General features: G+C 44.3%; 1 protein-coding gene and 1 long non-coding RNA gene across 2 annotated transcripts; one reads left to right on the top strand and one right to left on the bottom strand.

Moving 5' to 3' along the window:
* Window positions 1-38,230: 38,230 nt before the first annotated feature.
* Window positions 38,231-43,175, bottom strand: LOC308108016. The gene is made up of 3 exons (XR_013935260.1): window positions 43,027-43,175; window positions 39,581-39,952; window positions 38,231-39,446 (listed from the first exon to the last, which is right to left on the bottom strand). It is a non-coding gene; the product is annotated as an uncharacterized lncRNA (long non-coding RNA).
* Window positions 43,176-49,042: 5,867 nt separating this feature from the next.
* On the top strand, window positions 49,043-55,563 carry LOC308108965 (uncharacterized protein; the record flags this gene model as incomplete). Its single annotated transcript, XM_080462296.1, has 6 exons — window positions 49,043-49,107; window positions 49,697-49,911; window positions 50,105-50,344; window positions 50,409-50,627; window positions 50,702-50,782; window positions 55,499-55,563. 6 exons carry the CDS (start codon window positions 49,043-49,045, stop codon window positions 55,561-55,563), a joined length of 885 nt encoding a protein of 294 aa, XP_080318422.1.
* Between the last annotated feature and the right edge of the window lie 16,526 nt (window positions 55,564-72,089).

Genomic DNA, 72,089 nt, shown 5'->3' with positions numbered 1-72,089 from the left:
GGGCCTGGGCCTATTTAAATAGGCACACCTTCAGGGTCAAAAGGACTGAGAGACTGAAAGAGCAAGTCTGCGGCAGCCAGCCTGCTGTGAGGCTGGGAGTGAATGTTTTTTTTTGAACATTTGTAAAAAGAACATTTTAAATAAATCGAATTTAATTTTGGAAACAATGACTGTCACCTCCTCCTTTCCCTTATCCTCTCAACCACCACCAGGCCGAACACATCCTGAGTCGGGGTGACCGCCTCGGTCCCTCACACACCAAAATATGAAATCAAATCGCATATCAACAAAGATTCTGGATTTGCTTCGTGGACGGCCTGACATTACGTAAAACACTTAATTCAACACGAAACACTGAGTGACATGATTTTCTGTCAAATGAGCAGAGAGAGAGAGCTTCACTGTATATTCGCTTCTTTCTCCTTTTTGCAGGTTTATTTTTTTTCCTCCATTTCTGCCTCCTCCACCTGTCCAGCCCTGCTGCTCCTTCCTTCTCCTTCCTCCTCTCTCTCCTACTCCACCACTGACCCACTTTTATTTATCATCAACCACTTTTTTTTCTTTTTTGTCCTCCACCTCACCAAAGATATTTACATTTGTTTCATTCACGCAGCATTCAGTGTCATTCACTCCTTCTCCCTCCTCCCCAGCTCAACCCGGCACACTCTCCTCACATTCACACCTTCACCCGGTGTATTTACACTCCTCACCCGCTTGATGTTCCTGGTCGGTCACAGCAGCCCGTCTCCTCGGTGAAATCCGAGGAGCAGTGATCGGCCGCTCAGACTGAACCCCAGCCACCGCGTCTCCCGGGAGCCCGGACTACGGAGCCACCGCCGTGGGGGTGGGGGGTGGGGGGGGGGCATCGGCAGGCGTGGCAGCCGACTCAGCCTGCAGTGGACAGGACTTCACCGTGTGTCCCTCCTCACCACAGCCCAAACATTTCATGCCAGCTGAGCTGGCGAAGACAATGTAGTCATAATCATTTACTCTTACACGGAATCTGAGGTTGAGTTCCTCGTTCCGGTTATTGAGTATCATAAAGACTTGTCTTCTGAAACATATTGTTGTTTCAGCAGCGGAGACTGAATTCTAGACAGGATCTCTTTGTAGCCAGAAACTACTTTGACAAATCTGGAAAGCTCCTTGGTTAAGAGCTCATCTGGAGCATAAGGAGGGACATTGGACAGGATCACCCGGACAGCAGGCTGGGACAGCGGCTGTACCTGGACGAACCTGTCCAGCACGATGATTCCCATCTCCACAACGGAGTTGGCCTTCACCACCCGGTCCATAAAGATCACCACGGCGCCATTCATCCCGGCCGCCGCCTTCATGCTACTGTAACCGACCTTGGGTCTAGACCAGTAGGACCCTGTCACCGTGAGTCCAGACCAGCAGCACCCTGTCCCCCTGGGTCACAGTGCGTCCAGACCAGCAGCACCCTGTCCCCCTGAGTCACCGTGGATCCAGACCAGCAGCACCCTGTCCCCCTGAGTCACCGTGGATCCAGACCAGCAGCATCCTGTCCCCCTGAGTCACCGTGGGTCCATACCAGCAGCACCCTGTCCCCCTGGGTCACCGTGGGTCCAGACCAGCAGCACCCTGTTCCCCTGAGTCACCGTGGGTCCAGACCAGCAGCACCCTGTCCAGGTTTTCATTCCAACTGTAGGAGCCACAGGGATTTAGTTGGTTTCGCCTTTATCTACGAGCAACATGCAGGCGCTCAGAGTGCACGTGCTTCTGCACCACAGTGAATGGGGGTGGCAATGTGGGAGTGGTGTTTTGTTTTAAGTCCTCACGCTCACCTGTTACTTTCAGTTGTACTTTTGCTACTTAAGTAGATTTATTGCCAAAAATTAGGTTCGCCCTCATGTGGGTGGTCAGGATTTTTTTTTTAAATATTAAACTAAAAACGAGCAGGTGAAAGGCCTACTATGTTATATAAGGGAGTGAATGACTTATATCTTAATATCATAGAGAGGACTGAAATGATAGCATGACTGTGGACATTGCTTTTATATTGCATCTATTTAATAATTGCACTATGATTAAATTGTACATATTCTTTTCCATTGATTTGTATTTTAATGTATTTTATTATGTTACATGCCCGGCATGTAATGGTTAAGCTTGGTTTGTGGGTGGGTTTATTTTCCCTCCTGTGCTTTTCTCTCCCTCCTCCTCTATCTGCTCTCAGGTGTGATCAACTTAATCGCCTGCACCTGTGGCTCATGGAGTGTCTTCTGAACTGGCCAATCATGGCCAGCAACACTTCTTATAAAAGGACCACTCCTGCAGGGAAGGTTGATCTGTGTTGCATGTGTGTGTGGTGTGTGTGCGGGGGGTGTCTCGCTGTCAGTTTGCCTGACAGGTTTGTGGGGTGAGGACTTAGGACTTAGGTAAGTTTGGGGGTAGTGATAGACAAATGAAGCTTTCTGAAGCTTGTTTTGAAAAAGGTTTGAATACTCGCAGCTTTTCAACAGTCATCTTTGGTGGCCTCTGGTGGCCAAAAGTATGAAGAGCAGCTTGAATGAACTGCTCAACTCTGGTTGCCCACTGCAGAGTTGAGTTGACAGCTTCTGTTTAATATCTTGTGACAGTTCTGTCTGATATCAGGCTATTGTGCTGCTATGAACATATATTTGTGTGAAAACAAATGTCATGTTTACTTGATTAATAACTAAATATGAATAAAGTTTTCTTGTTTAAACAGGTGCCGTGGTCTCCCTTTACTTGTGCGTAATAGAAAAATATAAAATAACAATATACAATGCAATCTTATACTAACTTGGGAGTACTAGGTGTGGAAGTGATGCTTATGAGCTGCTAAAAGAAACATAGGACATAAGGTTATCTTATTTGGTTTTTATTTAAGAAAAGACTTTTCTCCACAGTCCGAGGGCTCAGTCTGTTTCTCTTGTTAGAGACAATTTCTCCTGCCTTGGAGAATACCTTCTCAGAGAGAGAGAGAGAATTTTTGTCTCTGAAAGAAAAAAAGCGCAATGTTGTAGTTCCAAACATTTTTAAAAGCATCCATGTCCTCCATTCAAAAATACCTTAGCTGGATAAGAATCTGAGCTCTCACAAGACTCAAACAGCAGTAAGGCGTCACAACTTTGTTCCACGTTGCTCTTTCTACTCAGGTAGATTGCCCTTTTTGCCTGCCCAAAGATAAAATTCAGCAGCCTCCCCTTTTTCTTCTTTTCCTTCTGATAAGAAAAAACTAAAATAATTTTTTTTCCTGTGAAATGTTCTTTGAAGACGCTCAGTAAAGCGCTGAGTGCTTTGAACAGTGACGTCAATCTAGAACAAAGGGCAAAGCAATGATAAACAGTTTCTCTAATGGAACAGAAAGGACAACTATTTGAAACTGTGGGGTTACTCAATGACACAAAGACATTTACTGCTAAAGTTCCATGTAAAACACGCCAGTGCAAATCTACAATATTTTTTGCCAATGGTGGTTTATATAATACACCCCAAGCTGGTTTTACCTCCATTTCACTTTCAGAACGGCCCTCCACGGTGTGTCTGTGCTGTCTTTTAGTTTCTTTTTATTTAAGGCCTTTACACAGCTCTGGTAAACACCTTTCTTGTTCTCAGAGCCCAGTGACACTCACACATTACCACCGAGCAGAGGGCCCATCCTATCACATTCTGGAAGGTTTGGGCTGCTCATCAGCCTGGGGAAAGAGTCAGAAACATCAGGTATCATTAGTCCATCCAACCAGAGCTGCAGGAGCACTTTGAAAACACTTTCCTGAATTTGTCCAATATAGTCCTGACAACTTGGACAGATCGAACCTCCAGTCTCTCTGCCAGGGCGTCAGCATTGTCCAGGTGACCTCCAGCAGGTGTTGAACAGTTGTAACTCCTTTTTGGAAGAAAGTTGGAGACATCAAAGGCTCATAATTTATTACATCTTCAGATCAAATAAACACACAAAACAGAAAGCTGCAGCTTTGAACGGACCATCACGAGTTTGGGGTACCCTATAACACTTTTCATTCATCTCGGTATTCTGGTGTTAAAAACACTAGGCTATTGGGTTGGTGCCACTATTGTATTTTCTTTGATTTATCCATTGTTTTCAGATAAGTCAGCCAGGGTTTTGTTTAGGTTTTGTTTGATTTAGGTAAGAGACAGCAAGGCCTGTGGCAGTCGACGGCAGGGGCCTCGACGACCTGATCCCCGGACACGGAACCTAGCTTTTGGGAGATGGAACGTAACCTCGCTGGGGGGGAAGGAGCCTGAGCTTGTGCAGGAGGTAGAGAGATACCGTCTAGATATAGTCGGGCTCACCTCCACCCACAGCTTGGACTCTGGAACCCAGCTCCTTGACAGGGGCTGGACACTCCACTTCTCTGGAGTTACCCGCGGTGAGAGGCGGCGGGCTGGCGGGGGCTTGCTTATTGCCCCACAGCTCAGCCGCCATGTGTTGGAGTTCACCCCGGTGAACGAGAGGGTCGCGTCTCTACGCCTTTGGGTAGGGGACAAGTCTCTGACTGTTGTCTCGGCCTACGGACCGAACAGCAGTACAGAGTACCCGACCTTCTTGGAGTCCCTGGGAGGGGTGCTGGATAGTGCTCCAACTGGGGACTCCGTTGTTCTATTGGGGGATTTCAATGCCCACGTGGGCAACAACAGTGAGACCTGGAAAGGGGTGATTGGGAGGAACGGCCTCCCTCATCTGAACCCGAGCGGTGTTCTGTTATTGGACTTCTGTGCTAGTCACAGTTTGGCCATAATGAACACCATGTTCGAGCACAGGGGTGTCCATAAGTGCACTTGGCACCAGGACACCCTAGGCTGGAGGTCGATGATAGACTTTGTGGCCGTGTCATCTGATCTCCGGCCACGTGTCTTGGACACTCGGGTGAAGAGAGGGGCAGAGCTGTCAACTGATCACCACCTGGTGGTGAGTTGGATGCGCCGGACGGGGAGAAAGCCGGACAGCCCTCTGTCCGCGCAGTCTTCAACTCCCGCCTCCGGGAGAGCTTCTCAGGGATTCCGGGGGAGGTTGGAGACATTGAGTCCGAGTGGACTATGTTCTCCACCTCCATTGTTGAAGCTGCTACTCGGAGCTGTGGTCGCAGGGTCTCTGGTGCCTGTCGTGGCGGCAACCCCCGAACCCGGTGGTGGACACCGTAAGTAAGGGATGTCGTCAAGCTGAAGAAGGAGTCCTATCGGGCGCTGTTAGCTCACAGGACTCCTGAGGCAGCTGACGGGTACCGGCAGTCCAGGCGGACAGCAGCCCGGGCCGTGGTGGAGGCAAAAACACGGGCCTGGGAGGAGTTCGCGGAGGCCATGGAGGAGGACTATCAGTCGGCCCCGAGGAAATTCTGGCAAACCGTCCAGCGCCTCAGGAGGGGGAAGCAGTTTTCCTCCAACACCGTCTACAGTGGAGGTGGGGAGCTGTTGACCTCAACTGGAGATGTCGTCGGGCGGTGGAAGGAATACTTCGAGGACCTCCTCAATCCCACCATCACGTCTTCCGCTGAGGAAGCAGAGGCTGGCTTCTCAGAGGTAGACTCGTCCATTACCCAGGCTGAAGTCACCGAGGTAGTTGCTAAGCTCCTCAGTGGCAAGGCACCGGGAGTGGATGAGATTCGCCCTGAGTTCCTTAAGTCTCTAGATGTGCAGGGACTGTCGTGGCTGACACGTCTCTGCAACATTGCGTGGCGGTCGGGGACAGTGCCTCTGGAGTGGCAGACCGGGGTGGTGGTCCCTCTTTTTAAGAAGGGGGATCGGAGGGTGTGTTCCAACTAAAAGGGGATCACACTCCTCAGCCTCCCTGGGAAAGTTTATTCCAGGGTACTGGAGAGGAGGATCCGGCCGTTAGTCGAACCTCAGATCCAAGAGGAACAATGCGGTTTTCGTCCAGGTCGCGGAACACTGGACCAGCTCTATACTCTCCACCGGGTGCTCGAGGGTTCATGGGAGTTTGCCCAATCAGTCCACATGTGTTTTGTGGACCTGGAGAAGGCGTTCGACTGTGTCCCTCGGGACGTCCTGTGGGGGGTGCCCCGGGAGTATGGAGTCCAGGACCCTTTGCTAAGGGCTGTCCGGTCCCTGTACGCCCGGAGCAGGAGTTTGGTTCGCATTGCCGGCAGTAAGTCGGACCTGTTCCCAGTGCACGTTGGCCTCCGGCAGGGCTGTCCTTTGTCACCGGTTCTGTTCATAACTTTTATGGACTGAATTTCTAGGCCCAGCCAGGGATCGGAGGGGGTCCGGTTTGGGGACCACAGGATCTCGTCTCTGCTTTTTGCAGACGATGTGGTCCTGGTGGCTTCATCAAACCTGGACCTTCAGCGTGCACTGGCGCGGTTCGCAGCCGAGTGTGACGCAACTGGGATGAGGATCAGCACCTCTAATACGAGGCCATGGTTCTCGACCGGAAAAAGGTGGCTTGCCCCCTTCAGGTCGGTGGAGAGCCCTTGTCCCAAGTGGAGGAGTTCAAGTATCTCGGGGTCTTGTTCACGAGTGGGGGGAAGATGGAGCGTGAGATCGACAGGCGGATCGGTGCAGCATCTGCAGTTATGCGGTCGCTGTATCGGTCCGTCGTGGTGAAGAAGGAGCTAAGCCAAAAGGCGAGGCTCTCAATTTACCAGTCGATCTTCGTTCCTACCCTCACCTATGGTCATGAGCTTTGGGTCATGACCGAAAGAACGAGATCCTGGATACAAGCGGCTGAAATGAGTTTCCTCCGTAGAGTGGCTGGGCGCACCCTTAGAGATAGGGTGAGGAGCTCAGTCACCAGGGAGGACCTCGGAGTAGAGCCGCTGCTCCTCCGCATCGAGAGGAGCCAGCTGAGGTGGCTCGGGCATCTGTTTCGGATGCCCCCCGGACGCCTACCTCGGGAGGTGTTCCGGGCATGTCCCTCCGGTAGGAGGCCTCGGGGCAGACCTAGGACACGCTGGAGAGACTACGTCTTTCGGCTGGCCTGGGAACGCCTTGGGGTCCCACCGGAACAGCTGGAGGAAGTGTCTGGGGCGAGGGAAGTCTGGGCTTCCTTGCTTAGACTGCTGCCCCCGCGACCCGGCCCCGGATAAGCGGAAGAAAATGGATGGACAGCAAGGCCTGGTTTGATTGTACTAATAATTTTTGTTTGGCACAAGCCCCAGTCCCAACCTCCTCCACAACGGTATTGTCTCATTTGGAATCACTGTTTTTTTCTTTTGTCACTCCACTTTGACTCCTTTCACTTTTGTTTTTATTGTCATGTCACATCTCATTATCTATCTATCTATCTATCTATCTATCTATCTATCTATCTATCTATCTATCTATCTATCATTATTCCACCATGAGCACAGCACAAAGCAACATTTAGCAAAGTCACATTGTGAAGGAAAAACTGCCTTTTCGCAGGCGGAAACCTCAAGCAGAACCATAATGATGTTGTGTGTCGGACTTGGAAAGGGGGATAGAGTGAGGTGCAGGAAGGAGGAGGAGACACAATCAGAGCAACAATAAATACGATAAATTTATTGCTCCAATGTCGGTAACAATGGGAACAGTATGTGTATTATTAGCAGTAACAGCTCGGTATGATAGACTGGTCAGTCTAATATAAACGTTAACAATCAGAAATCAAAAATCAGATATCTTAAGACTTTTACTCAAGTACTGTTTTCATATGGGTGATTTACCAAAGTAATATTTGAATAAAATATCTTGACTTTTACTTCTATGAATTTTGGGTATTGAAGTAGTGAAATTTGACACCATCTGACCTCGGGTTATTTTCAGCGTGTCCTACTCTTTCCTCCACTGAAAGGTGACCAGGCAGTATTATTACCAGCGATGGATGGAGCAGCAGCTCGCTGACATTATTGATATGATCAAACCTCCATGTGTGGCTCGAGGCAGATACACCATCCTGCCCACCTTGTTCAAAGAAGGGAAGTCTGGAGAACATTTTAAGCTGCTGCACCAAAGCACTTGCAGAGGGGCAGTACAGATCAAATGATGACCAGGTCTTGAAGGCGATGTCAAACTCCATCAGTACTGGAGTCAAGCAGGCCAAGAAGATCCAACCCTCAAAGCAAACCATTGCCTTTGTCCGAACGGTGAGCAGCCAGGAGTAGCAGGCAGTCTGCAACTCCAGAGGCAGGAATGCTGGCCTCTGCAAGAGACCAGCTGCTGATGTTGGATCTTTCCAGGTCAGTTCCTGCAGAAGATTACTAACACCACCTTAAGAACTGATGTAGTACTGGTGTCACATGCGTCACCGACACCCCCCCACACGTCACCACACACCCACTTCATTCTGGTTGAGAGAACCTCCGTCCAGGTGCACACCACAATAAAATACTGCTCCTCATCGTATCGTAAAAAACCAAATGATTTTTATTTATTTGTTCATGGCTGCTGTGGGGCAGCAGCAGGGAACAGCTCAGTCACTGCAGGGTTGACCGAAGCGCTGGATTGTGGCTGGAAGTGGTGGATCTGGCCAAAGTTGTCAATCTAATAGTAGTTGGAGTGAAGAGGCAGCCCTGATGTCTGTGGAGGGTTGGGAGCCTCAGTCTTGGTGGGACCTCTCGTTCTACATCTTTTTCCCCTAAAAACAGAAAATTCTTTCATGACTAAGTTGATTTAAAAATATATTTTTAACAGTTTTAGTGAGGTCTTGTGAACATTTCTGAGTTTTAGGTGAGCAGAGACTTCATACATAGTTAGAGGCGCTCGACCAGCCTGGGTGCTTCTCCTCGTGGAGCCGTGCCTCTATTCTTGACTGCTCAAAATATTTCTGCTTGTCCAGTTCTGTTGATGACTGTTCTGTTGCTCCTTCAGGAAGAGCATGAAGGCGTTAGGCGGCTTTTTAACGTAGGGCCGGTTGACGTTGTGCTGATTGCCACGCTTTCGTTTTCTGCAGGAACCAAAAACAAATGTTGAGAGCAAGCACTCAGGAAGATTTCAAACATAAATCGACATGTAATAGGATGTCTGGTTTGACCCTAAACATGTGACACACACTCAGGCCTCACTGAGACTAAATAAAGGAGGTTTTCTAGTTGTGCAATGACTCAGAGCTTGAAGTAAAGCTCTGGTAAACAAGCTGAATGTGATGATGTTCATGTAGGTACAAACAGCCAGAAGCGTCTTTAGAGCCTGAAGTGGACAGGTGGACTCACTTTGAACTGCAGGTGACTGGAGGAGCAGCAGGGTTGACGGGATACAGGCTCTGGGAGATTCCCACAACACACTACAGACAAAAGAAAAGTGTTAATGCACAAGTTCCACTAGTTGAGAGACTGTTCAGATCAACACCAGGAGACACCAGGTCACTTTGATTGATTATGAGGCAACACACACGTAGTGAGGTGGTATTTAAAGGCTCACTGCAGGAGGACAGGTTAGTTTTTGTGGACTGATTAAAGGGTAAAATGGTCCCTTGTATTAAATTCAATGTAATTTGGATCAAATGTCTTTTTTTAAAACATATTTTGTTGTGCAATTAAAAGTGATGTAATTTATCAATCACAATAACCACCAAGTATTTTCTATGTTTCCTACATTTAAAACTCAATGATCAACCGTCTCAACCATCAGTTGTGGACCTTTAATTTATATTTCATCACCTGAAGAGTCCCACATTGCTCTACATCTTTACCTTCTAAACAACTGAAATCACAGCTCTAAGTTCCTGTCACTGAACGGTCCCTGAACGTCTCACCTGTCCCTGGCTCTGAGGCCCGGTCCGGATGGAGGGATGAGCCTGTTGGAACGTGGGAGCAGCCGTCGGTGGAGTTGGACACTCAGACATTTGAGGCGCTGCTCCCACATCCCTCCACTCGCAGTGTCCTCCAGTTAGACCATGGTCCGGCTGAGGGAGAGCGACTGCTGCGGGGGGTTCAGGCTCGGGATCGGGTGAGAAGCTTTGATTCAGAAAACTTCTGAGTCTCTCGTCAATTTCCGTTCTAGAGATAGAAAGAGTGTTGAACATTAGGATGGTTCACAGTCGCCTTAAAGTAAAAACTGTTAAAAGAATAATGACGCAAACACTGGAACTAACAGTTCTTAATATCAGAAAAGATGGAATTCATGATTTCACAGCCGTTTATATAAACACAACTGATCACACTTCTAATAAAAATAAACCACAATTAAATATCTGTAACAACAACTAATGCTGAGCAAAGACACTCTGTGTTAAATGTATATTTTCCCATGTCTCAGAGAATTAAACTGAAGTTAATAAACTGAGGGCAACTTAAAGAATACACATGATTTTAAAACAACAGAATGTGTAAACACATACTCTTTTTTATTTTTATTTTATTTCGAGCTACACAACACACAACACAGGCAAAAAAGCCAGAAAAAAATACAATAAAAGAAAAAATAATAATCAACACTCTAGCTCGAAAAGGAGTGGGAAGAAGACAAGCTTATTAACTCCCACCCCTGTTCATAAACTTAAATAATAATGATAATGTGGCTGCTACAATAACACTGTTTTAGTTCTTATCTTACAAAACGATTAACAATTAAGTTGGTTACATATTAACAGATGCAACAATGCATTACATTAAGTCAACATTCATAGTATGTTACACCTTATAACAATTGAATAATTTTGGTTCCTATACCTATTTTTATTGCCATGTTGGTATTACTGTTATTCACCATCACCATTACAGCCCATATAACATTTCTCTGTATCAAAGTGTTTGAATAATACCTGACATACTCCACACTTATTCATGAAGGGACAATAATCGCAGACTGATTGATGCTCATGATAACCAGATTAGTCTTGATGATGTGTGTTAAGGAGTCGGGGCTCTTCTTCGTTCTTTCCTGTGTCTGGACCTGCTGCCAGAGGGGTGCAGTCCCCGAGCAACCGGATCCTCATTTGTTAGGTGTCCTATACTATGCATTAAAAGAGACAAGATTTAGGAGTCTGCTGCCAGAAGAGGCTTTCCTCGAGCTGCCGGCCCCCACATGTCTGCCCTGTACTATGGGTTATGTTGAATGCGGAGTGCATGGATATGTGCATGTTTTACTTCTAAGAATTTAATTCCTTTGTATTACCGTCAGCATTGATAGCAATACCGCTGTCTGGATCTATTGATTTTGATTCCAAGAATAATATATAGATTGTCAGGCATTAATCCTGGGCTGTTAAAATAATGATGATAATAGCACAACAGCAATCGCAATAACAATTACTCCACCTAATCAGTTCTTATACTAATATGACACAGTACCTTATTAATAGCTATCATTAATAAAAATAAAGAAAACAAACAAAAAAAATAGATAAAATAAAACAGAAAAATAAAACAACAACAAAAACAGCCAAGACATATAGTCTATTATATAATGTAAGATATTACTAATACAATATAATCACTTAGTTATTTCTTGTTAACTGAATTATATGTTATATCCTCTTACAATAATAACAACCATAATGATAATAATAATGATACCAATAACAATAATAACAACTGCAATAGTATAAAAGTAACAACAACAATAGACTTCATCATTAGCTAGATCTGACCTTTAAAGTATACACCACTTTGTAACACCCATTAGCAATCAAATACCCATTTCCTCCTTCTGGTATTTTGACCATACCATTTTTTTATATCTTGATTTGAACTGATGAATATTTGGACATTGTTTGTGCTCTACTCCCATTTTGTTCCAGAGTTTAACTCCACATACAGACACACACATACTTTTCCTAGTGGAAGACACTGCTTGAACCTTAAAGTTATCACACCCTCTCAGGTTATATCCCCCTTCAGTGCGTGCAAAAAGCATTTGTATTCTTGCAGGTAGCACATTTTTGTTAGCTTTAAACAGAAGTTGGGCAGTAGAGAATTTAACTAAATCATGCAATTTTAACATTTTAGACTGCAAAAATAATATATTAGTGTGATCACAATATCCTACTTTGTGTATAATTCTTACAGCCCGTTTTTGGAGTATAACAAGGGGGTGTAATGAACTTTTATAGTTACTGCCCCAAACTTCTACACAATAATTTAGATATGGCAAAACTAACGAACCATATAATAGAAATAATGCATTGTAATTTAAGAAAAACTTGCCTTTATTAATGATTGAGATGTTTTTGGAGACTTTACCTTGTATGTGACTTATGTGTGGTTTCCAGCTTAATTTACTGTCAATGGTGACTCCTAAGAATTTAATTTCTGATACTGTATCTAAAACTACACCGTCTATAATTACTGGGTCTGGTTTTCCATTATAATTACCGAAAAACATTACTTTTGTTTTGTTTAAGTTGAGGGACAATTTGTTAATGTCCATCCATGTTTTTAATTTCCTCATTCACAGTTTAGATTAGTTACTAAATTACTATAATTGTCATTAGAATAGAAAATGTTGGTCGTCTGAGAAAATGACAAATTTTAATAATTTTGACACATTAAAAATGTCAATAATGTATAAATTGAACAACTTTGGGCCTAAGACAGATCCCTGTGGGACCCCACAACCAATGTCCAAATATCCTGATGTAAATTCCCCCATCTTCACATACTGTTGTCTCCCAGTTAAATAGCTTTGAATCCAACTCAAAGCCACTCCCCTTATGCCATATCTGTCTAATGTTTTTAATAATATAGAATGATTAAGTGTATCAAATGCTTTTTTCAAGTCAATAAATACTCCAGCTGCATGTTTCTTTCCCTCTAAGCTATTGGTAATCTCTTCTATTGCATCGATGATGGCCATTGAAGTTGACCTTGCTGCTCGAAACCCAAACTGACCTTCATTAATTAGTTCATGCTTCTCTATGAAATTGTCCATTCTACTGTTATAAAGTTTCTCTAAGATTTTAGAAAACTGGGGGAGCAGAGAGACAGGTCTGTAGTTAGTGAAGATGTGTTTGTTCCCATTTTTATGTATTGGTATAACTTTTGCAATTTTCATTTTATTTGGAAATGTTCCTGTTTGAAACGATAAGTTGCATATGTAGGTTAATGGTTTCACGATACTATATATAAGTTGTTTAACTAGTGTCATATCTATATCAAAACAATCTGTAGACGATTTATTCTTACACCCGTTAACGGCATCTATTATTTCTGCTTCAGTTACTCCAGACAAAAACATTGTTTTTGAATTAATGTCTATCAATGACTCCATTTCGTTGCTAAGACACTCCGGAATCTCTGCTGCCAGATCCGGTCCAACATTTAAAAAAAATCTATTAAAACTTTCCACAATATCATTCATATTATGATTGTCATTGTTCCCATCAGTGAAATAGTTTGGATATGAATTATTGTTTGCATTACCTTTGATTATAGTGTTTAGTATTCCCCATACCCCTTTCATGTTGTTCTTGTTTTTATCTAATAGATTGGTATAATATAGTTTCTTAGTATTTCTTAATATATCGGTCAGTTTATTTTTATATGTTTTATATCTGCTTTCAGAGTCATCTGTTTTTAGTCTAATAAACTGTCTATATAGAGTATTTTTCTTCTTACATGCATTTTGTAAACCCTTGGTTAACCACGGACATTTTATTGTTTTGCTGTTTTTACTAAATTGCCGAATTGGACAGTTTTTATTGTATACTACACTAAAGATTTCCATGAAAGTATCATAAGCACTATCTACATCATTCTTGTTATATACCTCATTCCAATCTTGTTTTATTAAGTCACTATAAAGTGAATAAATTGAGTCCTCAGTTTTAGCGCGTTTATAAAAATATTTTTGAGGTGATTTTTGATCTAACCCTTTACCATCATACACAGTAAATACGGGCAGATGATCCGTTATATCACAAACCATTAGGCCGCTGACATTTGTGAACTGCATATTGTTAGTGAAGATGTTGTCAATGAGGGTAGCACTGTGCTTTGTTATTCTGCTAGGTCTTGTGACAGTCGGGTATAAACTCAAACTGTACATCCTATTAATATACTCATCAGTAGTCTTATGTTTATTTGGATTGATCAAATCAATGTTATAATCCCCACAGATAAATAATACTTTGTTACTTAATTCTGAGAATGTTTTTTCTGCCCAGTTTGTAAATATTTCCACGGATGAGCCTGGTGACCTGTATAGACAACTAACTATTATATTTTTCTTTTTTTGATTGATAATTTCTATTGATAAGCATTCAAGTAAGTTGTTTATTGATGCTGTCATATTTTCTAATATTTTGAATTTAAATTCCTTGAGGACGTATATAGCAACTCCTCCTCCCTCTTTATTGGTTCTGTTTACATAGTTTAACGTATAATTATTTAACTCAAAAACAATGCCTTTATCCTCATTAAACCATGTTTCTGATATTGTAATGATACTAAATGGATGCTCAAACTGTTGTATGTATTCTTTGATTGCGTCAAAATTCGCGTACATGCTTCTACTATTGAAATGAATAATTGAGAATTTCCCTTCTATTTTAACAGAGTTGTTAAATTCATTCTTAGTGTAGTATTTGCAGTTAATTGCGTTAGATGTTAAGAACAGGTTATCTGGGTCTAACTGATCTTCCAAATCTAATGCATTATGTTCGGTGTACTCTGAAGTTTTCAGCTCTAAGAGCTCATAGTCCAAGATTCTTTGCTGTAATCCTAGGTCACTGCTATCAGAGGTATATGAAGTATGATTGGATGTCATTGCATGAGTAAAAACAGTTGTAAGTTTTTTGTTTTATTTTTCCCTTTCTTCATTATTATGTCATTGACCCACTAATGAATTCATTCATACGTATTCAGTTCTTCAGTGTCTCTTATGACCAATACTTTAGCGTTTTCAGGTGATCCATTAAGTTTAATGTATATTTTACAATTCATAACCCAAGTGTTCTGTATTTTGTTTTGTTTCCTCAAAGAAATGCGGACATTGCCAAAAAAGCCAGATTCTTTAGTCAAGTGATCATTCAGAAAAACGTTAGTACCTTTCAGTTTTTTTCCTTGCTTCATCAATGCGACTTTGTATTTTCGATTAGTAAACCTCAGGATCACAGCAGGCTGAATGTTGTCCCTCGTGGGGAGAGGATGACATGCCTCAATCATATTCGTGTCCACATGTATGTTCTTGGACCCAAGAAAATCCACAACCTGCTTTTCTGCAGAGTTCACCTCCAGCTCGCTTGCCTCTCCCCCGCCGCCAGCCACCACAGCATGCTCATAAGAGCGGGGTTTGATTTTCAGTCCAGTCACGACGACATCATTCAGTCTTGAATATTGTTCTAGATCCTCCACTTTTTTTTCCAACGTTGATATCCTTTTGTCTTTTTCCTCAATGCGCACACGTAGCTCCGACACTTCCTCCACAAGTTTCAGAATCTTGTCCTGTTTATCCTTTATATCACCTACGTCCTTCGAGAGAAAGTCAAGCACTTTTTTAATATCCTCCACCTCCTCCATAGCTCGAGTTTTTGGTGGTATAGGCATCAGGCTGGCTAGCTGTTGTTGATGCTGGTCTGACGAGACAGCCGACTAGCTGTTGTAAAGCTAGCTAGCTAGCTAGCTTCTCACAACACACTCTTCCAGATACTCTTTGTCAATACTTGCAATTGTCCATATTCCTTTTACTGCAAATGTCCATATTCCTTTTACCGTAACCAAATCCGTAACCAATACTCTGACAGAGGATCTCCTTCATTCAGATGCTGGACCGGGTGTTTTAAATGCCGTATTCTAGAGATAGAAAGAATATTGAACATTAGAATCAGGTTCACAGTCACTTTAAAGCCAAACATGTCACAAGAATAATGACAAACACTGGAAGTTCTTAATATCAGAAATGACTGAATTTATGATTTCACAGCAGTTTATATAAACACAACTGAAAATACTTCTAATGAACATCAACTACGATTCAATAGCTGCAGCAACATCTAATGCTACAGGATGATTCAATGTAAGATAAATGTTTAATATGTACTGAAATGAAACAAATTGAACTCTGTCTAAAGCTTCAGAGTGAAAACACAGTGTGACGTGTCACTTTTCTCACTCTGCTCAGTAAAACTAGATTGTATTTGGAGTTCCAGTATTGTTACTGTGTTAAAGTTCCTCTGATGAGTGACGGCTCCGCTCTCTCTTTTCACTTTGAATCATGTATTTAGGCTAAAACTTCAAACACCTTATAAAATTTCAACCTGCTCACAGGCCCAGAAACATGTCAACAGCTCCCACCCTGATCACTTCTTATCTCAACGTTTGTAGAAGTGGTCACACTCTGCCAGACAGCAGCACAAAACCTTTGAAAAATGCTCAATTTGAACTCCACCTTTTATAGACAGATGTAGCTGAGTGTTTAAACATAGATAACATATACATCTGTGTGTGTTGTCCTGGAGACGACCTCCAGGTCATCACAGGTCAGCTTTAGCAGTGGGAAGTCAGGCCTTGATGGGACTCAAACAAAACATTGAGATTCGATAGCCGAGGGACCAATTTGAAGGATTTTTGAACTTCCAGCATCAGTTTTATAGTGTGAAATGTTACTTTTCCCACTCTCTTACTTAAAACTTGGATTTATTTGGAGTTTTTCAGTATTTTTAAACTAAAAAGTTTCTCATCAGAGTTTAACTGTGTTAAACCATCAAAACGTCTCAGAAATGTAAACTGGAGTCAATAAAGTGTGAGTGCAACTGAAAGCATACAGCATAATTCAAAAACAACACAATCTCATGTGACTATGGAGCAACATTAGGATTAAGTTGATCAGACAAGTAAATTTAAAGTGTGTAAAGCTCCCTGTGGAAACACTTACTCTGATTATTGATGACTCGACTTTCTGTGTTCGCTCTCTTCTCTCTGTATTCGCTATAAACTATCGAAGACTGGCTCTGCCGATGGGTAGGTGCTCACACTGCGAAGGCTGTGGAGATAGTGAAGCCCAGCAGGGTTTGAAATGTAGACGTGCCAGCACCACGTTTAAATGTCAATGAACTGCTAACTGTCCCATCACATGTCAACAGCTTTCTGCTGGCCTCCACTGCAGCTACATCACCGTCAATATCTCCACAGTGAATGTGTCAAAAACATTGGTCCACTGTAACTGCAACGCCAAACTTATTTGGGGAAAAATTATACTTTGAATTATTTATATTTCTGCCATTTTAATGTTCGTTAAATTTAACCAATTTAAAAAAAATTCAAAATTTCCCACAGTTTGTAGATATATATGTATATATTGATAATTACATTTATTGTATTAATTAATTAAATTATATAGATATAAAAATTATTAGGTCATATTTGTTGGCCCGCACTGTCACGTTGAGCGACGCAGCGGGCTGGTGTTTCGGATTTACTGGTTTCCAAGTTAGCTGGTGACCGACAGCACATAGTCCAAACCTGACAGAAATCCGTAGCTGTCCTGACCAGTGCCGTTTAACCTAATTTACAATAAAGTTTCGAAGGGAGTCTTATTTTAACATCTGCAGTTACGAGCAGCAGCGACTAACAGAAGTCGGTTACCAGTTAACAGGGACGCCAGTTAATCCGAACCACCGGCGATAGGTGTGACAGAATGATTTACAGCTCCACGTCATTCCTGTCAATGAGCACACAATTATTAATCCCAGGGGATGGAAAAAGAAAAAGAAAATGGAGGAAGAAGGACAGCCAAAGGATAAAGGTAAGCCGGACAGACCACAGGGTTGGGCAGCAACGGCAGCAACGGCATCAACAGCGCGGCAGGGAGCCCAGCCAGGTTAGGGGGGCGCAGCACCGGGGGGGGCGGCTGCGGCGCGGGGCCTGGGCCAATTCCAATGGCCTGGAAACGTCCACGTGGGCAGGCTTAATCCTATCGATGGAAATAGTCTCAGGTCTACCACCAATGTCTACCACCAGGCTCTTACCCCCGTGCTGCAAGACCTTAAATGGCCCATCGTAGGATGGATGCAACGGCCTGCGGTGGGCGTCGTGGCGGATGAACACATACTCCGCTGAGCACATGTTGGGGGGCATCTGGGAAACAGGGGTGCCGTGCTGTGACGTAGGGACAGGTACGAACGCTCTGGCGACCTCCAGCAGAGAAGACTGCTGCCCGGCTGCAGACCAGGGTGTCGTGGCATCAGGAATGAAATCTCCTGGAACTCGCAGCACCTGGCCGTAGACGAGCTCGGCGGACGAGGACTGCAGGTCCTCCTTAGGGGCCGTCTTGAGGCCAAGCATCACCCAGTGGAGTTTGTCCACCCAGTTTCCGTCCGTCAGGCTGGCACGCAGGGCCGCCTTCATGGAGCGGCTCGCACAACCCGTTCGCCTGGGGGTGATATGCGGTGGTGCGGTGCAGCTTGACCCCCAGATCCCTGGCGATCACATCCTAGATCTCCGATGTAAACTGCGCGTAAACTGTCCGAGGAGAGATCTGAAGGTGTCCCGAAGCGCGCGACCCATGTGCCGATGAACGCTCGGGCCATGTCGGTAGACGATGTTGAGGCGAGGGGGACTGCTTCCGGTCAGCGGGTCGGCCTGTCCACCATCGTAAGGAGGTAGGTGAAACCATGTGAGGGGAGAAGTGGGCCCACCAGGTCAATGTTGACATGAATTATGTAAACTCACTACAATGTCACATACAGTGCCTTGCGAAAGTATTCGGCCCCCTTGAACCTTTCAACATTTTGCCACATTTCAGGCTTCAAACATAAAGATATAAAATTTAAATTTTTTGTCAAGAATCAACAAGTGGGACACAATCGTGAAGTGGAACGAAATTTATTGGATAATTTAAACTTTAACAAATAAAAAACTGAAAAGTGGGGCGTGCATTATTCGGCCCCCTTGCGTTAATACTTCGTAGCACCACCTTTTGCTGCAATTACTGCTGCAAGTCGCTTGGGGTATGTCTCTATCAGTTTTGCACATCGAGAGACTGAAATTCTTGCCCATTCTTCCTTGGAAAACAGCTCGAGCTCATTGAGGTTGGATGGAGAGCGTTTGTGAACAGCAGTTTTCAGCTCTTTACACAGATTCTCGATTGGATTCAGGTCTGGACTTTGACTGGGCCATTCTAACACCTGGATACGTTTATTTGTGAACCATTCCATTGTAGATTTGGCTTTATGTTTTGGATCATTGTCCTGTTGGAAGATAAATCTCCGTCCCAGTCTCAGGTCTTTTGCAGACTCCAACAGTGTTGATTTTACACCAAACATATCGTTTTGCATTGTGGACAAAAAGTTCGATTTTGGTTTCATCTGACCAGAGCACCTTCTTCCACACGTTTGGTGAGTCTCCCAGGTGGCTTGTGGCAAACTTTAAATGAGACTTTTTATGCATATCTTTGCACAAATCTGGCCTTTATGGAAGAGTGGCAAGAAGAAAGCCATTTCTCAGTGTACGACTGTTTGTTGTCCTATGGACAGACTCTCCCACCTCAGCTGTAGATCTCTGCAGTTCATCCAGAGTGATCATGGGCCTCTTGGCTGCATCTCTGATCAGTTTTCTCCTTCCTCGAGATGAAAGTTTGGAGGGACGGCCGGGTCTTGGTAGATTTGCAGTGGTCTGATACTCCTTCCATTTCAATATGATCGCTTGCTCAGTGCTCCTTGAGATGTTTAAAGCTTGGGAAATCTTTTTGTATCCAAATCCGGCATTAAAATTCTCCACAACAGTATCTCGGCCTGCCTGGTGTGTTCCTTGGTCTTCATGATGCTCTCTGCGCTTTAAACAGAACCCTGAGACGATCACAGAGCGGGTGCATTTATACGGAGACTTGATTACACACAGGTGGATTCTATTGATCATCATCAGTCATTTAGGACAACATTGGATCATTCAGAGATCCTCACTGAACTTCTGGAGTGAGTTTGCGGTACCGAAAGTATAGCGGCCGAATAATATTGCACGCCCCACTTTTCAGTTTTTTATTTGTTAAAAAAGTTTAAATTATCCAATAAATTTCGTTCCACTTCACGATTGTGTCCCACTTGTTGTTGATTCTTGACAAAAAATTTAAATTTTATATCTTTATGTTTAAGCCTGAAATACTTTCGCAAGGCACTGTAAATGTACAGCGTGCGGCCATTGGGGCGACTGACTGACTGCCTGGGGTGTTTCTGATGCTCTGCCATTGTTCACTGGAAATTGTCTCTCAGTCATTTGACTCTTAACATTACTTTATCAATATTTAGCAGTACTGGAACAATTGTAGTGTGTATTATATATGTCTGCACTTACACGTTTGAAGTATTAAGGTTTATTTTGAAGTGAACGTTAACTATTTGGCCAATTGATGTTTATTTTATACTTTAGTAGCAGTGGATCATTTATCTTAGCTTTATTACTTTAACTTGTACAATATGTAGATTAATGCAGAATCCCCTGAAAAACAACAATTTCATAATTATGTACATGCTTTAAAGGGGACACCAGACATTACAATGTTTAAGATAAAAGCAGGTTAATTTGAATTTTCTGTGTTACTGCAACATCACTGCAGTTATGAAATAGGAATATGTACTTATGACCATTTCGCTTGAAAACCTAAAGTTCTTTGCCTTTACAGGAGCAATTCTAAAATCTTTTGGAGCTCCAGGCATTGAGCCAGAGGGATCTTTCCAGCTTCATGGACCATCCCATTCTTCAGGACCTTCTCCTGACCAGGAAGCAGCAGGACCATCTTCATCTGCACATTTATATAGTCAGTTGCCTGTTTTGGTAAACCAGTATGAGGTAAAATACAAACTAAAATAAAAAGTAGCCAACATTACCTTCTGATGGCAAAACGACTCTAGAGTTTCCCACTATCATCCACAATAAATATTTGGAGGAATTGAAAACCCAGTCTGTGGATTTCCCTGAGAATGGCCTGTGACTGTGGCCTCAGCAGAGAAGAGCTTCTCAAAGCTGAAGCTCATCAAGACCGACCAGAGGTCCTCCAGGGACACGATCGCTTCACTGCTCCTGCAATATTCAGCATCAACCATGAGATGTCTGGCATGTGAGCACATCATTGATGACTTTGCAATAAAAAAGGCAGGCAGCAGACATTTTGAAGGCAATACACTGTGACCTTAAATAAAATGTCTTATTAATGATGTGACTAAATATATTAAGTACTCTGTTGTGTGAGACTGATTCTTAGTGTTGGCTGGTTTTCACTGTTGCATTAAGTCTTAAAAACACGATGTTTTATTTATTTAAGAAATGTCAACTACCTTTAAAAGATGGTGCAGTTTCATGTTGGGGTCCGGGGGACATTCTGTTGAAGACGCTTTAGGACTTATTGACTCTGGTGACTGAAGAGAGGAAGGAATTAATTTACTACTGATGCAGAAGGCAACAGAAAATAAACAACTTTCACTGACCAAACACAGTCAAAAGAGAGACAGCAAATAGTACCTTTAAAACCCAACCCTGGGTCGTCTCACTGGAGCTTGTCTCATTGAAGTAATAGTCAGTATTTTTAAAAATAAATAAATACAAATTAATAATCAATCATCCAAACTGCATTTTCATTTTCTTTGACAAGGCTGCTTATTCTGTGACTTAATGAAAATGAAAATGAAAAAGAAAATGACGATTAAGATTTAATTTTCAAAAGACACTCCAGCAAATACTGAACAAAATTCATTTTAAAATGTCAAATTTGAAAATTGAAATTTGCAAAAATGCTTTTTCATTTCAAGGAAATAGCTGCATTATCTGATTCATGAATAAAATTATTAAGTTCATTCAAACTGCGAGGCAGTCAGAGGAAGAAGAGCGACGGACGTCACTCTCCTGCGCCGCTTGGAAATGTGAAGTCAAACTGAATGTTGGTCCTTTGTTGCGCGGCGGACATGAAAGTGAAAAAGCAATTCCTTCTTTAGGTTTTCTTTTGAGTTCTGTTACCAAATGTGCAGCCTGAATAAGAACATGAAAATGCAGTTTGGATGATGCATTAATCATTTTATTTATGAGTCAAACTATGCAGCCAGAACCTTGAAATGAAAAAGCTTTTCTGCTAATGGATTTAGATTTTCAAATTTGACATTTCAAAATGAATTTTGGTCACTATTTGCTGGGGCATCTTTTGAAAATTAAATCTTACTCATCATTTTCTTTTTCATTTTAATTAAGTCACTGAATAAGCAGTCTGTGAAAATGAAAAAGTATTTCTGTGACTACATTTCAGATTGATTTTTGAAATTGCTTCCATAGAAACAAGCTACTGAACCAGTTTGCAATCAGACCAACAGACAAACTGAATTCAAACTGATCAGTGCTTCCTGATCAGTTTCTTAACGCCACAAACCAACAGACTCTGAACTAAACAACTAGGAGAGAGAGAGAGAGAGAGAGAGAGAGAGAGAGAGAGAGAGAGAGAGAGAGAGAGAGAGAGAGAGAGAGAGAGAGAGAGAGAGAGAGAGAGAGAGAGAGAGAGAGAGAGAGAGAGAGAGAGAGAGAGAGAGAGAGAGAGAGAGAGAGAGAGAGAGAGAGAGAGAGAGAGAGAGAGAGAGAGGAGAGAGAGAGAGAGAAGAGAGAGAGAGAGAGTATGGTTTCTCTGGAAAGTCCCTGGCGCACCAGTCGGTCAACCACTGAGTCAGAGGCAAATGTTTTCATTGAAACAGAACATACCCTTTGTGTGTGTGAGTGTGTGTGTGTGTGTGTGTGTGTGTGTGTGTGTGTGTGTGTGTGTGTGTGTGTGTGTTGTTTGTTGTTATCTCTCCACCTGTTCTCAGCTGCTCCAGCAGGTTTTCACAAGGTGAAGCAGGAAATAAAAACTAAAGTCAACATGTCAATCAGTTTATATTTTCATAATAACATCAAAACAACATAAAAGTTTAAAATAATCTAAAATCTTATAGAAACACGTTAGAAACAGATGGATATAATATAGAAAACTTTTTTTCTGATCAGATGACAGACAACTTGATTGTCGTTACAGTTAAATGTTGACTAAACTGCAGTTTAATTTGTGTGAGAATACTCAGTTATGGAGTATTTATACATTTATATCAAATGTAAATGCTGAATGGATTCACTTATATAGAGCTTTTGTCAGGAGAATTTCCCAGTACAAACCTCAGGAGACACAGGAATCACACTGAGATTTAAAAAGTTTATCTTGTGACTTTATTCTTTCAAGAGGAGACAAAGTCCCAGTCCAACATCTTTATGATTGTCCAGGAGTTTATCTCACTTTGAGTCAGTGATCGTTTCTTAATGGCTGAAAGATCCTCCTGCTTCCTGCACCATAGACAGTGAAGGTTACAAAAAGTGGCACAGAGGTTCTAAAAGTCACCCGGAACAGAAAAACAAACAAAAACACATAAAACAGACAAACATAAAGACAAAAACTCATAAAATGCATAAACCTTCTTCGGCTGCATCGTCGCCACACCAAACAGTTTATAAGAGAAATGTCCATCATTAAAATGATTTAAGTTGATTTCTAACTGGGAAAATATAAGTGGTTCCTCATGAAGTAAAGTTGTCAAAGTTACAAGTATAAAACATAATCCTACCCTGAACAGGACATATTATGTAAAAGGTTAAAGGAAGAGGAGCAGTGAACTCGTCTCAGCCTCTCCAAGGCCTCTGCCCTGCCTGAACTACCACTGGCCCTACAAAATAAAAGCAATAAACCAAAGTCTTTTTCTCCAGAGCAACACAATTATGAAGTTTTTCACTCCATCTTGCGGCGATGCAGCAGACATCAGTTTGGCCTCCTGGTTCACCGCAACGTCTCACATCACATCAATTAGACCAGTGGTTCTCAAACTTTTTTTTTCATCCCCCACTTTGGACAAGGGGGAGTTTTCAAGCCCCACCTGCCCCCATCGCCCCAACAGAACGCTAATGCCAAGCTTAACATTTTCAAATTTATTGAACATCAAGTAACATCATGTGGTGTACATTCAAACTCAATAACATAGAATAACATCAAGTTCAATAATAAATAAAATAACTGTGCCGCTGTGTTATAACTTGCATAAAGTTCAATAATAAATCAAATAACTTGCATCACGTTCAATAATAAATAAAATAAAAGTGCCACTTTGCAATCTTTGCAAAAAAAAAGGAGGAGCTATGCATTTGGCAAGACAGGGCAAGTGAACATGAGTTTTACAGTACTCCAGCATTAGTGGCTGCAATGAGCCTGTTTTGCACTGCACAGCTTTTCAAATCGGGGTTGCAGGCTTGACACTGCCACTCTTAAGTCATGCTCAATGTTCAGCTGAGACCTGTACTTCGTTTTGAGTGAAGCAACAGCTGAAAAACCTATCTCACACAGATAAGATGTGGCAAAGGGGAGAAGAATGCACACAGCTCTCTGCCCGATGAGTGGATACTCCCTCTCCACTCCAAACCAGAATTGAGAAAGAGTCTGAGTGGTGAACCTCAGCCTCAGGGTGGAGTCAGATGTCAGTTCAATAAACTGGTCCTCCTCAGCAGACATGAAATCAGCAGGTGCTGCAGATAAAATATAAATTAATAGGCTTACATTATTTTTCATTGCATAATAAATACAAATAAATCTGTTTGACAACAATCCATTCCAGTTAGTAAGTAGCATACAACACAGATAAAATGCATGTATAATATGAGTATAATATTCAATAAAATGTCAAAATACCAACCTGCTGCATTGAATGGATCCATAACCCAGTTGTACTGAGCATTGTTGATGGGGACGTATTTGTGAAACATTTCTCTCAGGGAGGAGATGTGTTGCTTGATGCAGGGGATCACTGTGGTTTCAGCAACCTCACCCAGGTTCTCAAAGGCATCAATATTTTGTTGGTCGAGGCGCCTGCCCCATCCCTCGAGTTTTCGGGAGAACGCAGTTATTTTGTCTGCCAGTTGGGGTATGTGCTTATCCTTGCCTTGGAGCTGAAGATTTAACTCATTCAGCTTGCTAAACATATCGCTGAGGTAGGCCAGCTTAAACAGAAATTGTTCATCACTGAACTTGCTTGCAGCCTCATGCATGCGCTCCTCCTCCAAAAAGATCTGAATCTCTGCCCTGAGCTCAAAGACGCACGTCAGCACTTTGCCCCTGGAGAGCCACCTTGCTTCGCTGTGAAACAGCACAGCTGTATGATCAGCTCCCATTTCCTCACACAGTGCAGAGAACAGTCGCACTTTCTGTGGTCGGGTTTTGATAAAATTTACCGCGCTCACAACATCTGTTAAAACCTCATTGAGTTCGGGGCTGAGCTGCCTTGACGCGAGTGCTTCCCTGTGAATGACACAGTGTGTCCAATGCGCATTAGGCGCAACCCTCTTTATTAGCGCCCGCAGCCCGTTTCGTGACCCTGTCATGGTCTGTGCGCCATCAGAACAAAAGCCCACACAGTTTTCCCATTTAAGGTTATGTTCTTTGAAGAAACTGTCCATTATCTTGAACAGCTCATCAGCAGTGGCTCTATTTTTTATGTATTTGCAAAACAGTAAATCCTCGCACAGTGACTCGCCATTCACAAAGCGAATGTATGCGATGAGCAGGCAGCCTTTACTGTTGTCAGTAGCTTCGTCCACTTGTAAAGCAAAACGACTTTCTTTTAATTTGTCTACAAGTTGTTCCACAAGATCACTTGCAATGTCGCATATACGTCTCGCAACTGTGTCGTTTGACAGGGGGACAGCTTTTAATTTTGCTGCGCTTGTCTCGTCAAGCATGACCGACACCATGTCTATTGCAGCGGGGAGAATGAGCTGCTCAGCAATTGTGTGTGGTTTTTTGCATTGTGCAATTCTGTATGCAACTCTATATGAAGCCATGAGAGCGTTACTGTTGACTGATGCAGCTTTTACCATGCGCTTCTCCTGTTGACGGTACTCTGACAGTCTTCTTTGAAAGAAATCAAGTGGCTTATTGACGTGATTGGGATGTGTGGTCTCTAGGTGTCTCTTCAATTTGTTGGGTCTCATGCTGTCTGCTGCTAGCGGTTTTAGACACAGAACACACAGGGGTCTCTCCTCTGCCCCCACCATCGCTGCCGTGAATCCAAGAGCAAGATACCCTTCATCCTATTTTCTTTTCGGTTGATTAGACCGCTCAGATTGTTGTTTCTCTGCAGGCGCTGGCTCTGGCTTGACGGCCTTTGAGGTGCGTGTCACAAATTTATCCATATTGTGTAATTGTGGTCCACACACTAGCCTGCTACCCATCCGCGCGAAAGTTTGTTCCGCTTAGCCCCGCATTAGTTACCGTTGCTGTGACTGTCAAACTTTCGCTCCTACCTAGAAATTAAGAGCCTACAGGAAAAATAAGTAATTTACATTTATTTATATAGCGGTTTTCACAGACAGAATCACAAAGTGATTTACAGTGTGTAGAGAAAATGAAAGCATAGTAAAAAAAAAATTATCTAAGAATATTATAAAAAAAAAGGGAAAGTTCCTCGCGCCCCACCTGTCATGTCTCCATTCCCCATCAGTGGGGCGCGCCCCACACTTTGAGAAACGCTGAATTAGACAGTATAATAAATGTTTAGTAATAATCTTTATCTGACTTTAAATATTCTGCTGTTGTGAGGAATTTAATCTATGTGTAAGAGCCATTTTTTGTGTTTGGGATGAACTGTGGTTTTCACGTCACTAGGTGTCGCTGTTGGGTTGCTTAACGCAGCCTATAAGAGCATGATGTTTGTGAACAGACAGGATGTTGTTGTTTGACCCCGGAAGGGCTCATGGTTTTTGACCGCTGAAGCGGCATGCAGTAAAGAAGGATCTGCTGTGGCGGATCTGTATGTATGGTCGGTAACAACTTGTTGGACAATGATTTCTTTGCACATGGTGCTTCGTAAATAAATGCAATGCAGAAAGCAAGAAAGACACGTCTAAAGAAAGGTTATTGAACGCAACATATGAAGAAACAGCGCGTCATCCAGGTCACTCCTGGGAGTTAAACAAACAACAAAGCTTGGTATTGGACTAAGCTTCTACATTAGTCAAAAACCTTGCCGGTTGGAACTTTGTTTGAAACCCCTGGGCGCGTTTGGCAAGCAACGGAGGCGACAAGGAGAGCTACCGGTAGCAAAGTGCAGTGTCGGATAACACCTGGTGGAGGACCGGGGAGCTGTCAGACGTCTTCGAGTTGTGGAAGGACCGGGGAGCTGGCAGGATTTCGGCCACGTCTGCAGTCATCGTGGGACTCGAGGTGAAGCTACGGAGCTAATGCTAAGTGGAGCACCACACGGGAGCACCGCACGGCGCCCAACGCAGCGTTTGGAGAAGTATGAGTGGCGCCACACTGTTTATGGCCATTTAAAATGTGTGCACACATGACTCTACTGAAACCCAATGCATTGGTACTCATTTGATTTGACTATCACGTGGAGAACTATCGAACTGAGTTTGTGATTGTATATTTACCATGGAGGAAAACACCGCGTTGGACATTGCGAAAGGCACTGTGAAGGTTCACGTTATGTCAACTGTTAAAAAGGCTAGCAGTATAACTGGCGGTGCTGAAATACTAACTGAAAAGCGGGTGGTTAAACTCACTGCTAAAGGGCTTGCTGGTAAATTAGAGCAATTACAAAATGAAAGAAAATCCAAACTCAGTAAAGCAAGGGTCATAAGAAAAACAATGCAAAATCTAATGTTGAATGATGATAAAACTGAGGTACAGAATACTCTTGATGATTTGATTAAGGTTTGTAATGAAGCAAAATTAGTCAATGATTCTTTGTTGCGCATATTGCCATGTGATGAAAGGGAAAAATATGAAACGTGGTTTAAAGTAAGTGTAGCAGAATAGTCCTGTCTGGGACAGGACTATTTAAGGTGGTTTAAGTCTCTGGCTAAGAGGGAGGCGTAAACCAATCAGGACAGTCCACCCTACTATAAAGCGGGGGGCTGGTCTCCATGTGCGCCCTCTCTCTCCAAGGCTGAGGGCACGCCCCTGTCGGTCGCTCCGCACTTCCGGAAACACCGTGACTCTCAGAGCTGGTTGAACTCGCATCACGTTGTGGATTGCTGCTGGTAGGTCACGCTTTTTGTCCAGTTATAGCCTCTCGAGGCACCGAGGTTACCCGCATGTTAAAGCTCGCTAATGTTGTAGGAAGCTACGGGTGGCTACAATGCTCAGACGTGCTTTCCCTCCCAGGTGTGGCACACCGCGTCCCTGAGGTATGTAGCCTAAATGGTGCCAGTCAGTATATGATGTGTTTGGCTCTCGATGTGAGCTTCCCATGTGATCCCTGTTTACATTTAGTGGCTGCATTGGAGAGCTGCGGCTGCTACTGGGCCGGTGCTCCTCGCCGCTGCTTTGCCTCCCGGCTAATTTGCCTCCCAGCTGTTCTGCCTCACTACTGCCTCACCGGACTTCCAGCCCCGCTCCTAGCCGTGTAAACTCCAGCCTCATCTCGGCTGCCGGGCCGGCCACGGCTGGGCCGGGTTCTGCCCGTTCTGGTTTTAACCTTTTGTGTCAAACCACTGCCTTTTAAGTTGAGCTTCCGCCTCATTTTAAAACGTGTACGCAGTGGGGTTACACTGTTTTCGGTTTATGTTGTTGTGGTGGACTTTCTGTTAAGTTTATTGTTTTGGTTTAATGTTCAGTTCGTGTCGATAATCTCATTTTGTTTAGTTAAAATATCATTTCCTTTGTACTTGCTTTATAATATTATAGGTGGCTGTTTGTCATCTATCATATGGTCTTTGCTTTTCATTTCTTTTCTTTTCCTGTGTTTAGTGTTCCCTATTCATTATATCCCTCCATTTCAGACGCTGAGCCCCTACGGTGGTGGACCAGAGTCCGTGGTGGTGGTACCCCTCTTCTTGTGTGTGCTGTGCGAGTCCCGGGCCCACTTTTGGTTTCTTCCCGTCACGTGTGTGTGTGTGTGTGTGTGGCTAGCGTTCACCCGGTGACCTCCCCCTGGGACCCACTCACCCCCGTCGACACACTGCCCCGAGGTAAGCCGGCTCTGATCTGGAACACCTCCCCCTTTAGTTTACGAGTGTTTTTATGGGCGATTTCGTAAATTGTTAATAAAAAGATATTATATTGTCAAGGAACCACGTCTCTTGCCTCTTGGTATAACGGACCTGTGTGCCTCTGAAGAAGTGATCAGAAGTGGAACAATTCCCGGGGTGAAATTCCCCTGGTGGCGTTGTCAGCAACTTGCTGAGTCTTTGGGAACCAGTTTCCACTCGGCTCTAAGCTCCCCCACAATCTTAGTGAGCTCTCCCATTTCGCCAAACTTGGCGTTGTCGGCAGGATTTACTACAAGGCAAAGACGTGTGTTCCTTGTTCTTTTTTTTTTTTTTTTTTTTTTGTTGTTTTCCCCTAACCTGCTAACTTTTTTTGAGCGGGTTGTTGCTTTGTATATATCGAGGCTTATCTTTTTTTTTTATCATTTTAAGGCAAAGCAGCGGCGATGGTCCTTTACTTGTAGCCAGCCTTGAGAGGGTAAATTTGTATTTTTCCTTGTTCTGCTGCTAGCTTGGCTAGTCAGTCAGTGTCTCCTCAGCAGTGAAAATCTTAGCTATGGCTGAAGAGTTGCAGCAATTGAGGGATTTGGTTGCACAGTTAAGGGCAGATAATGATAAACTGCGCCAGGAACAGGATGCCGCCACGCCAGGCCCCAGTACCATGCCTTCTGCCACTGGGCCATCCATCGCTCTTTCCCCTGCTAGTGCTCCTTTGACCGAGAGACTGGTGTTCGTTCCAAGAGATAGGAAATGTCCTATGTTTAGGGGAAGGTCAGGCATAGGATTGACTGAGTGGATTGAGGAAGTGCAGGCTTGCATGAGAGCACGTCACTTATCTGTAGCCGATCAGGCATTTTTTCTGTTTGACCACTTGGAGGGGGAAGCACGTGAGGAGATTAAATATCGCTCTAGTGCAGAGAGAGCAGACCCAACAACGATCATTGTAGTGTTACAGGAACTATATGGGTGCTCGGAGTCCTATGTAGCTTTACAGGAGGCTTTCTTTTCCAGACGACAGCAAGAAGGGGAAACTTTACAAGAGTTCTTCCTGGCCTTAATGAGCCTTATGGCGAGGGTAAAGGAGCGTGCACCTAGCAGCATGCAAAATGCGGAAGTTCTATTGCGTGACCAGTTTGTGGAGTATGTTACGGATGGTGCCCTCCGCCGCGAATTAAAACAGTTTGTTCGTGGACAGCCAACTGCTTCTTTGCTGGAGGTCAGGAGCGAAGCGATCAGATGGGAGAGTGAGGGTTTGCCAGCGGGCATGAGGGGACGTAGTCATTCTGTTCCCTCAGCATTTGGTCTCCAGTATGGAGTTCAGAGCAGTTCTCAGGGAGTAATACATTCACCCCCAGTGTCTGAGTTGAGGGAGGTGAGGGAAATGCTAAAGCAGGAGCAGCTAAACACCCTCACCCAGAGTCTGGCCCGTTTACACAGCTCTCAGGAGCGTGGTCCTCCCTTTCGTAATGGCCCCATTATATGTAAACGCTGCCAGCAGCCTGGTCACTTTGCAAGGGAGTGCGATGGGGTACGTGCCCTTCTCGCCCTCGGGCCACTTTGCCTGTCCCCCAACAACCGGGTAGACAGTCGGAGCGCTCTCAGGCGTCAGAAAACTAGCCCCTGCCGGACTGCAGAGTCACAGTTCGGTGGGGGTATCCACTGGCTCCCGAGGCGTTGTTAGTGATCTGGAAGAGGCATCGAAGTTGGTGTAAGCTTGTCCACATGTGACCGTGACGTTAGGTGGGGTGGGGGTTCCTTGCCTTGTAGATACTGGGTCTATGGTGTCTACAGTTACTGAAACCTTCTTTCTCCAGCATTTTGAGCCATGGGGTCAGGAGAGACTCCAGTCTTGTCACTGGCTGCAGCTAATGGGTTAGCCATTCCCTACATTGGCTATTTGGAGCTGGATGTTGAGCTTTGTGGTAAGTTGATGCCAGGGTGTGGAGTGCTAGTGGTCAAAGACCCCCATGGGAAGAAGTATCCTCCGGTCCCGGGTGTTTTAGGAATGAATGTGATTCACAAATGCTACGGGGAACATTTTGGCCAGCATGGCCTAAATTTGTTTGAGGCATCTGAAGTGTCGGGTGCCCCAGAGTCTGTCTTACAGGCATTGCAAAAGTGCCATTGGGCTGGTGCAGAAACCCCTCGAGTTAGCAGCGGCAAGGTAAAGCTTCGAGGCAGGAAGGCTTGTCGCATCCCGGGAGGTGTAATGAAAATTGTGGCAGCCACGTGTCCAGAGAAGTATTCTGCCAGCACGGTGTTGTTCGAACCCCTGGACTCTGGCTTACCCGCTGGACTTCTTGCTTCCCCTGCTCTGGTCCAGGTGATTGGGGGCACAGCCTACATCCCAATAGTTAATGTTGGTTCAACTGACGTGCTGCTCTATCCCCGTACCACCATGGGCACTTTGGATGGGGTTCATGTGGTTAGCCTGCCAGCAGGAGTTGTCGAGGTGCCATCAGGTGTGGTTACGACAGCATCCCACTCTGTGTCCCCTGCTGTGCCAGACCACGTCGAAGCCATCGACCTGTCCTCATTGCCTGTAAATGAGCAGTCGCACGTACGGTCTCTACTTAGAAAATACACATCCGTCTTTTCTGCTCATGATGGAGATTTGGGTTGCACAAATTTAATTTCTCATGACATCCCTCTTCTAGATGAGGTCCCAGTCAGGCAATGCTACAGGCGTATTCCCCCAGTAGAATGCGAAGTTGTAAAGGAGCATATCAACCAACTGCTTGAGACTCAGGTAATCCAGGAGAGTAGCAGCCTATATGCCTCCCCCATCGTGCTGGTCAGGAAAAAGGATGGTGGCGTACGCATGTGTGTGGACTACAGGCAACTTAACAGTAAGACGAGGAAAGACGCTTTTCCTCTCCCTCGAATAGAAGAGTCTCTGGATGCGTTGACGGGGGCACGGTGGTTTTCCACCATGGACCTGACTAGTGGGTATAACCAGGTTCCAGTCGCCGAGGCAGACAGACCCAAAACTGCATTCTGTACACCCTTTGGCTTGTTTGAGTGGAATCGCATGCCTTTCGGCCTCTGTAATGCCCCCAGTACCTTCCAGCGACTGATGCAACGGATGTTCGGCGATCAGCAATGCCAATCCCTGCTCCTCTATCTCGATGACATTGTGGTCTTTTCCTCCACAGTTGAGCAACATCTGGAGAGATTGGAGGTGGTGTTGAAGCGACTCCAGCAGCAGGGCCTCAAGGCAAAGCTGACTAAATGTGCATTTTTCCAGCAGGAGGTACGCTACCTGGGCCATGTGATCTCTGCTGGGGGTGTCGCAACGGACCCAACCAAGGTAGAAATGGTGGTTAACTGGCAGCCCCCTACTACACCTTCTGGGTTGCGGTCCTTTCTTGGGTTTGCCAGTTACTACAGGTGGTTCGTGGAGGGTTTTGCAAAGTTGGCGGCTCCTCTTCACAAATTGGTAGCCGAGCTGAAAGGCTCCAAAGTAAAGAGAGGTAAACCGACTACCAGTGACAGCTGGACGGAGGAGTGCCACCGCAGCTTCGAGACCCTGAAGAACAAACTCACCACTGCACCGGTGCTGGCATATGCGGACTTTTCCTTGCCCTTCATCCTGGAAGTCGATGCTAGCCATGGTGGCTTAGGGGCTGTGTTATCACAGGAACAAGAGGGTAGGGTTAGGCCAATCGCTTATGCAAGTCGGGGGTTGAGGCCCACAGAGCGCAACATGTCGAACTATAGCTCGATGAAACTGGAGTTCTTGGCGCTAAAGTGGGCAATGACTGAAAAGTTTAGGGAGTATCTGCTGGGCCACAAGTGCGTAGTGTACACGGACAACAATCCACTGAGTCACTTGTCTTCTGCCAAACTTGGTGCCACAGAACAACGTTGGGCGGCCCAACTAGCGTCTTTTGATTTTGATATAAAGTACTGCTCGGGCAGAAGCAACAAAAATGCTGACGCACTATCCCGTCAGCACCAACCTGGAGTATTGGATCTGGGGGCTATGCTCCCTGGTACATCTCTTCCTAAGCCCCTGCAGCAAGCTCTGGAGCTGGGAGGGGCAGAGGTAAATCAAGCAGTTATTATGGCCTTGCCTCAATATACCCCGTCTAACATCTGTGCTTTACAACAGGCTGACCCCGCTATCCAGCAAATTTTGGTGTTCTGGAAACAGAAGCAGTGTCCTGACCCTGAGCAGCGGAAGCGGATGTCGCAACCCGCATTGACATTGTTGCGACAGTGGGACCGGCTGGTTGAGCGGAACGGTATCTTGTACCGCCAGATCTTCCGCCCTGATGGAGCTGAAACGGTTTTCCAAGTGGTGCTACCTGCCGTTCTAAAAGATCAGGTGCTGAATCAGGTTCACCAGCAGCATGGCCATCAAGGTGTAGAGAGGACACTGGAGCTACTACGGGCTCGGTGTTATTGGCCAGGTATGGCCTCAGAGGTGGCACAGTGGATTCAGGCCTGTGACAGATGCCAGGTGGCAAAGAATACTCAGCCGGGTGCCCATAGTTTTATGGGGCATTTACTAGCTTCCCGGCCAAATGAGATTCTGGCCATCGATTATACCATCTTAGAACCTTCCCGAAATGGTCTGGAGAATGTCCTTGTTATGACGGACGTGTTCAGCAAGTACACCCTGGCAGTTCCCACTCGTGACCAACAAGCCTCCACTGTGGCTCAGGTCCTGGTTGGAGAGTGGTTCTCAAAGTTTGGGGTCCCTGCTCGCCTGCATTCAGACCAGGGCCGCAACTTTGAGAGCTCCCTCATTAAACAGCTTTGTGGCCTGTATGGCATTGAGAAGTCTCGGACAACCCCGTATCATCCGGCTTGCAATGGCCAATGCGAGCGCTTTAACCGGACTCTCCAGAACTTATTGCGTACCTTGCCGGTGTCTTGAAAAAGAGATTGGAACTCCTGCCTGCCTCAGGTACTCTACTCTTACAACTCTACTCCCCATCAGGCCACTGGTGAGTCTCCATTCTTTCTGATGTTTGGACAAGAACCCAGACTACCAGTTGACTTTTTGTTGGGTCGGGTTCAGGACCCTGTTGGTGGTGATGTCCATGAGTGGATTCTGGAGCACCAGACCCGCTTGCAGATAACCTTTTGAAGGTGCCAGAGAGCAGTTGAGAGTTGCGGCAGAGCGCCGAAAACACAATTATGATAAGCATGTTCGCGATGCACCACTGAAAGAGGGCCAGTTAGTGTGGCTGCGGGACCTCAATGCCCGAGGGCGGCAAAAGATCAGGGACCTCTATGGCCCGGTGGTATAGAGTCTTAAAGGGGACATATCATGCTAAATCCACTTTTTTAGCCCTTAAATGCATTTTGTTTGTGTTTAGAAGTACAGAAAAGTTCAAAGTAGTCTCTTCAGGTGCTCCATTGATATCTTTATATTCTGTTTTGCTCATATTTTGCAATCTGTTTCGATTTTTCTATTCTCTATTACGTTTTTTGAACAATGACGTCACAGTATTCGCAGCGGAACTGCCAAATTAGGACATCGACTCCAGGCCCAACACTTCGAGCAATCTGCCATTTTTGTTTCTCGCTGCGATTTTGTAGTCCAACCTCAAGGATGCCGAAGTTACGAGAGGATAAGTCGAAATGTTCGGTTGTTGGATGTAGTAACCCACAAGCTTCATTACACCGTCTCCCAGCATCAGAACCTTTTCGAAGTGCCTGGTTGAGTTTTATTTTTCACAGAAATGTACCCACATCTGTGGGTAAGGTCATTTTTGTGTGCGCGAAGCACTTCAAGGATGACTGCTTCAGCAACCTCCGCCAGTATAAAGAAGGATTTGCCGAAAGACTTCGTCTGATTGAGCGGTCAGTTCCTTCTATCTATGGAGACGACGAACAGAGCACTTCGGTAAGCTGTATATAACGCTAAAAAGTGTGATGATAAGACATCCCTCTCATTGTTTTGTTAGCATTAGCAGTTGCACCGTCTTCATATGTTAGCGCTGTGTGCTCGTTTTAGATCCTATGATATGGCCTACGTGATTTAATTTAAGTCTAAAGTTTTCCTCGGTCATTTCATAGTAACACACCATTGCGTTACATCCATATGAAGACGTTGTTCTGCAGGTGCATCATCGTCATTTTCATCTCGCTCCGCCGGGTCCGACTCTGGCTCGAACATGTATGGCTGGATGGACAAATCTTCCGTTGTTGACATTTTGTAAATGTGTGAATATAAAGTTTCTGCGCCGCTAGATAATTGTATCTGTTCTATCAAACTACACAGATGGCCGAACAGGGTGGAGTTGAACCGAGTGTCACCTCTGTAACCTGGAGAGGAGGCGGGGTATGAAGTGTCTCATTTGCATTTGAAGAGACTGCCCCAAAACGAGTTGCTCTCAGAAGCACATCAGAAAAGGGGCCTGTGGAGCTATAATAATGAGGAATTCAGACCCAAGCATTGCAGTTCCGCTTTATATAGACCACAACTGTATGATTTATATGTAAAAAGGAAGGATTTAAAAGCATGATATGTCTCCTTTAAGAGCCCCAAGAGAAGGAGGGTCAGTGTACACGATTGCACCGGTGCATGATCAGGGGAGGGCTAGGCAAGTAAATCGAACACTTTTGAAGGCCGTGGTTGGCGCAGGCTCCCCAGAAAGTGTCTCTCCCCCTCATCCACCTCTCCCCGAGCGTCACTCGGAGGATGAGATGTCAGATGACCTAGTCAGGAAGTTCCTGTGGTGACTCCCACCGGCGTACTTACAGTGGCCCCAACACCTCAGCTATCGCCTCGGCAGTCTGACTTGAACTGCATTGTGCCAGGTTCTTCAGTGACTCTCTCCACAGCTGCAGCAGACCAGCCATCCATCTCATTGCCTGCCCCACCAACTGCCTACCCAACCACCACTGAGGCAGCAGTGCGGCGAACGGCGCTGCCTACAGCTGGTCAGCATTCAAATGTTCACCATCTCCCCAGGTCGGTGGGGGGAGTGGCCCCAGGTGTTGTAAATGCTCCTGCTCCGGTGTCTAACACCATTACCGCTATTTTCCGCCCTTGGAACTAACTCTGTAAGCAGGGGCCTGTTTTATTCATCGTCGGGGCGATGATGCAAGACGTGGGGATAGACTGTAGCAGAATAGTCATATCTGGGACAGGACTATTTAAGGTGGTTTAAGTCTCTGGCTAAGAGGGAGGCGTAAACCAATCAGGACAGTCCACCCTACTATAAAGCGGGGGGCTGGTCTCCGTGTGCGCCCTCTCTCTCCAAGGCTGAGGGCACGCCCCTGTCGGTCGCTCCGCACTTCCGGAAACACCGTGACTCTCAGAGCTGGTTGAACTCGCATCACGTTGTGGATTGCTGCTGGTAGGTCACGCTTTTTGTCCAGTTATAGCCTCTCGAGGCACCGAGGTTACCCGCATGTTAAAGCTCGCTAATGTTGTAGGAAGCTACGGGTGGCTACAATGCTCAGACGTGCTTTCCCTCCCAGGTGTGGCACACCGCGTCCCTGAGGTATGTAGCCTAAATGGTGCCAGTCAGTATATGATGTGTTTGGCTCTCGATGTGAGCTTCCCATGTGATCCCTGTTTACATTTAGTGGCTGCATTGGAGAGCTGCGGCTGCTACTGGGCCGGTGCTCCTCGCCGCTGCTTTGCCTCCCGGCTAATTTGCCTCCCAGCTGTTCTGCCTCACCGGACTTCCAGCCCCGCTCCTAGCCGTGTAAACTCCAGCCTCATCTCGGCTGCCGGGCCGGCCACGGCTGGGCCGGGTTCTGCCCGTTCTGGTTTTAACCTTTTGTGTCAAACCACTGCCTTTTAAGTTGAGCTTCCGCCTCATTTTAAAACGTGTACGCAGTGGGGTTACACTGTTTTCGGTTTATGTTGTTGTGGTGGACTTTCTGTTAAGTTTATTGTTTTGGTTTAATGTTCAGTTCGTGTCGATAATCTCATTTTGTTTAGTTAAAATATCATTTCCTTTGTACTTGCTTTATAATATTATAGGTGGCTGTTTGTCATCTATCATATGGTCTTTGCTTTTCATTTCTTTTCTTTTCCTGTGTTTAGTGTTCCCTATTCATTATATCCCTCCATTTCAGACGCTGAGCCCCCTACGGTGGTGGACTAGAGTCCGTGGTGGTGGTACCCCTCTTCTTGTGTGTGCTGTGCAAGTCCCGGGCCCACTTTTGGTTTCTTCCCGTCACGTGTGTGTGTGTGTGGCTAGCGTTCACCCGGTGACCTCCCCCTGGGACCCACTCACCCCCGTCGACACACTGCCCCGAGGTAGGCCGGCTCTGATCTGGAACACCTCCCCCTTTATTTTACGAGTGTTTTTATGGGTGATTTCGTAAATTGTTAATAAAAAGATATTATATTGTCAAGGAACCACGTCTCTTGCCTCTTGGTATAACGGACCTGTGTGCCTCTGAAGAAGTGATCAGAAGTGGAACAATTCCCGGGGTGAAATTCCCCTGGTGGCGTTGTCAGCAACTTGCTGAGTCTTTGGGAACCAGTTTCCACTCGGCTCTAAGCTCCCCCACAATCTTAGTGATCTCTCCCATTTCGCCACATAAGCATGTTGTCAAATGACGAGTGTATTGACAGTGCAAAAGGGTGGGTTTTGTGTCATGGTTTAAATGCACATGGAAATGTTACACATGTGGAGGATGATGTCCGTCCTGAGGACAGTGTGTCAAATGTGGGTAGCAAACGCTCAAGTCAAAGGAGCCATCGCAGTGGTAACTCAAGCACAACATCCTCTGCACGCATAAAAGCTGAGGCTGATAGAGCTGCACTTCTCGCTCGACAAGCAGCGTTAAAGGAAAGACACACTTTAGAGCAACAGTAAGAGCAGCTGAGGAGGAAGGAGGAACTTGACCTGAAAGCTGACTTGGCGGCATTCAATGCTAAGTTAGCAGTATTACAGGCTTGTGATACATGCAGCTCTGCAAGAGGCTCGAATGGAATGAACTCTTACTTTGAAAAGAAAAAGGAGAAGGCAGAACCTGTCATTGCCTTAAACCCCATAGCAAAGGAGTACGAGCCTGCATTGAAACAGTCTAAACAAAATCACTGGACTGAATCGTCATTAAAATCTGACAAACTAAAATGCATGGATGTGCGGCCAAAACAAACTGTACAATTATCGCAAACTGTGACAAACTCTGAGTACTCCCCAAATACACAACAACAAGGAAATAACATGCCTCAAATGATGGAAAAGAACAAGCTACAGGAAGTCATCGGACAGTAGGTCAAAATTCGAGTGGAGACATAATTAACATCATGCACAGGCAAAATGAAATAACAGCGGCCCTGGTACAGCACCAGCTTTCCTCATCTCTACTGCCGAGAGATATTCCTACATTTGATGGAGACCCTCTCAAATACACATCGTTTGTAAAGGCCTTTGAGCGAGGAGTAGAAAGAAAGACAAGTAAAGCTGATTGCCTTTACTATATGGAGCAGTACACCAAAGGACAGCCACGAGAACTGGTGCGTAGCTGCCTGCATATGGACCCTGAAAGTGGCTATACAGTGGCAAAGAATCTCATACAGGAACATTTTGGCAACCACTACAAAATTGCAACTGCTTACATGGAAAGGGCTTTGGCCTGGCAATCAATTAAATCGGAAGAGGTAAGCACACTCCAAGCATATGCCTTGTTTCTACGTGGTTGCTGTAACGCAATGGAGGACCTTCAGTACTTACAAGAGCTTGACATGCTGGTCAATATGAGAGCTATTGTTGCAAAATTACCATTTAAACTGAGAGATCAATGGAGATCCAAAGCTCATGACATAATGGGAAGAACAGAAGACAGAGCTCACATTCATGATTTAGTGTCATTTATTGTCATCTATGTATGCCTTTTTTATCAAATGTGTCTTCAAGAATATTTTTTAAATGAACTGTCATCAGGGGTCAGGGGTCAGAGTTGACCCGTTTCCATCCTGAAGGTCAGATTCATGATTCAATCACCAGATTCTTTCATCTGGATTCATTCCAAGTCTTTTTTCTTCAGTCTTTGAACCAGAGGTCTCCAACTCCGGTCCTGGAGGACCCCTGTCCTGCACGTTTTAGTACTCTCCCTGCTTCAGCAGACCTGAATCTCATGATGATGTCATCACCAAGGTTGTGAAAAAGCCCAATAACGAGCCCCTCATTGCAATCAGGTGTGCTGCAACTGGGAGGAGCTAAACCTGCAGGATGGATGCTCTGGAGGACCGAGGTTGGAGAACTCTGGTCTAGAGTTTACTTTCAGTAGAGGAAGGTGAGCTGCTCTTAGTCTGGCTCTGGATCAGGTTGTTGACAGTGACCTCTGAGCACACAAGCCTCCCCACCGCGACAAGGTGACAGCTGCTGGAGAGGGAAACATGAAGGAGGAGGAGGAGGACGAAGAGTGTCCATGATGGAGGAACAAGAGTCATGAGACCTCAGACGGTGTCTCAGGGTCCAACAGTTTATCATGTCGTGGACCAGAACCAGGACCAGAAGGGGGGGGGGCGAAGGCCTGACTTCTTCTTCATCAGTAACGTCACAGCAGCCAAAACACTACCAAAAAAACCAACAGTCAGAGTCGCTCCAGTCAGACCATCATGTCTTCTACCACCTCCCTCTTCCTTCCCTCCATCCTCTCCAAGACCTGAGGGACCTGCAGTCAAAAAGAGAGGAAGAGCATGATGAAGAGCTGCTGTCAGACTCTGATCACATGACTCAGACTTTCTACAAACTCTCACCAATGACCAACTGTGATCCAACAAACCTGCAGCTGCTTCAACAACTCACCTGGAGAATTCACTGAGAGGACGATGAAGCTCTCAGATTCAATGTTTAAAGATCTCTTTGTTCTGGTCTCTCTTCTTCTCTGGACGACGAAACACTTGTATGTCCCACGGTCATTGAAAGTCACGTTCTTCAGGATCAGACTCGGGTCTCCATTCAGCGGTTCGTCCTTCAGTTCCACTCGGTTCTTGTAAGAAGGAAGCTGGGAGTCTGAAACAATGTTTTCGTTTCGGTACAAAAGAACATACTGGTTCTTCTCCAAGTCCGTTCTGGTCCACTCTACAAGTAAGATGTTCTTGTTGCTCTTGTCTGGAGCTTCACATGACAGAGTGATGTTTTCTCCTTCATCAGCAGTGATGTTTAGCGTTGGTGAACCTGAGCAGAAACAGGTCAGAGGTCAACAGGTTCAGGTGAGACTCTTCACTTCTCCAGCAGCCAATCAGAGACAAGAACAGAGAGGATGAAGCAGGTGGGAAGCACAGCGACAGACGGTGAGAACGTGAGACTGGAGTCACTGTTTGACTTTTGAGAGATTGTAACTCTGCAAGACGCTTATTCTCTGTAAACGTATGATTGTTTTGGTTCACCAATAACTACCTGCTGAGATGTTCTAGGATGTGTTTATATCCGTTCCTAACAGGGGTTTATGGTTGGTTATTAGCATTAAATTACTGTAAGTAATAGATTACTGAAAGTAATAAATCACTGGAAGTAATTTATGAAAAATTGAAATTATTCATGAAAGTAAACGGTCATTTACTCACTAACAACTCCTAAAGTAATTGAATCATTACTTAAAAAAAAAAAAAAATTATCAAAACAAATTTTTAATAAAAAAAGTATTAATTTGCATACATTTCTTATTTTTGTATTAATAATAAATCGGGGCACCACCAGATAAACTGGAAATAGCTAATACCAAAATATCAGTCTCGATTGTAAAAAGTTTATTTAATTTAGTGAATATTTCTGCATAAAATATAACAATCTTAAATAGAATGGAAGGTGTGAGATCCGAGCACAGACTGTTACAAACCAGTGAATTGTCAACAATAAATACACAATCACCAAGAAGCGTACAATTCAGCTAACAGGCGTTTATTAATAAAAATGTATTAATTCGTAAATAATTCGGAAATCATCTCATAAATCAACACATTCAAATAGCAAACGACATCTAACACGGAGATCTAATCTATTAAACAGCAAACACTATGTACAAAGAGTGTGTGTGTGTGTGTGTGTGTGTGGTCTGGAGAGATGAGGGTGGCGGTGTAATGACCTCGAACGTCCACCAGGTGGAGGCAGACGTCTTCTGGTCAATGTGAGGGGGTGTAATGACCTCGAACGTCCACCAGGTGGAGGCAGACGTTGGCGGGTCAATGCGGTGACTGTGACGACCACTAGGGGCGTGCGGCGGCGCACAGAGGGAGAGCGCAATGACTTGATTTGTCCACCAGGTGGATGTCAAGAGGGATTGCGATGACCCACGAAACCACTAGAGGCGTTTGACTCGCTCTTTCTGGGGACGCGGCGGTTGCTTAGCGGCCAGATAAACAAGACGTCCGTCGAGCGCGCATGCCCGAGGGCGGTCTCGGAGCGAGTTAGTCTACCGAGGGCGTAGCGAACGGGCGGTTCCGTTGGCCCGGTTCTGAGCACCTGAGTCCTAAGTGGAGGTCGGGTCCTGCAGTTACAACTCTTGTGATCAAAACAGATCTGCTCTTGCAGCAGCTATCATGTAGGTGTTACATGCAGTCACCTTATCTCGATCTGATAAGGGGGGCGCGTTGCTGCGGGTTAGTGAAATAGGGGGAGAGAATGAGAGAGGATGAAGACAAGAGAAAGACAGAGAATTCTGCGCGGCTCGGTTCTGAACCCTGGTTCCTCCACACAGAGCTCACAGTGGGCCTGGAGCTCACTTGGACCTCTGGTCCTGGACTTGGTTGGTGCGTGTGAATGCGCGTACACAAACATATGAGATGCTGCGGCCTTCTGAGCGGCACATTGAAACACACATTGCAGGTTAACAGAACATCATTCTAAGTATTCTCTGCCCAGACAAAGCTCTCACCCTCCGGTTCTGTTGTTGGTTCTGGGAGGCTGTGGTAACTGGTTGTTACCAGGTATGAATTCAGCGTCCTGAATTCAGAGGCCTGGCTTCAGCTGCAGGAGTTGGCAGCTGAGAGGATGATCTTGGAGAAGAGGAGATGATGGCTCTGGTCTCCAGAATCCCACAAAAAGGCAAAAATAGAGGAAACAGAAGATGTAGTCCGAACTGGGTCCTGCTCGTCCAGCGGGCTGGTGTTGGTTCTGTCTCTTTGTTTCTGCTTGGTGCTCTCTAATACCATCCTGACGAGGGAAAGAGATGTCTCTCCCTCGATGGTCAGATTGAAAAGCCGTGAGTTTTGGAAGGAGAAGTTTCACCCAGGCGCTAGAATTTCGGACCCCTGTGGTGTTCGGGTTGGATTCGAGCATCCTCATTGGCCACTTCCGGGGTCTGGCTCGCTCCCCAGCTGTTTTATGGCCTGTTTATTGTTGCTGGTGTTTTCCTTCGGGGGAAAAACCTCTGGAGGAGTTCATGGAATCTTCAGCCCCAACACTAACAAGGGTTCCACTCTGCAGTCCTACTGAAACTGTCATTTAGAGTGGTGGTGAAGAGTTTGGTTATTAATCCAGGTTTCAGGTTTTAATTCAGGAGGAGCAGTTTGCTGAAGGGAATTTTTCTTGACAAAACGACTTCATTTATTACTTTGTCATGGATTTCTTCCGGTGCTGCTTTTGGAATAAAGTTCGTTAAACAGAGTTTTTCTGTCAAGAGTTTTTATTGAAGCTTCAAAAGACACAATCTGGGGCGGCATATCTCGGTTGGTAAAGCGGTCGTCTCCCAATCTGAAGGTTGCAGGTTCGATTCCCATCTCTCCCTGCCTACATGCCAAAGTGTCCTTGGGCAAGACACTGAACCCCAAACTGCCTCATTGGAGTGACAACGCCTTGCATGGCTGCAGCCTCCAATGGTGTGTGAATGTGTGTGTGAATGTGATGAGCTATGTAAAGCGCTTTGGGGGCTGCTCTCAGCTAAAAAGCACTACAAAAGTTAGTCCATTTACCATTTACAATGCAAAAACACAGGTGAAACTGCCTGAGTGTGTACCGTGTGCAGAGCTTTTCAGGAAACAGAAGGGAGGGGTAAGAAAACAATGAGGTCATGGAATTTTACTGTAGGTTCACAGAGTCTCGAGGAGGGTGAGAACCATATCTTGTTCCCACCAATGTGGGTGCAGCTGGAGCAAAGTTACTCTGTAGATAAGGCTTGTACAAGGACAAGCACAGATACAAAAAACATTTGAGCAGAATCCTTCAATGACATATAATAATTTACCTGAAAAAGTTAAACACTGATCAATTTCTACAAAGTGAGTTTAAAAGAGAGAAGAGGAGCTGTCACTCACCTGCAGACACCGAGAGCTCAGTCATCCAGCAGCTCAGCAGGAAGGAGAACAACACCTTCATTTCTGGAGGGTTCTGGAACGTTGGAGACTGAGACCGAGTGGAAAACTACTGAGGGATCAGGTTCTTGGGAGGAGCTCAGATTATAGTCAGTCAACCAGGAAGAGACTCTGTTTATCATCAAGTCGGGTTCTGAGGGAGGAGACTGTGACTTCATAGGAGGAGCCGGATCAGATTCCAGGAAGAGACTGTGTTTATCGTAAGGTCCCGTTCCAGTCGTCCTCTGGACAGAGACTGTGATTGAACAAGACAAACAGAGACTAGAGCTGCTCACAGCAGCTGGAGTTTCTCTGCTCCACCAACAAGCAGAGACTCAACAGTCTTTAAACACCAGGTGGAGGAAACACTGACAGGAACTACCTGCACGTTCTCACTCTGCAGGTTCTGAACAAAAGAGAACCTCCCTGAGTCAGCAGCCAATCAGAGGTCAGGCTCACGTCACATGATTCTGCTGAACAATAACAGATCACATTCCACTGCTGTGAGCAATGGCTCTCCTCCTGCCTCCACCTGCAGGAGGAGGTCGGTAGCCTCTCCACCTGCAGCAGGAGGTCAGGAGCCTCCATGGAGCTTCTGTAGAAGTTCACCAGCAGGGGTTGAGATAGGGGAGCCTGCTTTAAGTTTGTTGTTCCTCCTCACCTGTGGGAGGTGTTGTTGGTCAAGGTGAGGTCAGCAGAGATGTCCATGCCAAGGAACCTGAAGCTCCACCCTCTCCACCTCCTGTCCGTTAATGCAGAGGGCAGAGTGCTCCATGCAGGTGGATCTTCTGAAATCCTGAACGAGTTCCTTGGTCTTGCTGATGTTCAGGTCCAGGTTGTTGCTGATGGACCTTCCTGCCAAGTGCTGGACCTCCTCCTGGTGGTGGTGTGGATGGGGCAGTGGATGGTGGTGGTGGTGGTGTGGTTGGGGGCAGTGGATGGTGGTGGTGGTGTGGATGGAGGCGTCGGCCTCTGGTGATGGAGGCTGAGGGATGCGAGGGTTGTAATAGTGAAACAAGTTTGAAATATAAACAACAGCTCTATGTGATTATAACTGAGAGGTATTTTAGTATAAACATTGGAAGATGCAGTGCCAATAGGAGTTCAATAGTACATACTATTACAATTAAAGTGGAAAACACAGAATACCACGATCTGCTCCAAAACTGTGCTTGATTAAAAGAATGGTATTAAATAGTAAACATGAAGCCTGGAAAGAACCAGTTTATAAAAAAACAAAACCTCAAATTAAGACTGCCCAACTTTTTTGAGAGGTCAATTTACAGCGCTAGAGGTCAAGTAAAGCCAGAAGAGGCCAGAAACAGAGAAAAACGATCAAAAAAACAAAAAAAAGTAAGAAAGGCCAGCAGCAGACATGATTATATTGCAATAACCATAACCGTCCACCAGAGGGCAGACCAGAGTAAGTAATAACTGAACCACAGAGAACTATATCTGACCTAAAAGAAAACTTCTAAAGCGAATGATGTTATGTTGAGCAATAGAGTCTCTCATGTCTCAACAAGAGGGAAGGTTCATATCATAAACGAGGTATTTATAACTTTTTAAAATTACATTAAAGATGTTTTTTTAAGGAAGAATAAGACCAGATCAGATGAAGAATAATTTTATCACTCGGAATCAGAAGTTTTAATGAAGCGAGCAAACAGAACATTTAAAATAAAACTTAGATAAAGTATGGCAGAATGAATGACTTATGATTATAAATAATCCTGAAGTGTAACAACAGACTGGACTGTTGGAAGAGCTTCTAATTATTTTTAGGACAAGAGGTCTGTGTGGGTTTCATAATCTTTATCAGAGACCTAAAGTATAGTAAAACCAAATCAATATATGAAAGAAGAACCGTACTAGATAGATAGATAGATAGATAGATAGATAGACAGACAGACCTTGACAAGGCTCCAACAACAAAATACAATACATATTTTAAAAATAAGACACAAGTACGGACATAAAGGAAATGTTAAATGAAAACAGTAAACAGTCGTCGATTTAAAAAAGAATATATGTTCAGTCCAGTTTCTTATTTCATTTGGTTTAGAGTAGCTATTGCATTTGCGATGAAGAATTTTTTGGAGATGTTTTTACAGGCCAGAGGGACTTTGAAGAGTCTACCTGATGGGAGTAATTGGAAGGAGTGATTGAGGGGGTGAGGAGTGATGGGAGGGGTGAGAGGATTGATTGAGGGGGTGGGTGAAATGAAGGGGGTTAGAGGAGTGAAGGAGGGGGTGAGAGGAGTTATGGAGGGGTGAGAGGAATGAAGGAGGGGGTGAGAAGAGTGATGGAGGGGTGAGAGGAATGAAGGAGGGGTGAGAAGACAGATGGAGGGGGTGAGAAGTTTGATGGAGGGGGTGAGAGGAGTGATGGAGGGGTGAGACGAGTGATGGAGGGGTCTGAAGAGTGATGGAGGGGGTGAGAAGATGATGGAGGGGGTGAGAGGAGTGACAGAGGGGTGAGAGGAGTGATGGAAGGGGTGAGAGGAATAAAGGAGGGGGTGAGAAGAGTGATGGAGGGGTGAGAAGTGCAATGGAGGGGTGAGAGGAGTGGTGGAAGTGGTGAGAGCAATGAAGGAGGGGGTGAGAAGAGTGATGGAAGGGTCAGAAGAATGAATGACGGGTGAGAAGAGTGATGGAGGGGGTGAGAAGATGATGGAGGGGGTGAGAGGAGTGACGGAGGGGTGAGAAGATGATGGAGGGGGTGAGAGGAGTGACGGAGGGATGAGAAGATGATGGCGGGGGTGAGAGGAGTCCTCTGTGATCAGGGTGGCTTTCCGGATCACAGAGTGGTTGTACTGATCTGTGTTTGTGGTGAACCAATGATTTTGCCTGTTTGACGATACGGGAGAGTTTTGTTTTGTGTTTCATGGAGAGCGAGCCGTACCAGGGTGAGATATTGATGTAATGATGGATTCGATGAGTGATGTGTAAACCAGGGTTAAAATGCCTCCAGTTTCTAGTTTTGGAAACTCCTCTCTCCCAGACTTGGTCTGATGGGTACTGGACTCAGTCAGAACCAGTAATGGTGGAGCATGGTCCAGTGTCTGGACAAACAGCCAATCAGATCCTCCGGCTCAGTGTCAGTGAGATTGTTTGGGTCAACCACTTGACTTTTTTGTTCCTTAACCTCCAGGATTTTTTCAGAAAGTCAAAATGACTGTCCCACTGCGACCAGCCTCAGCATCCAGGGCGCAATGTAGGAGGCCTTGCTTCTGCAGCTCAACAATCCTAAAACATTTCTGCCTCGGCCACATGGAGGCGCTCTCGGTGTGAAGACTTGACAGAAAATGACCCGGAATCCAAGTTTCTGTGTCGATGTTGTCTTTTAAAGGCTGTGGTCTCAAACGTTTGATCAGCTGGTGAGTTGTTGTTTTCGATATGTTGCCTGCTCACAATGTTTTTGTCTTGCTCTCATTTCTTCTTTTTGTACTTTGAAACTCTAAATAGAACTTTTTTAAGATCCGACAGAGCAAAATGCAAATTCCTGAAATTTTAAAACTATTCTTGAGATTTTGATCAGGAGTGTATAGGAGGACCTTTATGTTTGGAGGAACAGAGGCTGAGATCAAACCGGAGGCCGTGCAGTGGAACATGTCTGTCCTGACATGAAGACACAGAAACTGATGGCCAGCCCCCACCACCACCACCCCCCTCGCCACCCCCCACCACCACCACCACTCAGGCCAGAGGAGAAAACCACAGAGGAAGAGGGCGGGCTCTAATAACTGTTCAACACAAAGTGATCAGTGACTGAACAACAACGATGGATGAAGCATGTCTGATCGGTAAGACTGAAATATTCTACTGATTTAATGTCTGTATGGAGGAGGAGGAGGAGGAGGAGGAGGAGGAGGAGGAAGTTCCTCTCTCACACTAACATGTCTTCTCTCCTCAGCTCTGATCTTCACAACAATCCTTCCAGGTGAGTTTTTCTCTTCGCCTGCTTCATCTTGGGACTGATGCTCAGGTTTTACTAGGATCCTCTGCTGAGACTAGTAGTACTCTGAGAGTAGTAGTACTCTGCGAGTAGTAGTAGTAGTACTCTGAGAGTAGTAGTAGTAGTACTCTGAGTCAGCAGCTCCACTTCAACAAAATGCTCAAGGTCGCTGGTTCATTTCCCCAACTGTTCATATGTTGAAGTGTCCTTGAGCAAGACACTGAACCTCAAACTGCTCCAGTGGAGGGACTCTCTCTCTCTGTGTGTGTGTGTGTGTGTGTGTGTGTGTGTGTGTGTGTGTGTGTGTGTGTGTGTGTGTGTGTGTGTGTGTGTGTGTGTGTGTGTGTGTGTGTGTGTGTGTGTGTGTGTGTGTGTGTGTGTGTGTGTGTGTGTGTGTGTGTGTGTGTGTGTGTGTTGTACTTTTCTCCATAGTTTGGCTGGTCCTGTGACAACTGGTATTATGGCACCTGTCCACTTCTGTCCTGACGCATAGTTTCAATGTCTTTTCCACCGAGAGATTGAGTATGAAACCAACTTCATCAGTCAGCCGTTAGCATAGCCACCGCCATCAGCATCAGTCATGTTAGTTGGCAGTTAGCAGCGAAGTGCGGTCCCCGCCCCGCCCCGCCCCGCCCCGCCCCTTAGCAAGCACACGCCCGATCCATTGAACGGTGGCTGTATGGCCTGGCATGGCATGGCCCGACATGGTCCGGGATGGCGCCGACGTGGTCCGGGATGGCCCCGACATGGTCCGGGATGGCTTGGCATGGTCCGGGATGGCCTGACATGGTCCGGGATGGTCCGGGATGGCCTGGCATGACCTGGCATGGCAAGGCCATTGATTGTTGGCTTAGCAAACCCATGTTAGACATTATTACCGACACCGTTGAAGAGAAAGGGCAGTATAGCATAGAAATTAAAGTATATAAAGTATATAAAGTGAAGTATATAAAGTGCCACCTGGTCAGGAGGAGTCACACGTAACAGTGGAGCTGGCAGGATGTGGTGACGGACCAAACCTGCCGCCGATGGTCATTTTCACACTGAAAACCAAAACATTGATTAACTTGCCTTTCCAGTTGAAATGTCTGTCGATTAAAAAAATCTAAACAGATGCGACTTATAGTCCAATGCATCTTATTTATGTGTTTTCCTCTTTAAGAAGTATTATCTGACTGGAGCGACTTATAGTCCGGACAATTCAGTAACAGAGTAAAGTTGTTTGGGGCGCAAGTGGTGGAAAAGAACGATAGAAGTCAAATCCTTTTACTGTATGAACAGTGTATGTATTATCATTTTATTCTAGCAGCTTCTCTCTCTGTCTCAGCTTCAGCAGGTGTGACTGTGAGTCCCAGCAGGTCTCAGTTCCTTAAAGGAGAGTCAGTGTCTCTGAGCTGTGAGGACGGCGGGACAGTGTGGAGGAGAATCAGAGGAGAGAGGACGATCTGTGGAGACATGTCGAGAAAAGAAGATGGTTCCTCCTGTAACATTAACTACATCCTCAACTCAGATGGTGGAGTTTACTGGTGTGAGTCCAGAGGAGCAGCTGGGAGCATCAACATCACTGTGACTGGTAAGGTGTGTGTGTGTGTGTGTGTGTGTGTGTGTGTGTGTGTGTGTGTGTGTGTGTGTGTGTGTGTGTGTGTGTGTGTGTGTGTGTGTGTGTGTGTGTGTGTGTGTGTGTGTGTGTGTGTGTGTGTGTGTGTGTGTGTGTGTGTGTGTGTGTGTGTGTGTTGTACTTTTCTCCATAGTTTGGCTGGTCCTGTGACAACTGGTATTATGGCACCTGTCCACTTCTGTCCTGACGCATAGTTTCAATGTCTTTTCCACCGAGAGATTGAGTATGAAACCAACTTCATCAGTCAGCCGTTAGCATAGCCACCGCCATCAGCATCAGTCATGTTAGTTGGCAGTTAGCAGCGAAGTGCGGTCCCCGCCCCGCCCCGCCCCGCCCCGCCCCTTAGCAAGCACACGCCCGATCCATTGAACGGTGGCTGTATGGCCTGGCATGGCATGGCCCGACATGGTCCGGGATGGCGCCGACGTGGTCCGGGATGGCCCCGACATGGTCCGGGATGGCTTGGCATGGTCCGGGATGGCCTGACATGGTCCGGGATGGTCCGGGATGGCCTGGCATGACCTGGCATGGCAAGGCCATTGATTGTTGGCTTAGCAAACCCATGTTAGACATTATTACCGACACCGTTGAAGAGAAAGGGCAGTATAGCATAGAAATTAAAGTATATAAAGTATATAAAGTGAAGTATATAAAGTGCCACCTGGTCAGGAGGAGTCACACGTAACAGTGGAGCTGGCAGGATGTGGTGACGGACCAAACCTGCCGCCGATGGTCATTTTCACACTGAAAACCAAAACATTGATTAACTTGCCTTTCCAGTTGAAATGTCTGTCGATTAAAAAAATCTAAACAGATGCGACTTATAGTCCAATGCATCTTATTTATGTGTTTTCCTCTTTAAGAAGTATTATCTGACTGGAGCGACTTATAGTCCGGACAATTCAGTAACAGAGTAAAGTTGTTTGGGGCGCAAGTGGTGGAAAAGAACGATAGAAGTCAAATCCTTTTACTGTATGAACAGTGTATGTATTATCATTTTATTCTAGCAGCTTCTCTCTCTGTCTCAGCTTCAGCAGGTGTGACTGTGAGTCCCAGCAGGTCTCAGTTCCTTAAAGGAGAGTCAGTGTCTCTGAGCTGTGAGGACGGCGGGACAGTGTGGAGGAGAATCAGAGGAGAGAGGACGATCTGTGGAGACATGTCGAGAAAAGAAGATGGTTCCTCCTGTAACATTAACTACATCCTCAACTCAGATGGTGGAGTTTACTGGTGTGAGTCCAGAGGAGCAGCTGGGAGCATCAACATCACTGTGACTGGTAAGGTGTGTGTGTGTGTGTGTGTGTGTGTGTGTGTGTGTGTGTGTGTGTGTGTGTGTGTGTGTGTGTGTGTGTGTGTGTGTGTGTGTGTGTGTGTGTGTGTGTGTGTGTGTGTGTGTGTGTGTGTGTGTGTGTGTGTGTGTGTGTGTGTGTGTGTGTGTGTGTGTGTGTGTGACTCTGGTTTGTTTTTCAGACTCAGTGATCCTGGAGAGTCCACTCCACCCAGTGATGGAGGGACAGAACATCACTCTGCATTGTAGATCAAGCGCTCCCTCCACCATCATGGCTGATTTCTATAAAGACGGCGACCTCATCAGGACCGAGCCTGCAGGTCACATGACCCTCCACCATGTTTCCCTCTCTGCTGAAGGCCTATACAGGTGTAGCATCAGGGCTGGTGGAGAATCTCCACCCAGCTGGATCTCCGTCACAGGTGAGGAGCACAAACCTGCTGCAGGTGTCCTGATGACAACGTCTTTAACTGTGAATTATTTCAGGGAGACTCACCACGACTCCTCCTCCTCCTGGCTCCTCCTCCTCTCATCCTGGCTCCTCCTCCTCTCGTCCTGGCTCCTTCTCCTCTCGTCCTGGCTCCTCCTCTCCTCCAGACTCCCCTCGCCTCCCTTTGTGGATCTCCCTGGCGTCTCTGGGTGTGCTCCTCCTGCTGGTGGCTCTGGTTCTTCTGATCAGACGGGTTCTTCACAGGAAGCCAGAAGGTGAGGAACACACTGAAGGTCCGTCTCTTCAGCTGCTTTAACGACGGTTTAACGTCTGGCGTTTCTTTCTTCAGGCGTCGGAGCAGAAGCCTACGTGACCTACAGTGACCTCAACGTGTCTCCTCGTCCACAGCAGCCAATCAGACGGAGCAAAGGTACCCGCCACCAACTTCCTGGTAACCATTTAGTTCACAACCATGACCACGGTCACACACTGGTGCCCATGTTCTGGGAGTCTTTCACTGCTCTGTGGAGAACCGTGGTCCACTTGTCCACAGACTGTTTGGTTTGAGACACATTGGAGGGTCTTCGAGGGTGGAGGTTCTGTTGGAAGTTCTGTTGAAGGTTCTGTTGGAGGTTCAGTTGAAGGTTCTGCCAAAACATCCCTCCATCTAGTTTTCCTCTGACTCCGTCTGGGGTCATGGTATCAGTACCGAGACCAAAAAAGTCCAGAGTCTTAGTCAGAGATTTTTTTTGTTTGTACCAAAATATGCGTGTATATTAATATTGCACAAATATGAATTAAAGTCGACTTTGCTATCCCTCGCATGGGGCACCAAAAATGAATGCAGCTTCACACGGGACACCAGAAATGTAGGGATTTCTTACCTCATAAGGATCACGTACTACCAGTTATGGAGTGTTTTAAGAGGTGGAGGAAGTGTGTGTGTGAGACCTGGCAAGGAACTACAAACAAGATGGCGGCACCATTCAGAATGGAGGTTACCAGACAGCAGGAGGGCTGTCCTTGGTCTCCACCATGTGCTGGAGAACAATCAGCCGGCGTCCAGTTACTGTGTGAAGTTGTCTTTGATGTGAAATGTGTAGGTTGTTAGTTAACTAGTTAGTAAAGCCAAGATTAGCATGCAGATCCTGTGTGTGTGTGTGTGTGTGTGTGTGTGTGTGTGTGTGTGTGTGTGTGTGTGTGTGTGTGTGTGTGTGGCATCATTATCAATATAACTCAATGACTGTAATAGAATCTGATATCATCATCAAAGAAGTCAGTCAATCACTGTAATAGAATCAACACATCTTCATCAAGTTAAACCATTCTGTGCAGAGCATCATGTTAACTAATCATCATGTAAATGCCCAGTGGTTACCAGATCCCTAACGTCTCTGAAGAAGGAGTTTGGTTGTGGTCCAGGCTGGAGGAGGAGGAGAGTTTGGAAGTTCTGACCCTGGTGGTTGGTCTCTGGGTTCTGATCTCTAGTACTGAAGAAGTTCTGACCCTGGTGGTTGGTCTCTGGGTTCTGATCTCTAGTACTGAGGAAGTTCTGACCCTGGTGGTTGGTCTCTGGGTTTTGATCTCTAGTACTGAGGAAGTTCTGACCCTGGTGGTTGGTGTCTGGGTTCTGATCTCTAGTACTGAGGAAGTTCTGACCCTGGTGGTTGGTCTCTGGGTTCTGATCTCTAGTACTGAGGAAGTTCTGACCCTGGTGGTTGGTCTCTGGGTTCTGGTCTCTGGTTCAGGTGAAGTTCTGATGCTGGTGGTCAGAAGAGGAGTCGAGGGTGTCAGCAGGAGGAGCTGCAGTTCACCTGGAGGAAGAGAATCTCTCCAGAGGCGTTTATAAGGTGGGGATTGAAGGTGGTAAATCCTGGAGGCCTCAACCAGTCAGGGGGCTTTTTCACTGGAAAGAACCAGGTGCTAGTTCAGAGCCAGGGCCAGACTCAGCACCAGTTCTTTGTCTTTCCACTGCCAAAGCCCCGGCCAAACTGGGGCTAAACTGGTGCTACGCTGGCCCCACTTCATTGCTGGGCCAGAGAGGAGCCAGACTGGGGCCCGACGTGTCATCAGCTGGGGGCGGAGTTATCGCTTTCTGAAAATTACAGCGAACACGGAGCCCCAGTGTGGTTACAGAGAAAAAAATAAAAAATACGCGTGGGAACGATTTAATAAGTCGCTCCCTGAAGTTAATAATACGAGGGAACGAGATTATTTAATTCACGTTCTGGGAGCCGCGGCTCTCGGTGATGCTGCAGAGCTCCTCCTGTCAGTCAGCGTGCGTGCGTGCGTGCGTGCGTGCGTGCGTGCGTGCGTGCGTGCGTGCGTGCGTGCGTGCGTGCGTGCGTGTGTGTGTGTGTGTGTGTGTGTGTGTGCCAGGCCTGCGGTTTTCTGACTTCCTCTTTCTGATTAAAAGCGTCACATCATCACGGTGACCACTTGCTGCCTCCGTCCTGTGGCGAACAGGTTTCTATGGCAACGTGGCTTTTAGCTAAACGTTCAGCAGAAACTTCAGGAAATGTAGATGACTACCTGCAGGAAACTCACACACACACACACCCACACACACACACACACACACACACACACACACACACACACACACACACACACACACACACACACACACACACACACACACACACACACACACACACACACACACTGTCTAGTACACTGTGTACCTACTTTGTGTAGGGGGGGCTATAGGTATGGGAATTAATACGATTCTTCCGATTCCGATTCCATTTTTTATTCTGTTTATCGATTCAATTCTTTATTGGTTCTCTTATTGGTTGTTGTTGTTTTTTTTAAGGAGAATTAACATGTAGATTACTGGGGGTGGGAATTGATAAGATTTGATCAATTCTCCTAATGATTCCTGAGTATTTCTTTGAGGGGAAAAAAAGTAGTTTTACACAATCTTCTGCACCAAAAGGAACACATTAATTTTTTCCAAACATGAAACTTGTATTATAATTTTTCCATTAAAAAAGAACAGTCAAATGTGTATTTGCCTTCATTGGATGCCCCCTGGAATTTACACTTTTATAAATTTTGTGCTGTTGACAAGCTAACCCTCTCTGGGAGGTCGGAGACTGGAGAGGAATGAGGAAGTGACGTAGGAGGAGGAACACGTTCTCTCAGTCTGCAGGGAATGCTGTTTTCATATGTGCTGGTGCTTTTTTGTGGGGATTTTCAACTCAGAATGATCTATTATATAGACATACAGTAGTAGACTGTAAGGATTGTGTATGTCTACACAGGAGAGAGAGAGAGAGAGAGAGAGAGAGAGAGAGAGAGAGAGAGAGAGAGAGAGAGAGAGAGAGAGAGAGAGAGAGAGAGAGAGAGAGAGAGAGAGAGAGAGAGAGAGAGAGAGAGAGAGAGAGAGAGAGAGAGAGAGAGAGAGAGAGAGAGAGAGAGAGAGAGAGAGAGAGAGAGAGAGAGAGAGAGAGAGAGAGAGAGAGAGAGAGAATCAGGTTTTTATTGACATGGCTATACATTGCATTTGACAATTATTATTGTATAACTGTACTACTACTTCATTATTGTTAATGCTAGTCTTATAATTATTAGATTCTCATATTATTATTTTATTTTATAGTTACTGGTATTCTCATTGTACTATTATTATAGCTATGTTATTATATTACCTTAATATAATTATCTAATGCTGTTTATTGTTATTACAGTTTATATTATTGTATTATAGTTACTGGATTCTTATATTATTATTGATATTATTATTATAACCATTACTATGGCTGTGTATAGCCAGTAACCTGTTTGCCCACGATAACAGTATTATTACAATACAGCGATTCTGCTCCGTATATCGCTGGAAATTTCACAAACACTTACAAACACTGTCAATCAATTTCACATGAATGACCGCCCAGTAAAACAAAGTGTGTACTGCACATTCACACACACTAAACAAAGTGTGTACTGCACATTAACACTCACTAATCAAAGTGTGTACTGCACATTAACACACACTAAACAAAGTGTGTACTGCACATTAACACACACTAAACAAAGTGTGTACTGCACATTAATGCACACTGACCACCACTAGTCACATTTCCTTTTGTTGTGTTTAAGTCTTTAAGGGAAGACTGATACAAAATTCAACTTATAATTCTACTTAGAGATTGAGCAGTACCTCTTTCGGTCGTCGATGTTCATTCACCCCTGCCTCCACCACCACCGGTCCAAGATGGCGGCGCTGTTGACGTGTCCGTCCCCAGTCATGAATCGTCTACGTATATAATGTCTATGGTATATGGCGTGAAAACTAGAGGCTCCCACATATAGTAAAGATCTACTAGCATATGTCTATGCTGTCGGCTCGTTGGAGAGACATTCACTACACGGGACAGATTGACGGCAGAGTTAATTTATTAAAAGTCCCTCATTAGTCTGGTGTACGATTCCCATGGAATTGATCAATTGGAACCGGTTCTCAGTCAGAACCGGTTTTTGATTCCCATCCCTAGGAAGCGGCATGGCTCAGTTGGTAGAGCGGTTGTCTCCCAATTGAAGGTTGCCGGTTTGATTCCCATCTCCACCTGTCCACATGCCAAAGTTTCCTTGGGCAAGGCACCGAAGCCCAAACTGCTCCCAGCGGAGTGACAGTGCCTTGCATGGCTGCAGCCTCCAATGGTGTGTGAGTGAAGAGATGAATGTGAGGAACCATGCAAAGCTCTGGAGCTGCTCTCACCTGTAAGGTGATGTAGAGGAGAAGTCAGGGAGGAGCTCTGCTCCTTGTGACTTGTGTTTTCCTCCTGGTGGCATCACATGACCTCCAGTTCACTGTGAGGAGGGTGGATGAAGATCAGCACCAAATCTACATCCTCTCTGGGGGGTGGAGGAGGGATGGAGGGGTGGAGGGATGGAGGAGGGATGATGGAGGGATGGAGCAGAGCTGGTGGGCTAGAGTAGTGTAGTACTGTGTGTAGTGTGTGCAGTACTGTGTGTACAATTTGTGTAGTACTGTGTGCAGAACTGTGTGAACTGTGTGTAGTACTATGTAGTACTGTGTGTATTACTGTGTGTACTGCATGTAGTACTGTGTGTACTTGATGTGGTACTGTGTGTAGCTCTGTGCGTACTGAGTGTAGTACTGTGTTGCTGTGTGTTACAGATGTGGATCCAGTGTATTCAGACGTTTCTTACGGACAAATCGTCTTCAAAGAGAAGAGAAGCTGAGTGACGACGTCAGGTAACAGGTGGCCCATTTCTACTCAGTTTGGACCTGTTCTACCCAGTTTGGACCTGTTCTACTCAGTTTGGACCAGTGAAAAATGGCTGGTGTGGATCAGAAGAGTTTCCAGGGTCCTGCTGGTCTGGGGTCTGTACCAGCTGGTCTGATGTCTGTACCAGCTTGTTTGGGGTCTGTACCAGTTGGTCTGGGTCTGTACCAGCTGGTTTGTTACAGAGTGGTGAAGCCAGCGGCGTCGTTGTCGCTCTTCCTGTTTCAGATGAAACATTCAGGAAGTGGGATTCTGATAAAATAATTTTTAAGCTTCAGTAGAACTTTGTTCACTTCCTGTTTCTGTGTTTTTAGACTTTCCTCCAGATCCTGACGTCGTCTACTCGTCCACTCGTCACTGAGACTCATCCACTGAGACTCATCCACTGAGACTCGTCCACTGAGACTCATCACTGAGGCCATCTGCTGTTCATTGGACTGCTTTTAATGGAGTTTAATTGAGTTTGGATAGTTTATTTAGAGACCGAGGCCTCCAGGCTGGACCCTGTTGTAATTGTAATTTTTCTTTCTTTGTTTCTTATTATTATAGTTACGTTTCATTAGACCTAATTCTGCCCCCCAACCACACTCAAGAATTCACCAAATTTCACTCAAGACTGGCAAAAAATTTCAGCAAATTTCAAAGATTAACCCTGAGTTACAAAATGTGCTCTCTCGTGCCACCGAGAAACACTAAAAGTGCCACCACGGCCCGTAGGAATGTCGTAGAGAAATCAAACCAAAACCAAATTCTTCATCTCACCAAGACCTAAAAATCACGAGACCCCTGACCTTAATTCAACAGGAAGTCTGCAATGTACAGCCTAACAAGAACCTGCTGAACAAGACGATGTATCACATGTGGGGAAAGTTCCATAAAACATGACCTTCTTGACGAGACAGAACAATGCTGTCTTTGTTTTGTTGCCGCGATTTCAAACGACATTTATCGAAGAGTCAGATGGAGCAAAATCATGCGCCTGCGCCAAATATTTGCCTGAAAACTGCGGATTCAGAGGAGTTGTTTCCAAAATATTTGGATAAAATCTGTCCTCTCCCCCAATGTGATGACATGATCAACTACAGGTGGTCATAAAACTGCTGCGTAATTCGATACCCTGGATCGTGCAATACCATGTTTATCAAACTGCCCACTTAACCTGCATGTCCTGACTTTCTAAATAAAAGCCCCAAACTCCTTCAAAATAAGAATCCTTGTTGATTAAAAATGACACCAAAACCGTAAAAAAATTATATTGAGGGATTAGATAAATTAGAGTTTAGTAGGTTTTCAAAATTAAAGCCCTCCATATTTTTTTAAACAAAAGTCCTTTTTTTGTTAAAACCTTCAGAATTGAAATTTGATCAACATTTTAATGTTTGGTCCAAAGGCCGTGATTGGTCAAGAGGCCATGTTTGGTCCAAAGGCCGTGATTGGTCAAGAGGCCATGTTTGGTCCAAAGGCCGTGATTGGTCAAGAGGCCATGTTTGGTCCAAAGGCCGTGATTGGCTCGACCCTGACAGGCCAGAGTCCAGAGTGCCAGGTCCCGATCAAGGCTGCTTGCAGCTTTAAAGTCAATTGCAAGTTATTTAGTTTTAATTACTTTGGACAGCTTTTTATTGAGTTTTATTTACTTTTATTGAGTTGTATTACATTTTTATAGACTTATTTACTTTGGATTGATTTTTATAGAATTGTAATTTATTTGGTTTGGATTATTTTTATTGAGTTTGATTGAGTTTGATTTCTATTGGTTTCTACTTGGTTTTATTGAGTTTGCAATGGTTTTTATTGAATTTATTTTTATAAAATTTTTTAAAAAGTTCTATGTACTTTGGATTGTTTTTTATTGAATTTTATACTTATTTTGGACTGATTTTTATTTAATTATATTTGGTTGAGATTGCTTTTTATTTAATTTTATTTAGTTTTAAATCTTTTTTTATCAAACTTTATTGAGCTTGGACAGTTTTTTTTATTCAATTTATTATTAATTTTGGACTGATGTTGAGTTTTATTTAGTTTGGATTTATATCTTTCAGAATGTTCTATTTAGATTAATTTAGTTTGGATAGCTTTTAATTATTTATTGTTTTTTCTACTGAGCTTTATTTTCTATCTGCTGCCTGCTGGTCAATGTTCCGTTCTGATAATAACTCATCAGATTGTGGATTGTTTGCTGTGTTTTGTTCATTAAACTCTGGATTGTGGAGGTTCTCCTGTTTGTTGTGTTTTGTTCAGTTAATCTCTGGATTGTGGAGGTTCTCCTGTTTGCTGTGTTTTGTTCATTAAACTCTAGATTGTGGAGGTTCTCCTGTTTGTTGTGTTTTGTTCAGTTAAACTCTGGATTGTGGAGGTTCTGCTGTTTGTTGTGTTCTGTTCAGTTAAACTCTGGATTGTGGAGGTTCTCCAGAGAAAAAAATCTCCTGCAGAAGCTGGAAGGTTTTTACTGCAGCTTCTGTTCCTCCAGCGTCACTGAATCTTTGTTCTGCTGCTGCGACTCTGTGGCTTCAGTCAGACGTCACTTTCTTCTGGTTTGGCTGTGGCTAACACAGATACACACACGCACACACCCACACACACCCACCCACACACACACACACACACACACCCTCAGGCTGAACAGATCCGATGATTTAAAGAGACAAAAATGAAAATCTTTTTGAAAAACAACAATCTATAAGTCTGGTTCTGCAGGTTCCTCCTCCTCCACCTCTGGTTCTGCAGGAGGAACCAGGAGGACCTCCTCCTCCTCTTCCTCCACCTCCTTCTCTGGTTCTGCAGGTTCATCTCCTCTGAGTCTGGTTCTGCAGATATTTGTTGCACTATAACAGACACCAGCTCTGGGGCCTCCTGACCTGTGCTGCCATCTACTGGCTTGAATCATGAACAACCACCACGACTCTGTGTGTGTGTGTGTGTGTGTGTGTGTGTGTGTGTGTGTGTGTGTGTGTGTGTGTGTGTGTGTGTGTGTGTGTGTGTGTGTGTGTGTGTGTGTGTGTGTGTGTGTGTGTGTGTGTGTGTGTGTGTGTGTGTGTGTTAGCCACAGCCAAACCAGAAGAAAGTGACGTCTGACTGAAGCCACAGAGTCGCAGCAGCAGAACAAAGATTCAGTGACGCTGGAGGAACAGAAGCTGCAGTAAAAACCTTCCAGCTTCTGCAGGAGATTTATTTCTCTGGAGAACCTCCACAATCCAGAGACCGACAGCCAGGGTCAGAACAGACCGTACCGTACAGTCTCTCAGAACGGACTGTAATGTACAGTCTCTCAGAACGGACTGTACGGTACAGTCTCTCAGAATGGACCGTACCGTACGGTCTCTAAGAACGGACAGTACCATACACTCTCTCAGAACGGACTTTACCATACACTCTCTCAGAACGGACTTTACCATACACTCTCTCAGAACGGACTTTACCATACAGTCTCTCAAACAGACCGTACCAAACTCTGCAGGATGCGTCCTCCCTGAGGACAGATGGGAAGTGGTAGGCACCAGGGTCAGGACCAAGCTGGGTCAAAACCAGACCAGGACTACCCGATCCGGGGTCAGGACGCTGTACAGGCGGTCCAGCAGGATCTTGAGCTGGACCGGGACAACCTGGGCCCTGTACAGAACCAGGGAGCTCAGGTCCAGAACCAGGCCAGAACCACTTTAGCTTGTGCCACCCATTCGTGTCCCCAGTGATCACATGACCTCAGCCGGACGCCTCCGGGACGGAAAGATGAACAACTGCAGCCGGACTGAGAGCACCTGACGGACTGACTGACACACACACACACACACACACACACACACACACACACACACAAACTAGTAGAATTCTCTCTGTAGTTTCACAGTGATGCTGAATGTTTGAGTGTTTGAACCTTTTCTTCATCCAGAGATTTTCTCATCTCATCTGCTTCATTCAAAGCTGAGGGGCAGAAAAATAATCTATCAGAAGAAATTAATAATCTAAAAAATAAAGAAAAATAATCTTTCAGAAGAAATTAATAATCTAAAAAATAAAGATAAATAATCTTTCAGAATAAATTAATAATCTTAAAAATAAATAAAAATAATCGATGATGATGATGGTGAAGGTGATGATGATGATGATGATGATGATGATGATGATGGTGAAGATGATGATGATGATGATGATGATGATGATGATGGTGAAGGTGATGATGATGAAGATGATGATGGTGAAGGCGATGATGATGGACGCTGACACTCATTCTTTCCACTCGTTCTGCCAGGGCCTCTCAGATCACTCATCCCAGGATTAACGTCTTGGTGGGATTAAGTTGGCATTTTGACGTGGAGTGATGAGCGGCGAGATGTTGCTTCACGTGCAAACTGTGGATTTGAGCTGCAATCATCACAAAACAAGAGTAGAGGCGCAATAATCGCCTCAGCTCGTTGAAACGTCGTGGTGGGGACAAGCAGTCGGCGGAGAGATGGACTGTCGCCGGGGGGACAAGCCATCACCGGGGAGAACCACTTCTGACAACTTCTGCTGCTTATCTTTTGCCTGATCCTGCTCCAGATGTATGTCTCTTAACACTTCTGATAATGCAGGCTGGCACTGCCCTCCTTTCTGAGCACTGTTACAACTGCTATCAGCCCGTTCCACTCTAGCCCTTACTTCTCTAACCTTCCATTCATCCTCATATGTGTGTACAGCCTTACCTTGGGGTAGATGCTTGGTGCCAGGAGGTATTGTCGTGTAAAGAGTGTTACCTGGCTGTGTCTCCATCAACTGCACACTGCCTGGGCGTTGAAGTGGAAGCCCAGGCTCTTCCTCTTCCTCTTTGATCATGAAACCTCCGTCTATGTCCATTTTACCTGAAATCTGGAACACTGGGGCTTGGAAGAACGGATTAGTGGAAGAGTAGGGTGGAGGCGTTTCTTGCTCCAGCTCAGACCATTGGGGACCCTTGAATGGTTTTTTAGTCCTGTCGGTTTTGTTCTTAGTCGAGTCATTTTTTCTGTCAGCAATAACTTTTGTCTGCATCGTCGCAGCCTGCGCTAACCGCAGACAGAAGCCCAGTCTGACTTCCAACACTTCCTTCTGCTTTCGTGCTTTTCTCTTAGTCAACAGTCGTCCTTTCTCAATGTCTTGGTCCAAATTTTTTATTCGCACGTTTGAAAAAGCAATCAATTGTTTTAATGCGGCAACAACATCCATCCGAAATGTATCATTTGGAAATTTTCCTTTTTTCTGCAGTCTGCCAATTAAATTTTTTGCCACTGTCAAACTCTTCTCTTTCTCTCTGTCCGTGCCAATTACTGCACTCCTGTAAAATGGCCATATTCTCAACAATTGCACTCCAACCGGTTCAACATCCTCATTACCATCACCGTATATATCCAAATGATACTCCTCAATTTCCCGTTCAAATTCACCTTCCATCTTCAGCGGTCTATCGCTGACCCACTTTTATCCCTTAACACAATCCTTCAATAAACTTCCAAAAATCCTTTCTCAACACGCCACAATTATTTCAACACAACAGTTTTAACACAACAGTTTTAATAGATATACTAAGCCCGGGTCTCCCTGAGACCTCTATTTGGGCTAGTCTTCTGACCACTGGGCCGCCAATATGCTCCTCAGTCGCAATCAGGCTTCTGACCACTGGGTCGCATTAGAGGTCCGTGTACCTTCCGGCCATTCGATTTTCGTTTTGATGTCGGGGAACGAAAAACCAGAAACCATCCGATTTTCGTTTTTCGATTTGATATCGGGAAACGAAAAACGGGAGACAGCTCGTCTCCCGTTTTTCGTTTTGAAATTGAAAATCGAAAAACGGAAATCGGATGGTTTCTCGTTTCCCAATATGCGTTTCTTAAACAAAAATCGGAAAATAAAATACGACCGTAATTCTTTATTTCAAGTTTGATTTGCCGGAAAACCCGGAAGTCGAGTCTCTTCTTCTCTGGACGGGAGAGTAAACAACGGTGCATCGCGTTGCTGCCCTCTTCAGGCTGTCTGTGTGAGCTTTGAACTCGCCCACCAGTTGATTTAGAAGTTTATCTGGCTGCTGCAGTTTAAATAAATAAATAAATAATAAATACACACGGTGCAAATAGATTGACTGGAGAGGGGCTAGGATTTATTAAGCGTACCCCTACCCCTTTTCACGCACGTTAGCTTTTCTACTACAATCTATGTTTTTTCCCTTTAATGTTTGAAATTAAATAAAAAATGACTAAATAAAACCTTACTTTTGTTATGTTATTTGAAATAGCATGGAATAAATATAGCATTATTTCATATCCCAGGTGTTGGTTAAATGTTTTTTTTTTATTCATTTAATTCATGAACAAACCTTGTCTTAATATTTAATATAAAAAAAGATTTAAATACAAAATGGAAATCCCACGTTTTTTCAACTAACTTTATTGAAAGAGCAAATTTTCTCATTAAGAATGAATATTTTGTTAAAATCACATGTTGCACTTTTTTCCTTTGCTTTTTCATTCCCTGCTGAGCCGGATGAGGAGCTGCAGAGCCTCCAGAAAGGACGTAGGGTCGGCACTCGGTGGCAGTAAGGACTCAAACTGGCTGATGCCAAAGCTGGTGACCTGGCAGGCAAGGCTTGAGACAAAGAACCTGGCAACCCCATCTTGTAGACTGAGGAACTCTTGATCCAGCAAACGAGTCAGACAGCCCTTTATTTTATAGTTGATATTCATCTACAAAGTTGTCAGGAGAATTTCCTAGTAAAAACCTCAGGGAGACAGAATACACAAAGTTTAAGACCATTTTATTACATTATTCTTGAAAGAAGAGAATGTCACAGTACAACCTTTCCAATAAACAAATAAGACATGCAAACATGACAATTACATTTTGTTGGAGCTCAGTTGAATATAATTCCAATTTTAATTCAACGAACTTAATGGCTCACAGTAAGAAAAACATACAATCCTCCCCCCAACTCCTTTCAATGTGATGGTTCTGAAAGTAAAGAAAAGGGATTTGCATATCACAAATAACCTCTGAGTGCATGTAAACAACAACAAAAGATTTAAATGCATGATAAAGTAAAACTTTTTTTTTTAACAATACCATTCCTGCAAAGCAACATCGAGATTTAATCATCAGAATATTAATTATCAGAGCACGTCAATTTCACAAAGTACCGCTCAGAAAAAGAACAGCAACAAAGAAAACCTACCGATTTTGATGCCGTCTGCAGAAAATGTGTTTTGTGGTGTTGAATCTCTTGTAAAGCTGCTCCTGTCCTTTCACTGGCATGTCTTCCTTTAGAAGACACAATCCTGTCCTTTCACTGGCACGTCTTCCTTTAGAAGACACAATCCTGTCCTTTCACTGGCACGTCCTCCTTTAGAAGACACAATCCTGTCCTTTCACTGGCACGTCTTCCTTTAGAAGACACAATCCTGTCCTTTCACTGGCACGTCCTCCTTTAGAAGACACAATCCTGTCCTTTCACTGGCACGTCTTCCTTTAGAAGACACAATCCTGTCATCATCTCAACCATCAATTAAAGTAACACATAAATAAGATGATGAAAATGACACATAACTGCATACAGAGCTGCATCAGGTAGTTAATAGTAATAGTATCAAGAAAAACAACACTAATAATACATTTTTATATTTTATTATTATATTTTAACCAAAATACAAAACGGTTTGTTTTTTAGAATGTGTAAATATTATAGTGTAACTAAAAATTAACCCTACTGATTCTCACATTTATGATCATTATTTAGTTTTTATTTTGGATTTTTCTCTCCTGAGAAATATTTCATTTAATGTGATGACTGAGCTCTGAGGACAATCTGCAAGTGTGCTGCTTCTGACAGTAGGGGGCGCTGTGAGACTGCAGTCAAATCAATGAAAAGACACGATTTTAATGATGTAATGTATATCATAAATTAATCTCGTACAACGCTGCTCACCTCAGCGGCAGCTGAAGCAGCTTCAGCTTGGAGGTGATGCTCCATCATGTAGGTGGAGAAGCCTGGCTCTGCTGGAGATCCATCTTCAGACATTCCTCCCTGAAACTCTCATTTCACCCGTAGTCATGCCGTTGGGGTCCGTGTCCACTATTACGTTGGCGCAACCGTCCAAAGACAGTTTTTTAAGTTTTTAATCATTAAATTTATACAAGAATATCACCGAGGGGGAAGCCAGACGAGTCTGGATGGTGAAGCAGCGGCACAACAGACGAAGAAGAGGTCGACTTCCGGGTTTTCCGGCAAATCAAACTTGAAATAAAGAATTACGGTCGTATTTTATTTCCCGATTTTTGTTTAAGAAACGCATATCGATTTTCAATTTTAAAACAAAAAACGGGAGACGAGCTGTATCCCGTTTTCCGTTTCCCGATATCAAATCGAAAAACGAAAATCGGATGGTTTCCCGTTTTTCGTTCTCCGACATCAAAACGAAAATCGAATGGCCGGAAGGTACACGGACCATTAGAGCTCCTCAGTCGGAATCAGGAAATTATTCACAAAACTATGTATCTCACATTGATATTTCTTCCTTACTGCACACAAAACACTTAATTAAGGACTTCCACAAACTCATTCCACCCTTAATTTGAATTCACATCCAAATCTGACATTTTTGTCTTATAGAAACAGGTAATGTCTCACCTTTTGTCTTTCAGCCGGCCGGGGTGGAATTCAGTTGCGCAGAACGTCCCTCTGACTCAGTCCTTCAACTGACATTCTGTTCATGGCGCCAATTTTTGGGTGCTTTCAATTCGCACCACAAGTCCTTTTGTTGCCAGTCTAACTAAAGAAAGACACATGAGTCAGGTTTCTTAAAAATTGGTCATCAAACTATATTGAAGTGCAGTGAGCAAGCAATAATCATAATTTACAGAATTCTGGGTCCAAGTTCCTACTCTAAACCGAGCGACGTGAACTGCGAGCAGTTCACGGGAAGAAAGACGTGTCTGCCTTTGCAACATGTGTATTTATGCATTCATCTGCTCACAGGCAGGGCAGTCCAAATGGTGAGTCACGGGGTCACCGCAGGGTTAGCTGAGGTTTGCAGGATGTCACGAAGCCAGCCTGGGGTCAAGGGGTACTTGAGGGAGGTCATCAAAAGGGACCAGTTGTGACGGGTTTCCTCAGATTGTAGTCTAGGTTTCGATCCCCCACTCAAGTTGTTGTTTCACAGGTTTTGTCTCCTACAAACACTGAGATAAGCACATTTTACAGGCAGCATCCTGCAACCATAAACTAAAGTTGTTTATCATTAGAGCTGACCTCAGCAGATTGTTAGTCAAGCACTTAGCAAATTTCCTCATAGCAAGTTAGTATCTTTCACACAGTTTTTAAGCAGAGCAGTTATTTTGAGAATGAATATCTTAACACCGGGTACTCACAATCACAGCACGTCCTCGGATAGTGGTGTGGTGCGCTCAGTGGAACAGACTGAACACAGCCAGTGTTTTGGCTGCTAAAGGCAGTTAAAGTAGCAGCAGCTCCAATTCAGTGCAGTTTTAGGGAGCGAGCCGTCAAACTGTCATCTGGACGGTAAATTTTCGAAAAAGACGGCCCAAAAAATAGTGGGCACTTTGCTCAAAAACGTCTAAAATATTGGTAGAGTCGGACCTCGGACGTGTGGACAAATCATGGTGCACGGTCAGCTTTTAACTGTTAACACACAGCCTCCCTCGCAGCTCGGTGCTGCGCTGTGACGCCTCTTCAGCTTAAGTTTCACTTTTCACTTTACAACAGGGGAGTCAAACATAAGGCCCGCGGGCCAAAACCGGCCTGCAAAAGGCTCCACTTTCTATTGACGTTTCACAGTATTTTACATCAGAATGTTTGATAGAAATGTACTTTATGTTGACATTTTCCATATGTTACTTATATATATGTTACCTTAGAACAACAGCTTGGTGACGGCTCCAGCTGTTTCGTTTTGTGTTAATTTGGTGTTTTTGTTTGTTTACATTTTTGCTGCTCTCTTGTTTATGGAATTTGTCTTAGTAAAAACCTTAGTTTATGGCCTTCTAGTGAAGAAGCTGCCTTTTTGTTATCGTAAATCAACCTTTGTATAGATATTGGGCATAACCTGTTTGGCCCTCTTTCATTATATTATTGTCTTTGGGGTTCTATTTGATCATTGTAAACCTGACAACTACCAATAAAACCCTCACTTCACCCAAACTCACCTGGTTATTGTTACTGCCTACTTCAACATCCTTCTCTTAGCAGAGCCGCGTCGTAGCGCCATAATTGTTTGATCTTGCGAAACTATAGACAGTTTCGTCACGTACACTGTGCGCCACAACAAAGCAAAACTTTCAAGTGTAAATTCAAAGGTTATTATGGAAATAATTTGCTGCTCAAGGTGAAACTGGAGTGTATGTGACCCCTGAAGTCAATTTTCTTTATATATATATATATATATGAATATCTATTGTAAACATGTTTATATTGGTTCAGTTGTGTGCTTTTAAATAAGCATTAATATTGTTTGAGGAGCTGGAGTGTGTTGAGAGCAGAGCTGGATTGATGGGTATTGAACAGGCATTGGACTCGTACCTCTGGGCGACGTCGCAGGCCTCTTTAGCAGCTGGCTGGCTCTCCTGACTCTGACTCTTCTTGGAGATGGAGACGGTCTGGAGCTTCTTTCTCAGCGGGCCGGAGGTGGAGCCAGCCTCCAGCAGGCTGCTGGGACTGCCAGGTACAGCAGAGCTCAGCTGAGCCTTGGCACTGGAGGACTCCAGAACCTGACAACACAACAAGAGCGTTAGATAAGAAACCTGCTGCACTAATACACAGACAAGTGAATAATGAAATGAAAAGTGTGTTGACCCTACCTGAGGGTGTCTGCATGCTGTCTTCTGCACCGTGGAGGAGCTGTTCAGAGGTTTCATCGCAGCCACAGCAGATCGTTTGGCTCCTTTCCTCTTCAGCTGCATCGCAGGCTTCATGACCGACGGCTTCACGTTCAGTTTTGGTCGCACTAGACAATAAAAACAGAGTTTATCTCATTTTTTCATTCAGCTGATGATTTGTTGGTACCATGAAAGTGTTCTCTCTTTCTTTCTTGCAGAAGTCGTAGGGTATAGAATACCTTTGGTGTCCACAAAGTGCTTGTTGGTTATGTCCGGAGCTCCTGCTGGAGGATCCTGAAGAGTGACAGTTCTTTGAGTAGACAGCTTCTGCACAGTGAGACTTACTTTGTTTACTTTGTCCTGGCAGCTTCTGGAGACGCAGTGACAGCGGCCTCGTGATCGATTCCTCCTTGGAGTCGGAGTTCTTCTTGACGTCACCCTCTGCAGCCTGCTGGACCTGCAATCTTGCTGCCTTCTCTCTGCGGATCTCCTGCAGGGTCTTGACTCGGACCCTCCCCAGGTCTGGGGTCTCCTGAGCAGGTGCTGCAGTGTCCGATGGCTCCTGGCTCTCCATGGTGCTATTAGCTTCTTTGGGCTGGGGCTCTGGTTCAGTTCCTCCTCCTGCCTCTTCCTCTTGGTCAGGAGGGTTTCAGAGACGATCAACCAATGCATTAAATGCAAAAACCAAGCCTGTTTTTAGTGACTGCGTACAGAGGGTCTATGAATTAACACTGATTGAAGGGGATACTGCATCACACTTTTGTTTACTTTTAGTTCCGACAAAATTATTCAAGGAGCATTTTTTATAGATCTTGTGCAACTTTTCTGATTTTTCTAGGCACACATTAGTGGCCGAAATAATATTCAATTTGGCACTTGTCATTGACCACAAGGCTGTCAGCAGATTTAATGTTTCAAGAGCCAATATATGGGATGGAGCAGTTTGAGGATGTCAACGCAGCTCATACTCAGACAAGAAAGACATTTGTTAAGTTTACTGACAGTGCAGGGTCCTTTGAAGAGGGGTTAGACACAGGTGGTCTTCGGCGAGAATTCCTCACACTGCTGATGAACGAAATGAAGCAGCGCGATATCTTTGATGGACCATCGGAAAGCCGCTACCTTGTGTACAATTAAAGAGGTGTTTTCTTTTTTCTTTGTTATACTTTTTTTTTTAATGTGTCGTATTTTTACCATGACTCAATCAAATGAAATATTTGATTGTACATTAACAGATGCTGATTAACTGTGACTTTTCTGTACCATGCCTAACAGCTGACCGTGAGGATGAGTATTTCTTAGCCGGTAAGATGATCACAGTGTCTTTTGTGCACGAGGGACCAGCACCACATTTACTTTCAAAGGACCTTGTGAACTGTATTGTGGGGCACCACTGTTGAGAATATCCCAGATGAGGAGATCAAGAAAATTCTGCGTCAGGTAGGACAACGCCTCAACTCCAGAAGATTATATATTAACACAAAACTTACTTTAATAATTTACAGTAAGGCTATACTGAAACCGACAAGCCCAAATCTCTAGATTTTTTAGAAAAGCAGATCTCCACTTTAGTCAATCGTAAATAGTCAAAAAACACAAGGGTCAACATCAAATTTAAATCTTCTTTCAAGAAATGGCCGCACAGGATATATATCATTTATTATTTTGAACTCCGTCTCCTTCACTTTTGGAGAAATTGTCCTTTGAACAAATAAGGAAGGAGCTTTAATTCTCATTGAATGATTGTCTGGACCATAGCCTTTCTTGAAGGAAGTTCTTTTGTAGTGGTGGTTAATTACTTGTCTCCAACCCTCATTGATAAGCTTCTTTGTACAATTATAAACTAACAAGTCACATTCATTAACCTTTAGCTTCGGGAGTGAAATTGTTACTTTTGGATGACCGTGAAATTGCACTACAAACTTTATTCAATATTTTACTGTCACAGTTTATGTCATATCTGTCCACAAAGGATGGGTAATTAAAAAAAAAGACCATTGTCATCCAATAAATCCTTCACAAATATTATATTTTATCAAACCGGTCCTGTTTGAATAAAGATTTCCTACCAGATCAGATTGTTCTATTGTTCCACAGAGTTAAATTATGAGGTGAAAAAATATGATTAAATATCATTTTCCAACACTGTAGTATTTGTTTGTGAAATGTACATAACATTAATGGTATGTTGGTGCTCTGAAAGTCACAACTCTACAGAAATTCTAGTTCTCCTGGTTTTCTAAATAAAGCATTAGGAATGTGGAACCACATGATTGATTGATTGAAATGTTTATTTCGAATAAGGTACGAAAACAAATAAGGAAAAAAAAAAGAAAATTAACAACAAAGTTTTCCTCTCAAATAAATAAAGAACAGTAATAATAATATAAAATAAATCAAGAAAAACATTGTCAGATGAGTATTCGAAAAGGAGTGAGAAGAAGTAAAACTTATTTACTCTCACCCCTTGTCCCAAGTAAATAACAGAATTAACTTCCTTCCATTTCTTACATACATAGAGATACACACACACACACACACACACACACACACACACACACACACACACACACACACACACACACACACACACACACACACACACGTGTCCTGTGCAGTACATAGAATATAAATACATACATGTCCATTCATATCTATCTACAGACAGACATAAACACCTGTACCCACACACAAGCCCACAGTGCAAGGAAAGAAACGAACAATAGAAATAACCAAAAGAAATGACCAGACATTTGCTCCTAAAAATAGCCTAGTGACTGGCCACACCTTCTTCATCCTCATAACTTTTGAAAATCATATTTTTATATAGCATTTTAAACTGTCTCATATTTGGACATTGCTTCAGTTCCACACTAAACCCGTTCAGTAGTCTCACCCCGCATACTGAGAGACAAAACCGTTTTCTGGTCGTACGAAATCTTGGTTCTTTAAAGTTACATTTCCTCCTTAGATTGTAAGACTCTTCATCATTTTTGAACAATTGTTGAATATTCCCTGGTCATAGATGATGTTTTGCTTTGAACATTGTTTGTGCTGTTTGGTACTGCACAATGTCAGTAAGCTTGAGTAATACTGTGTTTGTGCTGTTTGGTACTGCACAATGTCAGTCAGCTTGAGTAATTGTGACTTCAGAAATAATGTGTTTGTGTGTTCCTGATAACCGGCTGTGTGAAGGATCCTATTGCTCTTTTCTGAAGGATATTTATTGAAGATAATGTGGTTTTGTAGTTGTTGCCCCAAACTTCAGCACAGTCCTGCAAATAAGGAAAGACTAGTGAACAGTATAGAGTATGGAGCGATCTGCCATCCAAGACCTTCTTTGCTTTATTCAGTACTGCGATGTTTCTTGAGACTTTACTCTGTATATGTTTGATATGTAGTTTCCAGCTCATTTTGTCTATAATTACCCCCAGAAATTTAATTCCATGAACTCTCTCAATTTCTACCCCCTCCACTTTTATTTTTTACCTGTGCATTCATTTTACAATTGCCAAATAGCATTATTTTTGTCTTTCCTAAATTTACTGATAATTTGTTGCTGTCAAACCATTTTTTTCATTTGTTCATTTCTGTAGTTATTTCCTCCTGCAGTTGTACTATATTGTCCCCTGAGTGAAAAATATTAGTGTCATCAGCAAACAGTACAAAATGCAGTAGCTTAGAAACCTTATACATATCATTAATATATAAAATAAAAAGTTTGGGACCCAATACTGACCCCTGGGGTACGCCACAAGCAATCTCCAGACATGGTGAGGAATAGTCACCCAAATGCAGCACTGAGATCTAACAGGACCAGAACAGAGACCAGTCCTTTGTCTGAGGCTACGAGAAGATCATCAGTAACTTTGACCAGAGAGTCTCTGTGCTATGATGAATCTAAAACCAACTGGAAAAACTCAAATAGCTCATTGTTGCTTAAATTGTCCCAAAACTGACTTGCAATCACTTTTTCTAGGATTTTAGAAATGAAGGGAAGGTTGGATATTGATACTCAGTGACTGAGACTACTTCCTGTAGGATTTTAGAAATAAAGGGAAGGTTGGATATCGGCCTGTAACTTGCCAAGACATCTGGGTCATTTGGGATTTTTTAAGAAGAGGTTTAACAACAGCAACCTTAAAGGTTTGTGGTACATAACCTGTTATTAGAGAAATGTTGATCTGATCTAGTATTGATGTACTAATCACAGGGAAAATATCTTTAAACAGTTTAGTGGGGATTGGATCTAGTCGGCAAGTTGTTGGTTTAGATGAAGCTGGATTGAGGAGAACTCAAGGACTTCTAGGGTGGAAGCTGGATAACTGGAAATCCAGCTCCACTAACAAATCTGAAGATGTGGTTGATCGATCTGCGACTGCCCTGGACAGTGAGTCTTTAATTTGATCCCTAAGAGTTAGAATGTTGTCATTAAAGAAGTTTAGGAAGTCTTTAGTGCTCAAAGTTAAAGGTTTATGAGGCTCGACAGAGCTTCGGTCAAACGCCACCTGCACATATTGGACATTTTCTCAGGCATTACTAATGCTAAAGTGAGTGAAGAACGATCAGAAAGTGTCCTCTGCAAACAACCAGACTCTGAACTCCATGTGTCTGACTGAAGATGTCTTCAGGTCTTCATCTTCAACGTTCCTCTTGCTGCCATAATATTTGGAAGGTGACAAGATGTTCTCTTTTTTTGGTGTGCTGAATTCTGAAAAATTAAATGACATTTGTTTAGTTAAATAACGCTGGTTAAAGATCTCATCAACCAAGGTTAGTGCTGCTATCTAAGTTAACTATATGTAAAATAAAGCCCATCCAACTGATGAAGTCATTTTTCAATGATTTTCCAAAGAGGTTGTCTTGTTATCGATGTTCTTACTCGTGTCACTGTCCAATGGGGTTTTTTCCTTGGTGGCAGAGGTGCAGTCGGAAGTCGTGGACCGAGTCTCGTCTTCATTCTGCCCTGGCGATCTTTCAAAATAAGACAGAAAGTTGTTACTTTCACTGCATATCAGTCTGGTTGTTCAAAATACAATAAATCATCAGAGGGATAAAGTTTGGAAAATACCTGCTGACACACACATTTTCCCCTCCATCAAAGCTCCAGTTGTTGCAGACCTTCATACATTCCATTGAAGATTTCACACTGGAAGAGAAACAATCATGAAGCTCAAAACAACTTCATAGATTTTCTGCACCATGACATTGAATACTTGTACACACACTTACTAGCTGTTGTAATTTGGATGATTCAGATGACTCATTGTTATAAAGGGATGGGAAAGGATCTCTTCTGCTGTGATCCTCTCCGAAGCATCCGTGTGGAGCATCCTTTTCACCAAATCAATGAAGCAGAGGTGGTCACACTCAACAGCTTGCTCATCTTCTGTTGCTGAAGCAGGGACCTTGCAGGGACAGAAAAGCAAAGCAAAAACAATTCAGTAAAAGAACTGAACTTGTTCACAAACACAAGTGTTTTCCAAGAAATGTCAACTACCTTTAAAAGATGGTGCAGTTTCATGTTGGGGTCCGGGGGACATTCTGTTGAAGACGCTTTAGGACTTATGGACTCTGGTGACTGAAGAGAAGAAGGAATTAATTTACTACCGATGCAGAAGGCAACAGAAAATAAATAACTTTCACTGATCA

This window comes from Lipophrys pholis, assembly GCF_963383615.2.
Source record: "Lipophrys pholis genome assembly, chromosome: 4".
Lineage (NCBI taxonomy): Eukaryota > Metazoa > Chordata > Actinopteri > Blenniiformes > Blenniidae > Lipophrys > Lipophrys pholis.
The sequence above is the reverse complement of the archived record's forward strand: the minus strand, read 5'-3'. Positions and strand labels throughout refer to the sequence as shown.